This window comes from Electrona antarctica (assembly GCF_951216825.1).
Source record: "Electrona antarctica genome assembly, chromosome: 2".
Classification (NCBI taxonomy): domain Eukaryota; kingdom Metazoa; phylum Chordata; class Actinopteri; order Myctophiformes; family Myctophidae; genus Electrona; species Electrona antarctica.
Genome location: NC_136807.1, coordinates 22,139,332 through 22,196,560, shown reverse-complemented (window position 1 = coordinate 22,196,560; position 57,229 = coordinate 22,139,332). Strand labels below are relative to the sequence as shown.

At 41.7% G+C, this 57,229-nt stretch overlaps 4 protein-coding genes across 9 annotated transcripts in view; 2 read left to right on the top strand and 2 right to left on the bottom strand.

The window, feature by feature from the left end:
- The first annotated feature begins 1,874 nt into the window (after window positions 1–1,874).
- Window positions 1,875–18,583, top strand: LOC306916449 (6-phosphofructo-2-kinase/fructose-2,6-bisphosphatase-like). Of its 6 annotated transcripts, none has more exons than XM_079494304.1 (15): window positions 1,875–2,372; window positions 4,736–4,882; window positions 5,289–5,414; window positions 5,556–5,652; window positions 5,894–5,960; window positions 6,570–6,644; window positions 6,841–6,897; window positions 7,344–7,465; window positions 7,963–8,170; window positions 9,488–9,634; window positions 10,130–10,234; window positions 10,928–11,057; window positions 13,613–13,675; window positions 14,013–14,077; window positions 15,389–18,583. In XM_079494304.1, exons 1-15 carry the CDS (start codon window positions 2,273–2,275, stop codon window positions 15,446–15,448), a joined length of 1,569 nt encoding a protein of 522 aa, XP_079350430.1. In that variant the 5' UTR covers window positions 1,875–2,272; the 3' UTR covers window positions 15,449–18,583. The 6 variants fall into 6 exon arrangements, with proteins under 6 accessions (XP_079350430.1, XP_079350432.1, XP_079350433.1 ...); XM_079494307.1 differs by lacking the exon at window positions 1,875–2,372 and adding an exon at window positions 2,384–2,690; XM_079494305.1 differs by lacking the exon at window positions 1,875–2,372 and adding an exon at window positions 3,035–3,489.
- A 149-nt stretch (window positions 18,584–18,732) lies between these two features.
- Window positions 18,733–33,301, bottom strand: LOC306916484 (tubulin-specific chaperone D-like). The gene is made up of 12 exons (XM_079494372.1): window positions 33,196–33,301; window positions 31,932–31,996; window positions 30,036–30,151; window positions 29,171–29,265; window positions 26,186–26,269; window positions 25,789–25,938; window positions 25,153–25,291; window positions 24,441–24,556; window positions 22,434–22,508; window positions 22,255–22,344; window positions 21,647–21,734; window positions 18,733–18,960 (listed from the first exon to the last, which is right to left on the bottom strand). The coding sequence occupies exons 1-12, from the start codon at window positions 33,219–33,221 to the stop codon at window positions 18,850–18,852; spliced, it is 1,155 nt and encodes a 384-aa protein (XP_079350498.1). The 5' UTR covers window positions 33,222–33,301; the 3' UTR covers window positions 18,733–18,849.
- On the top strand, window positions 33,221–35,580 carry LOC306916474 (coatomer subunit delta-like). The gene has a single exon (XM_079494361.1). It carries the CDS (start codon window positions 33,254–33,256, stop codon window positions 34,787–34,789), a length of 1,536 nt encoding a protein of 511 aa, XP_079350487.1. The 5' UTR covers window positions 33,221–33,253; the 3' UTR covers window positions 34,790–35,580.
- A 13,559-nt stretch (window positions 35,581–49,139) lies between these two features.
- Window positions 49,140–57,229, bottom strand: part of LOC306918068 (uncharacterized protein) — a 10,729-nt gene continuing 2,639 nt past the window's right edge. Inside the window, exons 3-4 of the mRNA XM_079496023.1 lie at window positions 53,555–53,770; window positions 49,140–49,333 (exon numbers count right to left, since the gene is read on the bottom strand). Coding sequence (XP_079352149.1) covers window positions 49,283–49,333; window positions 53,555–53,770 — 267 coding nt within the window. The 3' untranslated portion in view covers window positions 49,140–49,282. The remainder of the gene's footprint in view (window positions 49,334–53,554; window positions 53,771–57,229) is intronic.

Genomic DNA, 57,229 nt, shown 5'->3' with positions numbered 1-57,229 from the left:
GGGTGGGCAGAGGAGGACTAGAGGAAGCTGTCTGAGGAGGCGATATCGACTCCTGTAAGACAACCCACGTTGACTCATGTTACTACCACTTTATGTCACAGGGTGGAAACTGGCACGTCTTTGGTGTGTATGACTTATGTGACTAATCTTCAAGTTTTGGGGATGTCCAGTGCCAAGCCAAACACAGTAAACTAATGAATACATATGCGAACATTTACACTAGAATACCCCTCCACATCATGTTTTGCGGTTTTCACATTTTATTGCCTTTATTAATATGACAGGCACGCCCCAGCTCCTCTGTGCTGCCCCTCCCGCTGCCTCTATGCTCTTAAACTGATGCTGACTGTATATGTCCAAGCGTCTGCCTGTATGTCTGGTTATCTGTCTGTCTATCTGTCGCAGCCTTCTTTTATAACTATAAGCGCGCTGGGGTAAAAATGGCATAGAAAACAGTAACAAAAAAAGGGGGGGAAATACTTTAGGTATAAATAATGATACTAACAAATACATCTGTGTTATCATAACTTATCAGTACAGACAATGTGATTGGTGTTGTCAGTGGTGATGATACAATCAATAACATGGTTAATAATCCACTTTGGTGACAATAGACCTCTATAAATCACATCTGAAGTAGCAGGGACATATGAGATTACACTAGAGGTGACACGGAAACTAGGGCTTGTGTGGGTGTGTGCGTGAGTGTGATGGGAGAGAGAGGGAACAGACTGTAGTCACACACACTCACACGCACACATACGCAAATACACGTACTTACATGTACGTGCTGCTGGGTGGGCTGGCAGGGTGTTGTATACTGAGATACAGGGGTGTGCTGATATTGTACCTGCTTGTTGCATTGTGCGCTGTACCGTATCTAAACTACTAACCCTGCACAGTCAACTAATAAATAAACATGGACTACGCATATCCTAATCATGCTTTCTCCTTTTTTTGGTATTTGGTGATGCCAATTTGTGTATTTAAGAGTATTATGTCTGCATGAGCATGCACAGACTGCCTGAAAATTCCGTTTCTGTATGCAGAATAGGTACTGTACATTTCAAACGAAAGCACAACTCAATACAAAAACTGTTACTGTGGACAACACCACAAAGCATTACACTTGTTTATAATAGGGTCCACCATTTTCAATTCATCCGAACATTTAGAGACGTACAAATATACACTTCTATAAACAAAAACAGGAAATCATCATATAAGGAGGTAAAAAGGGGGGGGAAATAGGTGCCCTTTGAGAGCAATTTTGAAGGAGTCAAGGGATTCACATGTCTTAATGACTGTTAGGGCGTTCCACATTAGGGGAGAATTCATTTAGTCCCTTGAATCTGGGTTGCACATGGTTTGTTGAACTCCCTCTGGTGTTGTGGGTGTGGACTTGTCACTTCATTGATATTAAGGTCAAGGAAGTATTTAGACAGGTACATGGCATGGGTATCTTAGTGGTGTAGCGAATCTTGTGGACCAGACCCATTGCAAGATGCTGTACTCTGTCGTCAACCCTAGGCCCTTCCAGCCTGTCAAAATGGGCAGGGGTGAGGTGGGTTCAGGGATAGAGGCCAAATAGTAGTCTGACTGAGTTTGTTATGGGATGTCTGGAGCCTTGTTTTAAGGGCATAACCAATAAATCTGATAGGCGTCTGTGATCATGTCTGTGGGTTTGTGCATGAATGAAGGAGAGATAGAGCTGAATGTTGATTGGTGGAATGCAGTGGGACAGGAAAGTTCTCATTGTAATTCACTCCTACTTTGGCTATGCAGACGCAGTAGCTTAGTAGCAAGTCCTCTCAGCCAACCTTTAATTGACCTTCTGGCTTCTGGGGTGATGTGTGTGGACTGTGTGGATACTACAACACATCCAGTCCAGACATCCACTCACTCTTCTTCATCCTCATTCACTACAGAGGAGGCGTGGTGGGTTATGGGACCAGTTTCCATGCGTCCTAACTGAGACACCGTGTTCTTGCCTTGCAATCTGCAAAGCACGGAATGCAATTCGGTAGTGAGGGGTTAAGGTCTTGTGCAAATTGTCGTGACGTAGCGTATAGTCGGTGGGTGACCAGCCTGTCGATGGAATACTAAAAACGGAGGAAAAAGCGGAGTGGTGTGATAACTGTGATTATATTGTTTGAGGGGCTTGCCGACCGACAGCGACACAAAGCAAGCGTCCGTCGCAACACACCAATCAACGGAGCAACGACGCGCACACCCACTGCCCAGGAATCAGGAGGATACATTTTGCACTGTGATGATGATGATGAACCGAGCGGCTGTTGCGCAAGACGTGGCCGAGCCGCAGCAGAGGGACGCGGGGACGGGGAGGACTGCCCGTTTCCAGCGACCACACGGTAAGTGTCAAGTGAAGGTAGAGTCTTCATCCCATAGTCCGGAGGGACGGCCGCATTGCGATTGGCTATAGTACTCAGTTGTCGCCAGGGAGACAGACTGTCCATAATTTGAAATCGAGAGCGAGATACCGTTTATACCAGACGCAGACGGACGGTTGTGTTTTATAAAAAACTCTCTTAACGAAACTACATATTTAGCTATGGTTTAAATTTATATTTACGAGTAAGCTAGTTGTCAACTCCTAGAAAATCCTAGCTAGACGGCTAGACATTAACAGTGCCCCTCCGGACTATGGGATGTGTACTGAAGACTGAGGAGTGAGTGACACGCTGTGCCTGTACACAACCGTTCTTGAATCTTGTACTTATTTCATTTGTGTGTAGATTAAGAATACCAACATATTATCATACCCACAATGGTGTTACTGTGACTGCTGACTTTGACCTTGTCCAGTTTGACAAACAGGCGGCCCACAGTCCACAGAGCTCCCCAGGCTTGTCGTGTGTGTGTGTGTGTGTGTGTGTGAGAGAGAGAGAGAGAGGGAGAGGGAGAGGGAGAGGGAGAGGGAGAGGGTGAGTGTGAGTGTGAGTGTGAGTGTGAGTGTGAGTGTGAGTGTGTGTGTGTGTGTGTGTGTGTGTGCTTGTGCTTGTGCATTATGCATATTACGGGCCGGGGGACTTGGGCGATTTTGAACTCAACCCAGTGTGGTGCTGCAAAGATCAAAGCCCATGCCCCATGTGTGGCATTCACACACATGATGTGGGATGAGTGCAATATAATATCTCTCTTTCTTTGTGTGTCGACCTATTTATCAATCTGACTGTCACTCTGTCTCAAGTGTCCATCTCGCAAGTCCTTGTTGTTGGCTGCAACAGCTTTCTGAAGTTGGGGTATCGGGTGTCATTTGGGGAGGAAGCAAACGGCAACACTGCACGGTGTTTCTGTAGTGGACTGTGTGTGGGGCAGAAAGAGTGTGCGAAGCGAACGCCCTCCTTGTGTCACACACGTCCCGGTGTCTGTCGTCCGTGTGTGCGGGCAAAAGAATGGAGCAAAATAAGAGACCGTCGGCACCGGTCTGGGGACCTGTCTGGCTGCGAATCCGGTGTGAGAGCACAGGTGAGGTGGCAATATCTGGATGGATTTGAGCGTCGTACAAGCCACAATAGCGGCCACATTGCATGAAATCCAGCATGACAGAGTGAGACTTGACTCATTATAATGCTTGCATTAAACCCGTCAAACTTTTTAATTTCAAAGACCCCCCCCCCCCCCATAAGCATAACTCTGTGCACAAATGGGGGGGGGGGGGGGGGGGGGAGGGGGGGGGGGGGGGGGTCCGGTCTGGTTCCATTTGTAGGCCTGCACTCTGTGTGTTACAGACATGAGTGTGTAGATTCAGATTTAGGGTTTTCTATACTACCCTTTCTCGCTCCCCTTGTGTTGCATGTAGCTACTGTATGTGGTCCATGTGATAATGATTCCCACAGATTGCTTTATTATTTATAATCCACCATAGGGGAAATGTGTCCTCTGCATTTGCCACAGTACAGCAGCCAGGCACTAACTCCAGTTCTAATGGCAGCATCTTTAGCATGCATGCCAGACAGGCACAGGGAGAACATGTAATGGGACCTGGGACCTTCTTGTTGTGATGCAACACTGCTCCACAGGTATCCCTCAGAAAAGAGATCTTGTATCTCAATGGGACTTCACCTATAAATATCTAGGTCATCAACAACAACGATAGTGAATCCCCTATGTATACTGTATTAATTTATTTTCTTTGTGACCACCGCGCTCTGACTCATGGTGCGTTACCCGTTCAAATCATGCAATGGAAATAACGGTGATGGGTCGCACACACACCAAGAACTGCTTTAGTTTTTATTCTTGCATAGTGAATAATAGACAAACGTTTCGACTATCCACTGATGAAGGCTGGATGTGTTCTTGGTGTGTGCGACCCATCACCGTTATTTCCATTATACTATATCAATTTAAAACAATGGCATTCCTTGGGATTGTTCTTGATAAGGAACTCCATTAAGATTCATGGGTCAACTGGAGTGGGCTTCCTATGCCGTCCTGCCTTTCCGGTTGAAAAGCTTGTACTGTGGACTGCACACAATGAGGTTGTCGAACTTGTCACCGACCTGTGATGACCATGAGTGACAGCTTGCCTGTCAAATTGGAAACGTCTAATCCTGAGCCGGAGTTCTGGTATGTCGACAGACACATACATGCATAAGTGAACGCTCCTCCCCCTTTTCACTGTCTGAAAAAGTTCTAAATCACATACTCACACACACTCACCTACCTGGGCGACACTTTTTGTTTCGCTCTCGTGTTCAATCTGTCACAGACATACTCACACCACACAGACCAACCCCCTCACACACGAGTGCAGTTCTTCCAGCCATGTCCAAGAATGAAACGCAACTGACTCAGAATCCCCTACAAAAGATCTGGGTTCCATGGATGAACAGCAAGCTGAGTCGACGGAGAGGCTGTGAGTATTAATACAGATATGCACACACAGACACACATCTGACATGTTGATACTTGTAATACAGTATATGTCATTTTGATTTGGATGCGTTTGAATGTAGGGCAGTTTAGTTTCACACCGTTTTGGGGCCTGTTTGCTCAAGTGTGAGGTTTTTGAAACTGTTACGTGGAAGTGGGAACACAGTGTCCCTTAGTGTAGGGGACCTGAGGGTCATTCACCCCAGAGGTCAAGGCTGTGACCGTGTCTGTCTTTGCATTGGAGTGTATGTGTGTGCATGTGTTGTGCTCTAATAGTAAGTGATATAAATTTGATTTATCTTGCTTTCATCAACGGCAGAATCAAATGCAAATTTCTTTCTTTTTTGTTGATCTCTCAATCTCTCCCTTTTTGCCTGTGTCTGTTTCAGCATCTGTGCCACAGTTTACTAACTCCCCGACCATGATAGTAATGGTGGGTCTCCCAGCCCGGGGAAAGACCTATATTTCCAAGAAGCTTACAAGATATCTCAACTGGATTGGAGTTCCTACTAGAGGTTGGCCTACAGTGCACTTGGAACTTCTCAGACACACAGTGAAACTCAAGCAAAAAATCAAATACATTTATTTTCAGGGGTCACTTTACAATAAGACTTCATCATATGCTTTTCTGATGTCACTTCCTCTTCCTGTGATAGTATTCAATGTTGGGCAGTACAGGAGAGATGCCACACGTATCTACAACAACTATGAGTTCTTCAGTGCAGACAACGAAGAGGCCATGAAAATACGGAAGTATGGAGAAATCACACAGTTTATTTTGAATACATTTCTGACTATGACATGTTGGCAGGCTGTAGGGTTATGGTTCGGGTTAATTTTATTCAAATGTAGGCCATACATGTAGGCCGTAAACATTTGAGTATGAAGCAATCAAAAGTTACAGTAGTCTTTGGGGAATTAACTGAACCAACAATGTGTTGTTGGAGGGAAACCAAGTAAAACTGCATGTTAAAACGTATGCATTATTTTACAGGGCTTGTGCCATCACTGCCCTACAAGATGTGTGTGCCTACTTTACCAGAGGGCAAGGCCAGGTGGCGGTGAGTAAAACAGACACCTTATTATCTCATTCGCCGCCGACACCGCCATCTGGTGGCTGAATCAATACTTGTAGATTGATCCAAAACGCAGCCTGGAAAAAGAATCCGAGATATTAGGATTCTAAAAACTCCGTTCCCATAGACAGCATAAGCCAGTGGACTTTTCATTTCCATTTTTCCCCCGTATTTTTCATCGCACCAGAACATGAGTGTTAAGAGCGCATACAGAACAGTGTTGTGAAGCATAATCAATTTATACATTTTATATTAAAAAAGTAGTCCAAAGACGATCTCTGCATCGAGAGCCCAATAGGTAAAGGCGTCAAGCAAGTGTAACATTTAGTACATAAACGACCCACGAAGCACCACTTATTTTCTTTTTTTCTGAGTAACATTTAGTAATTCTCATTTGTAAGAAATCTCCTTGTCTAAGGAATAGCTTCATTAAGTACAATAGCACAATACAATCATGTGCTATCTATCATATTGGTGTGAAATAAGCATGTCTATCATTTTTTGTTCTTACACATTTGGGAAACATTGTGTATGGTAATCTTAATTGAGAAGAAATCATATATTATCATATCTCTTATTCTGTCCCCTAATTAGGTGTTTGATGCCACTAATACTACATCAGAACGTAGAGAGCTTATCCTCAGCTTTGCCCAAGGAAACGGATACAAGGTCAGTGTGTGTGCATGTGTGCATGTGTGTGCGTTGTGCGCTCTTTGACCTGTTGTTTTTAGAAGTTGAAAGCGGAGAGTGAAATTACTGTAAAAAGTATCATAATGCAAATGTAATTTCCTCATAATTTTGTCATTTTCGAATCATTTTGTCTCCCCTCATTCATTCATTCATCCTTCCTCTCCTGCCTCTGCAGGTGTTCTTTGTTGAATCAATATGTGACGATCCTGAAATCATTGCTGAGAATATAAAAGTAAGTGTTCATCTGTGCATGCATGTGTGTTCATGCATGTGCCCATGCGCACAGGCGTGCGTGTTTGTGAACATACTGTTTGTGTCCAAGACCTGGTTCCAAGATCGCTGCATGACATCTATTTTTAAGCAAGATCTGCTTGAGAGCAAAATCTGATATTACCAAGTCACGTGTACCGGGAGATTATTTATTTTTTGGCCCAGAGCCAAGTAGACTGACTGGACATATGGTGACTTGATGAGCTGACCTCATATTCCTTTCCGTCCGTCTGTCTGTCTGTCTGTCTGTCTGTCTGTCTGTCTGTCTGTCTGTCTGTCTGTCTGTCTGTCTGTCTGTCTGTCTGTCTGTCTGTCTGTCTGTCTGTCTGTCTGTCTGTCTGTCTGTCTGTCTGTCTGTCTGTCTGTCTGTCTGTCTGTCTGTCTGTCTGTCTGTGTCTGTTCCCATAGCAAGTGAAGCTGAGCAGTCCAGACTATGTGGACTGTGACAAGGAAGAAGCAGTGACTGACTTCCTGAAGCGGATTGAATGTTACAAGGTCAACTATGTCCCGCTAGATGATGACAAGGACAGGTATGATCCGATGGCTATGGATCAGAAGACTACTGTAAATGAGATGAGATTTAGTAAATGAGATTAGTGTAGATTAATTTAGACCAGATGAGAAGAGTAGGTATAAAGAATAACATAATCATAACACATAATTAACATGGGACCACCATTCTGGTTGCAGCCCTCAGAAAATCCAACAAATTAATTGCTAGTTTCTGTATATCATTGTCGGGTGTAAACCGAAAACATGTCCAAAACAAATACTTTCAGGAAACATATTCCAGTATTCCAATGTATCCGTCATAAGCATTTGTTAATGCTTTTCATTGGTTAAATATTTATATAACCAGCAGACTTAACCGAACACGTAACACTGTAGTGTAGCAAGAGGAAGTTAATTTACGAAAAAAAAGTTGAAATATGGGGATACTGCCTGACAGCAACGATGTGATACATATATCTATATATATATTTGTCCTGTGTTAACTCCTCCACACTCTCTTCTTTTCTCCATGCAGGAACTTGTCCTACATCAAGATCTTCAACGTGGGCAGTAGATATCTGGTGAACCGGGTTCAGGACCACATCCAGAGCAGGATCGTCTACTATCTGATGAACATCCATGTGACGCCACGCTCCATCTACCTGAGCCGACATGGAGAGAGTGAACTCAACGTCATAGGCCGTATCGGGGGAGACTCTGGTCTGTCACCTGGCGGACACAAGGTCAGAAGTGTGTGTGTGTGTGTGTGTGTGTGTGTGTGTGTGTGTGTGTGTGTGTGTGTGTGTGTGTGTGTGTGTGTGTGTGTGTGTGTGTGTGTGTGTGTGTGTGTGTGTGTGTGTGTGTGTGTGTGTGTGTGTGTGTGTGTGTGTGTGTGTGAATTTACCCACTGAGCAGTTTTTTGTCTAATATACGTATAAATGGCCGGTTATAAATGAAAGTTTTTATTAGAAGTTGAAACAACGTTGTTTCAACATCTATATATAGAATGTATATATATAGACATTTAAAAAAAACTGATAATCAACATCTAGGCTAAGCTTAGACCGCTAAAAACTTTCATTTTTAGACCAATTATAACCCATTTTTAGACATCTAATAGACGACTATTGCTCAGTGGGTAAGTTATATTCAGGTATTACTAATAATAATGTTTGTACTGATATTTGTCTCAAACTTGAACTAATCTGATTTGAGAGCATGTGTTGACACCTGAAGAGTTTCTCCGTGTCTGGTTAACAGCCAGCCGTTCTATCCTTACTTTGTTGCACCGTGGTCTCAACAGAAATAAATGATTGTTCTCCTTTTGGCAGTGGCACACAGAATAAGATAATTGCCACGTGTCGCACTGCAGCACAAAAGCCCAGCAAAAGTATTATAGTAGTAGTATTATAGTAATTTACTAATTTCCATCACAGTTCAGGTGAGTGCGAATAGAAGGCAACAAAGTGCAGGCTGTATTACCCTACACTCACCGGCAGCGACTGTATTGTCTATTATGTCGCCAAGTTGCTGTGTAGCTGTCTCTCGTGAACATGCTGTAAACTAAAGCTGGGTTTACATTGTACTTGCATTGGTGTCACATACTGAAAATAGTGTCATGATGCAACGCATTGTGATCATCTATGTTTGGTGCATGACATGGCATGGCATTTAAACTGGAAACTGTTAAAATAGTGATTCATTTTGTCTACATTAATTTCTGTAATTAAACTCATCGGGGATACCAACAAGTGCCTACATGCCTGGATATAGCTATGTACCTTTGTGTCATATTTGATGTGTATAGTACAGTATGTCTCTTCTTCTCTCAGTATGCCAATGCACTGGGTACTTACATGTATAGTACAGTATGTCTCTTCTTCTCTCAGTATGCCAATGCACTGGGTACTTACATGTATAGTACTGTATGTCTCTTCTTCTCTCAGTATGCCAATGCACTGGGTACTTACATGTATAGTACAGTATGTCTCTTCTTCTCTCAGTATGCCAATGCACTGGGTACTTACATGTATAGTACTGTATGTCTCTTCTTCTCTCAGTATGCCAATGCACTGGGTTCTTACATGCGTGGCCAGAACATCCCGGACCTGAAGGTGTGGACCAGCCATATGAAAAGGACCATTCAGACGGCAGAGGGCCTTGGGGTCCAGTATGAGCAGTGGAAGGCCCTTAATGAGATAGATGCTGTGAGTGCTACAGTAACATGTGTATTATCATTCATATACGTTTTGTGACTTTTGTCTATAGAAAGTCAAGTTATGAAAATGTTGGGGGGCCATTTATTGTAAATGGCTTAGTAGTGTACGTAAGTGTACACATTAGCGTTCCATGATTTCTCTCAGGACTTTCCCCTGGAACACTGTTTTTATGGGTTGCGAGTACATATTTTTCCGTTTCCTACATTTAAAAAGGTATATGGGTATATATATAGGTATAATATACCTGTATATTTTCAAAATATTAAAAAAAGACACAAAAAATCACACGACTTTTCAATAATTAGATACAATTCCAACATTTGGGGGGGTCGCGGCCTGAAAAGGTTGAGAACCACTGGTGTAGGACATGTTTGAGCACAACCTGCAGTGCACATAATTTTTATTTTGCCATAATTGTGTGATATGTGTCCAGAGTTATTAAATGTGAGAGAGACATTATTCAGCTCTCCTCTGCTCTTTCAGGGGGTCTGCGAAGAGATGATGTACGAGGAGATCCAACAGAATTACCCAGAGGAGTTTGCATTGAGAGACCAAGACAAGTACCGTTACCGATATCCCAAGGGAGAGGTGAAGAAACGCATACTCACAGAACAAGAGTGCTGCTATAAACGGTGCTTTTCCAGTAGGGCTGTAACAGAGATTTGTTAGAATTTGACAGTGTGTGTACTGTGTTAGGCATGTAACGATACACTCAACTCACGATACGATATGTATTTACAACATAATTATTTTCCAGACAAATGACCAAAATCAATTTTTATTTAACTACATTGCAAAAGTAGCATTACTTTTCATGTAAAATTACTTAATTTCTGTGCAACAACTGTAAACATGCTTTCATGTTTAAACCTAGCTCGAGTTTCTTCTTTTCTTTTCTAGGATAGATGTAGACCTATTTGACAGTGCAGAAACATAATTGCCTTCTTTGATGTATTAATGAGCATCAATAACGACACATACAGCTCCCCTCTGCAGGCCTCTACTACTGAAAGTGACTGCATGGAGTCTCTCATTTCTCTCCAAAAGCACGTGAATATGATGGAATATGATTACAGCTCACATTTCATATCACACACTAGCCCCCCTAAAGAAAATCGATAATAATTTGTAATAATTCGATACATATCGTCGGGATATAATATCGATATACGATATATCGTTACATGCCTAGTGTGTGTGCCTGACTGCCTGTATGTGTACTGTGCATATGTTTCCAATGCTATGTGTACAGTATGTGTTGACTCTGTGTATGTGCCCCAGTCGTACGAAGACCTGGTCCAACGCCTGGAGCCAGTCATCATGGAACTGGAAAGACAGGAGAATGTTTTAGTCATCTGTCATCAGGCTGTCATGCGATGTCTGCTTGCATACTTCCTGGACAAGAGCGCTGGTGAGACGGATTATACATCTCAAGTGTCATCGTGTTTCACATTCTTTTTTATTTTAATTAAAGAAATTGAGACCCAAATTACAATTTGGGTCGAGATTTGTCATGTGTAACCATTTAAAGAGCTTTGATGTGAGTTAGGCGACATTCCTACAGTATGTAAAGTACAAAGATTGAAGGATTAAACTCGGTGGCATCAGTAGTTCAGTAGATAGAGCATAGGATAGAATAGATAGAATAGGTTTTTCACACTTTTGGAGTATATCCAGGGTCATAATCGAAGATTTCATGTGTGCATTTTGTATATCAAAAGTCTCAAAGTCCAATCTTTATACAGTCTTCAGGGAGAAGGGATTTTCATCTGAACGTGTTGCTGACTGATTCAGCGACCGACCCACCCCCTCCACCCTCATCACTGTGATTGGCTGAGACACAGCCAGCTCCTGTTTCACTGGGAAATGGATTGATTGATTGAAATATTTATTAACAGTTTGCAGAATTACAGTACATTTCAAGCACAAACTCAATACAAAGACTGTTAACTGTGAGTGGACGACCCAATTAAGCATTACACTTGTTTACAAGAGGGTCCACCATGTTCAATTCATCAAAACATTTAGAGACGTACAAATACACACTTATATATAGACAAAGAACAGAACAGGAATTCATCATAAAGGAGGGAAAAAGGGAAAAGAAACATATACAGTGAGGGAAAAGGGGGGCGGTGGGGGGGATTCAGATTTTACGGGGGCCAGTTTCGAATTGCAGCCGTCCATAGGTGCCCTTTGAGAGCGGTTTTGAAGGAGTCAAGGGATTCACATGTCTTAATGACTGTTGGTAGGGCGTTCCACATTTTGGTGGCATAGGAGCGAAAATAATTTAGTCCCTTGTTTGTGCCGAATCTGGGTTGTACATGGTTCGTTGCACTCCCTCTGGTGTTGTGGGTGTGGACTTCGTTAACATTAAGGAAGTATCTAGACAGGTACATTGGTATCTTGGTGGTGTATCAAATCTTGTGGACCAGACCCATTGCAAGATGCTGTACTCTGTCGTCGACCCTAAGCCATTCCAGCCTGTCAAAGTGGGCAGGGGTGAGGTGGGTTTCGGGGGGTGAGGCCAAGTAGGAGCCTGACAAGTTTGTTTTGGGAAGTCTGGAGCCTAGTATTAAGGGCCTTTGAGGTGCTGTGGTACCAGGAGGTGCATGCATAGTCAAAGAAACCTTGTACGAGGGCTCCTGTTAAGGTCTTCAAGGTGTTTTTGTTGACCAGTGAGGAGATCATGTAAAGGAATCTTGTTCTTTGGTTGACTTTTTTGATTACGTTGGTGGCCATTTTATCACCGGAAAGATTAGCCTCCAGGATGGAACCTAGGTAGGTAATTTCATCTTTACGTGTGATAACATAACCCACTCTAACCAAGAAGCCATTTGCCTTGCTGAGATTACTATTAGATCCAAAGAGAATGGATTCAGTTTTTCCCAGGTGTAAAGACAGTTTGTTATCAGCGAGCCAGGTGCAGATTCTACCGAGTTCAGAGCTGAGGGCCTTTTCAACCTGCAGTTTGTTCCTGTCCGAGACTAGCAGTGCCGAGTCATCTGCGAACAGGAACAAGTTGCAGTCGTTAACATATATTAAGAACAGTAAAGGCCCTAGTATGCTTCCTTGTGGAACGCCACAGCTCACTGGGAGAGGCGGGGACAGTGTTCCATTCACCTCCACCATCTGTTCTCTCCCCTCCAGGTAGGATTGCATCCAGCTCACTGATGTGCTAAATACATCAAGATATGGTCACAAAAGCCATTTAAGCTGGTCTTTAATTATTCCCCCAGTGCACTCATCTGAGCAGCACACTGCTGGTTCAAATGGAGTAAAGTAATGTCCCTTTAGGGATCAGTAAATACTAAATACCCATTACCCTTTGTTTTATTGGATGTGGGCCGTTTATTCTCTAAGAAGGAAAATACTTGTCTAAAGTGGATGGGGCCTGTAACCTCTGATTCACATCTTGTTGGCCATGATTTTGAAACGGTGAACGCTCTCTGGGCTCGATCTTGCGGCAGGGGCCCTTTTTCCCTTAATTTGGGGATTTAGTATTGTGTGAGAGGAGTTCCCGCTTTAAACTGGCTATATCTTATGCCACCACCTAAATCCTTAAAACACCTCCGCTACCCATTACATTATGCAGGTGTGGTTTGGGCCCCACTGACCATTCACTCATTCAAACCTTTATTTATTCTCGAAAGACATTGAGGTCACCCTCATTTGCAGTGTTGTTCAGACTATACTGAGAATTGCACATCAAGGTTATTATAGTTTTCCATTTTTCTTTATTTTTTTTCTCGTTTTGACTTTTAGTCTAGAATGCCTGCTAAAATCTACAGAAGTGACCTGTTATATTGAAATTACATAACGCTAATACTCAGATGAATCTATTAAACATTAATAACAACATGCTTATATACCGAATTATGAAGATTAGTAATATTTATGATTCAAAGTTATGTCCAGCATTATAGAATGCAACTCTTATTTTCTCTGTGTCTCCCTATGCTGCAGATGAGTTGCCCTACCTGAAGTGTCCTCTGCACACAGTATTGAAACTCACCCCAGTCGCATACGGTCAGTCTCATTACCTTCTATTTCTGCCACTTTGTCTATTTATTTTTTATGTAACTCATGATTAGAGCATTGGTTCCAGGGGGTCCCCAGCTGAATGATTGATATCTAGTTAAGAACCAAATGGACCCTTATAGATCTGTAACGACAAGAGTGTGAAAATAAAATGGGGAAACATTTGTTCACACTCGGTTAAATTAACAGAGGAGTTTCAGTCTAGATTCCGGTCCCAAAGATAGAAAGCGTATCGTCCTTGGCCTAACTGGGGGTCTTTGAAATTAAAGGATTGCTACATGGCAGATCTGTTGGTTTTCATGTCCTCTCCCTTGTTCTCTCACAGGTTGTAAAGTAGAGTCAGTCTTCCTTCATGTCGAAGCTGTGAACACTCACAGGGACAAACCAGAAGTGAGTGATACTTCTAACCAATGTTATGTACTGAGAATTAATCATTTGGCACATAGAATATCGGGTCTTCTCATTTTACAGCAGACCAGTATGAAACTAGAAAAAGTGCCCTTCCGGGCACAGGTCTCCACCAGGAGGATAGGAGTGTGTGTGATGTTTGGCAAAATGTTTAGGAGTAATGTTTAGGAGCCTTTGATGGCAATTAGATGATTTGAGGCATTTTGTTCCAAAAATGTGTTTTGCAAAAATCAACCTGTTGGTGGCGCTATAACAGGCCAATGTGAAAAGGGTGGGATATATTCCTCAGCCTAGTAAGAAAATGTGTGAAAGATTTCACGTAAATTGTATGCTGCGTTCATGATTTGAGGCTTTTGTTCAAAACGGGGCAATCTTGCAAACTGTGAAAGCCAATTATAGCCAATTAGGATGGAATATGAAATATCGGACAGATCCGACTTGAGCACATGACCATAGAGATACTGTGTAACGATTTGTGAGATTTGTGGACAGAATCTGGAGGAGTAATATCAAAAAAGGTGTTTTACAAAAGTCAGCCTCCTGGTGGCGCTATAAAAGGCAGATGCGGAAATTGCAGGTCAAAGGTTTGTCCTTGGCCACTAGGGAGTGTGCATGCAACGTTTCACGCAGATCGGTGCAGTTCTAGGTAAAAATGTGAAAAGCTGCCTCATGGTGGCGCTATAACAGGCCGTTCTGGAAAATGCGGGGCAGAGGTTCATCGTTGCCATCCAGGGAGTGTGTGTGCAAAGTTTGGCATCGACCGGGTTAACGGTGCCGGAGATTAGCTGGTAACGGACGGACGGAAGGACGGACACACACACGGACGGACGGACACACACACGGACGGAGTGCAAAACATACTCTCTCCCCATGCCTTCGGCCTGGTGGAGACAATGAAATGGTTGCACAAGTTGAGCTGTGCCTTTCTCACTGGTGCGGCAGTCAAGTTACAGAGAGCAGAGAAGGACACGCACACAGGAATAAAGAGATCAGACTATAGGACGATAGTCCTATAGTCGATTTACAGACCCGAATCTTTTAATTAAGACTTTTTATATGCAACCAAGACCTATAGTCTGATGTCTTTATTCCTGTGCACACCGTGTACAGTGTGCCAGAAGTTAATGCTGTGGACTAATAATGTCCTTTCACTTTGACTCTTACTGTGTTTTCTTACACTTACCAATAAACTTGATCACACACATGTACATGCGCACACACACACACACACACACACACACACACACACACACACACACACACTAGTCACCACTGTTTTTGTCTGCCTTTCAGAATGTGGATATTGACAGAGACCCAGTGGAGGCGCTAGAAACGGTTCCTGACCACATCTAGTTCTTTTCTTGGAAGGTTTAAAAACAAAAAATATATATTCAATGTAATAAGCATAGCCACTGCTGTGACTGTTGTAAAATTCTTAACCTGGTTTGTGAAAAAAGGAAAACATGACATTTCTCAGATGGCAGGCTATTTCATTTATAATGCACTTTATATTGCTGGGCCCTACAGTGGCTGTTATATGATTATGACAAATAAGGTTCCTTTTTTTTATGACACATGAACCTCTGTGGCTGAACACTGGCCAAACTACCTGAATATCTACCTGGATACTCTTGAATGTGCCCTCCTTTATACATATAATCCGACGTCTTCCTCCTTTTACCCTGTACTTCACATTCACATTGATTTAATCAATGCAGCTCACTAGTCATGCCATATCAAACTGTGTAATGAGCCAACATACAGTAGTTGCTTGCTTACTTACTTACTAACTTACAGTTGTTGCATTCCAAGAGTACCCAAAAGGTAGAATCTGGCCAGAAGTTGAAAGTAGGTGTTTTTTGTTTTTGTTCTTCAGTGGAGTCAACCTGGAGTTGACATGGGAACACACTGCCATATTATGGTGTCATAATATACTGTTGTCATAGGAGTGAACCGGTACACAACAGAGTACTCTGTGGCCCCTTTTCCACCAAAATAACTTTGGTTCTAGAATTGGTTCCGTTCTACATTCTTGGAACATTGGTGCTTTCACGGAACCGGCCGTCATTTGTTTGGTTCCAGTCCTGAATCAACTTTTAGGGTTCTGAACAACTTATTTTCAGTGGAAACACTCTGAACTGGTTCAATATTAGGCGGGGGAAAAAATAACTGAACGGTTCAACCCCAGTGGAAAAGGGGCCTGTCTGTACTCTGCATTTTAATGGGAAATAAACCCTAAGCCACTTTTGTGTCAATTCTGAGAGATTGCTGCCATCTAAAGCAGAGGTTCCCAACCACTGGTACTAGTACCACTGGTGGTACTTGAGCCCCCCTCCGGTGGTACACAGAGGAGTGAGTTGCCCAAAAAAGACAAAAGTGGAATGAAATATTTATATTACTACAGGTAGTTCTTCTGACCAAGCAATTGGTTGAAATAGGCTATCCAGCCATGCTGAAATGAGCATGACAGCACACCTAGCCATTAATAGAATGTTTGAGAACGGATTAATCACATTAGAAATATCAGCAGTTGTGCCGATTAGACAGGGTTTTGTCAGAGCAGCAGCATAATTGGCTTAGGAATGGAACAAAAAGGGCAGGTATATGCTCCTGCATTTTAACATATATTATAGTGGTACTTGGAGAGCCAAATATATTGTGAGGTGGTACTTCAGTATAACAAGTTAGGGAACCACTGATCTAAAGGTTAGCAATACTGACTACTGTTGTGATCACATTGTAGCTCAACCTAAACCTAGCCCTTTGATGGTTTTAAACCTAGCCCTTTGATAGTTCAGCTCAACCTAGCCCTTTGATGGTTCAGCTCAACCTAGCCCTTTGATGGTTCAGCTCAACCTAGCCCTTTGATGGTTTTAAACCTAGCCCTTTGATAGTTCAGCTCAACCTAGCCCTTTGATGGTTCAGCTCAACCTAGCCCTTTGATGGTTCAGCTCAACCTAGCCCTTAGATGGTTCAGCTCAACCTAGCCCTTTGATGGTTCATCTCAACCTAGCCCTTTGATGGTTCAGCTCAACCTAGCCCTTTGATGGTTCAGCTCAACCTAGCCCTTTGATGGTTTTAAAGCTCAACCTAGCCCTTTGATGGTTTTAAAGCTCAACCTAGCCCTTTGATGGTTCAGCTCAACCTAGCCCTTTGATGGTTCAACCTAGCCCTTTGATGGTTTTTAAACTTTAGATGGCAGCAAACCCACGTAATTGCCAGGCCCTTTTGTTTAGTTCACCTTTAAAGACCTATAGTCCAACCACCTTTAAAAGACCTACAGTCCTTTTGGGCAAACTGATAAGGGACAGTTTACACCATAACTGCCCCATACCACTATGTGCCTCAATTATGATTATGTTATGGTATCAGAATAGAAACTATGCAGCCTGCAGACATGCATGCACACACACAATGTACACGCACATACACACTTGAGGATGAAGCCTAATGCACAAAATGTATAATGACACGTGTTTTTACCTCGTATGGATTACGACCTAAAGGGAATCTGTTACCTATGTGATGCTGTGATACAACCTTTAAATATTTTCTAAAGATTATTTTTGGGGGACATTTGTTTTTTATTTAGATAAGAGTAATATAATAATAGTAGCGAGACAGGAAACCTAGAGTGAGGAGAGACATGCAAGACATGGTAGTTGGATTCGAACCTGGGCCCTCAGGACTCATTGGGAGAATATGGTTAGTGCACTAACTGGCACCAGGCACCACAGATTAGTTTTTTTTTTTAAATAATATTCTTAAACAATTTGAAAGGATATGTCTTCATATTTCATATTTAATAGGATAATTGTATAACAGAATGTTGGTGAATAATAGTATGTACTGAATTATAGTTTGTAGAATTCTGTAGTCCTCAATCTAGTGTAGTTTCTTACTTGCCATCCTTCAGGTCTGGGTCCCACAGGTGCTACTTATATGGGATTCCTTAACATTTTACATTTAGAAAGGTGTACATTTGTCATTGAAATTATTGCTAGCCAGAGCATTAATTAATGCCATGTAGCCAATCACACAATGAAGCCAGTATTACATTGGTTTTAATAGACGCTGGTGTCTATCTAGCAATGCCAGCAAGCCACTAGCTTCCCCTGAGTTGCTTATAGGAATGGTTAACCATTCCTCTCCAATATGACGATGTGAAAGACTGGTAAACAAAAGCTTTAAAAAATGTCAGATTATATTTATTAAAAAAAACCCATCACATTCAGTTATATAACAGTAGTGACACATTGTCAAATTGTTTCTGCATGTGATCAACTCATCAAATTGTAACAGGTGTACAGACTTAACGCTATTGTAACTGTCTTATGTGTGTGACTGTTTTATAGTAAGCTCTGTAGTCTGTGGCTACTAGCATTTCAAAAGTGTAAAAAAGAGAAAGACAAACTAAGAAGGCAATCATTGGTGTAAAAATATATAACACTGTCATCGAAGTCTGGGCAATAAATGTTAAATCGATAACTTTTCCGTCCGTTTGAATTATTTACATACATATTTACATTACTTTTGAGTCTCCTGAAGTAATCTGAATGTAATGTGTAGTAGGTCTATGTGTAAGTGTAACAAGAAGTGAATATAGTATAGCATAACATAGTATAGTATAACACAAATACAAAGAACTCATGAAAAAACAAATGGCAACATAAATAATACAACAATGGATGCACAACTGTAACAATAAAGAACACCTTGAACCTTGATAAACATTTAAACGATTCAGAATCACTTCAAAAATCAGTCATCAGGAGCAGGTTGATTGCCTCAACCAACACTGTCTCCTTGAAGACAGGGTACATCATCAGCATCTTCCTCTGCTTCACAGCTGTAATCATCCTGACCTACAGTACACAAAACAGACGTATGTGACACATCTAGTAGAGAATGACAATATAGAGACGTCTAGAGAGATGACATCAAATGATGCGGGAAACACGTCATTTCACAAAACCTCTTTGTGTTTGTCATGAAGGCCCCTCGACGTGCGATTCATGATTTGTGGCATTTTTTGCTAAACAGGGTTGTGTAAAACCAAAATGTCTGAGGCTGCGTACACACCTAAAGAACAAATGTTTGGTCCGTGTGCGATGCCTGATTGCTATTTGATTGCTGCTCCAATTCATTTTCAATGGGAGTCACGTCGTTTGATCGGACAAACCTGTCCGATGTGGGGGCGGAGGGCACAACAAACACATCGGACACCTTGTAGTCAAAACAGCCAACGAACAGGGTGGGACTTCAGATCGGACAGAAGGGTGGTTTTTAACCGCCAACTAATAGGAGAGAACTTCCGTTCTTGACAGCACTGGGTGGGGTTTAGGCTGTAGTCTTCTGAGTTACGTGACACAGACTATTATATCGCTTGTTTGTATGTCTTCTTTTGGCTACGGCCGTGCGTAACTTGGAGAGTCCAAGTTGCGCACGGCTGTATCCAGTGAGTGAGTCCAGTCTGGTACTAAGTTCTATTCTATATACAGAAATACAGGACGATAGCCAAAATAGCCGTCGGGCCTCGGCAGTTGTGAGGCTGCATTAATAATTAGTTCTAAAAGCATGTCTTTTTTACAGGGATCACTATTGATTTTAATAGTAGACGCATATATGTCTATGAGTAGCCTAGAGTAGAAATGTAATGGCAGCGTACGAGGTTCACATGCGCAAATATAACAGATGTACAAGTTATCGACACGAATGGTACTTACGGTATGGTACACGATGTAAGCTTGTAGATCTGTTTATTTTAAGCATGCGCCACCGCCACCACGCAAAGTTATGACGCGCGCACATGTGGGGGGAGAGACCCGATATATTTTAATATTTTATAGCTCTATGGGAGAGACGCAGACAGAGAAATATTTAAAATCATCCTGTCTCGCTCTAGCGCACAGCCGCACGCATAAAGAGCCAATGGAGCAAATGTTAAATAAGCTACACAGGTGGTCCTAAATGATTAATTGATTACATCACTATAGCAAAAGACGTGATATAGGTCAACTCAACTGCAGCGGAGCTGTTCTGACTTGAAGCTTAACTGACCAGCACGGCTTCAAGTTTAAACCATAAGATGACATGGAAATGCCCGTCGATTTGATGCGCAGAAATAACATGGGCCTATATCGAATCAGGTTAAGGTGCACACATGGAAGAAAAGTCCCTTTTATCGGGATTCGGGGATACTTTGTTGTAGGCTATACGTCTCCGGTGAATTGTATGCACCAGCAGCAAGCACATTATTGTTCAAACACCTGCTCCTCTGTTCATCTGTTGTCTTATTTGGCTAATAAAATAATTATTAAGAATTAATGCAATTTCAAGTTGTTGCTGCAATCATGATTCATGTTGCTGTTCTCTTCTCTGTGTGACTGAAGGTTGCGCCCAAAAATTGTAGACAGTGATTTCCCACACCCCCTCATGTTATTTTTCCCTCCGTCGTAAAATGACCTCTTTTCTTTTTTTCACCATTTGGTTCGCTTAACATGTCCACGTGTCATTTGTTTACATATTTGGTACGCTTTACAAAGTCCAGTGTGAACACCAAACGGACCAAAATCTAAATGCAAATATTTGGTCCTTGGTCCTTGATCCGGACCTTCTAAGTGAACTTTGAGTGTGAAAAACGGCCTCGACAAACTACCGCTAGCTGCTGCTGCAGTCAAGAAAACTACACTGAACATAATGTGCATCTATTTCCGCGTATGTAGCACCGCCCAAATCGCGCAAAGCATTGTGGGACATGGAGGCATCAAATCATAAAAATGTAATCAGTGGTCGGTCGGACAGATCTGTGTGTCCGAAAGGTGTGTACGAAGCCTGAGGCCTCATTCACATGTATCAAACACCAATCAGGTTTTTTGGGCCACCACAATGCTTTTCCAATGGGAGTCACATGGTTTGATCAAACATTTTTGTTTGAGGGGGGAGGGGCAGAACACCATCAGCAATCAAACACAAATGTTTGATCAAACCATGTGACTCCCATTGGAAAGGCATTGTGGTGGCCCAAGAAAACGACCAAACATTTGCTTGATTGGTGTTTGGTACGTGTGACTGATACATCTTGATCACATGACTCCAGAGAGAATGTATAGCAATTTGTGTGTTTTGGACAAAATCTGTGTGATTCTGAAGCCAATCCTACACAGGCACAGGACATCTGGAAGACATCATTTTGAGATTGATATCTCGATAAGAAGAAGACTGTTTTCCTCGACCGCTGGCAAAAACGTCTGGGAACTCAGATTAGAGTAAGACTAACTTGGAACTGGTCTTTATAAGTTGCAGAGCGCAAAGTCTGTGGGTAAGATGGTAGTGTGGCCTGATTGCACTAGAATAGATAACACCTAATTTGAAGACCAACCCGTGTCGATTGGAAGATTCAAGATAGTAATGAATGACAAGTGCACTGCCCCTTTGTGCTGTATTGTGCAGGGCAGAAGATAGAGCCCAAAGTCTACAATGGAATTGTAGACATATTGTAGGCCTACTATGGTCCAGATGATTGTTTCCAGTTTAAGATAACAGACTTACCTCACGGATGTGGTGAGACAACAGGTCCTGCAGCGTGTCCAGAACCTTCTTCCTCACCTCACCCGGGAACCGGAACAGCTCACAGATGCTTATAGGCATAGGACAACAGCAGAATCAAAGACATGTACCTGATATCTAGAATAATGATAGTTAACTACAGTGGACACTGTTTATTCAAACTGGCAGCTGTACTGAACTTGCAATGTAGCCTTAATACTCAGGCCTTTAGACTTACTCATGTGAAATGTAAGTGTATTTCAGTGTTTTATAATTTTTTCAGAAATAAATGATTTGCACTGCTTTATTAACCACTGGATACAATTGGTTAACAATATTTAGTGTTACTGAATGAACTTAACTAGGTTTCAGAAAACCTACAGTAGTTTCTGTAGTTACAACAAAAACCTAGTCTCACTCTCAACAGATGGTATAGTTTCAGAGGTCATTTTCAGAACTGAAAGTTTGTTTTTTGTTTGTTTTTTAGATTTGTTTTGTCAATTACATTACATTACATTACACATTACAAGACACAACACAACACAACAGTACAAGACATCAAATGACAGAAAAGAAAGATGTGGGTGGTTGTTGACGGGTGTGAGACTCACATGTTGATATAGGATTGGAGCTTCCGGAATTCCGATGCATTCTTCAGCCCACTCAGGCAGAGATCCAAAATGTCCTCACAGAACTGGCAACTTGAGAGAACAGAATGTAAAGTTGGGCTCTGGGTAAATTGTACATCCCTGCATGGTCTAGGGATTCGTAGCTACAAAACAATACTAACTGCTCTTGAGTGTCAAAGTCCAAGTAGCCGGAAGACAGCGTTTCTTGCAACATCTTCAGGAAACCAATGGTCACTCTACAGAGTTGGGAGGAAAACAAAATCAGTACAGTGGAGGAGATGTCTGCTGCTATAGTTGAAACAGTGTTGCATGTATAGTGAAGGGTGGTAAGTCACCATTTTGAAAGTAACTACGTAATTTACTTTATATAATATTACTCTAATAAAGCCATTCAAATTTGCACACTTGGTAAAATAGTTACTTACAAGTGCATTTCGAGCTAGCTTGTCAGGCTCTTAAAAGTTACAGTGAGTGACAGAACTAAATGTTAAGGTACATTCTGTAACATTTATTGAAGGCCAACATGTAAACAAACACACAATATCAAAGGAATGGTAAGCAGGGGTGCCCAAAAGGTCTACCAGTACATCACAAAGCCTGTGCAGGTTTTGTGGCTTTGTGGCCATGAAAATATATATAATTTAAATATATAACTCACTAAGGTGACTTGATTGACATAGAAAAGGGCCGTCAGCACAAATCAGAATTGCAATATTTTGTTTTCAAGAATTTGAAAGGATATGTCTTCATATTTCATATTTAATAGGATAATTGTATAACAGAATGTTGGTGAATAATAGTATGTACTGAATTATAGTTTGTAGAATTCTGTAGTCCTCAATCTAGTGTAGTTTCTTACTTGCCATCCTTCAGGTCTGGGTCCCACAGGTGCTACTTATATGGGATTCCTTAACATTTTACATTTAGAAAGGTGTACATTTGTCATTGAAATTATTGCTAGCCAGAGCATTAATTAATGCCATGTAGCCAATCACACAATGAAGCCAGTATTACATTGGTTTTAATAGACGCTGGTGTCTATCTAGCAATGCCAGCAAGCCACTAGCTTCCCCTGAGTTGCTTATAGGAATGGTTAACCATTCCTCTCCAATATGACGATGTGAAAGACTGGTAAACAAAAGCTTTACAAAATGTCAGATTATATTTATTAAAAAAAACCCATCACATTCAGTTATATAACAGTAGTGACACATTGTCAAATTGTTTCTGCATGTGATCAACTCATCAAATTGTAACAGGTGTACAGACTTAACGCTATTGTAACTGTCTTATGTGTGTGACTGTTTTATAGTAAGCTCTGTAGTCTGTGGCTACTAGCATTTCAAAAGTGTAAAAAAGAGAAAGACAAACTAAGAAGGCAATCATTGGTGTAAAAATATATAACACTGTCATCGAAGTCTGGGCAATAAATGTTAAATCGATAACTTTTCCGTCCGTTTGAATTATTTACATACATATTTACATTACTTTTGAGTCTCCTGAAGTAATCTGAATGTAATGTGTAGTAGGTCTATGTGTAAGTGTAACAAGAAGTGAATATAGTATAGCATAACATAGTATAGTATAACACAAATACAAAGAACTAAGAACTAGCAAAGAATGTTGCGCACAAACATAAGTAGCATTACAGTTACATACCTAAAAAAGTTTGAAAAGTAGCTCTGAAATCAAAAAGGTTTGGGCACCCCTGTGGTCTTATAAACAGCCCTTTAGCCATGATATAATCACAATACATCACTGCCTCTTATGTATTATTATTATTATGCATCTAGTGTCCATATGTTGACACACATATATAACAAAAATCACACCCGTGTGAAGTGAGGGCCGCTAATATATTAAAGTCTAACTCATGTTGCTATGATTAGGTGAAGTAATGGTGATGTAAAACAAACTCTCTATTGTTAATGGGATTTAATGTTTGTGTTTGTGTGACAAAACAAACATTAATTTCTCTTCATTGTCAATGGCGTTTTTAAAACAAACATTGAACTAAAAACAAACATTAAACCTCTCTTCATTGTCAATGGCGTTTTTAAAACAAACATTGAACTAAAAACAAACATTAAACCTAGGAGGGGCTGGCGCCCCTCAAAAATACAGCATATGAGTGAGTGACTAGTGAGTGTGTGTGTGCGTGCGTGCACCTGTCATTCCAAATGTGGGCTCTGAAGATGCTTAACAGTGTCTGTCCCATGGCTAGCATGGATAACTGTTCATGAGCATAACAGTCAATCAGATGGGGCAACAGCAGCTCAGCAACCTAGAGGTTAGAGAAACAGATCGACTCCCTGGAACATTCATCGGTTTCATACATGCACATGAAGGGACACAGTCACACATTAATTACTACACTGTGTAATTGGAATTAAAGCTGCTTAATGAAAAACTTGAGACATTGCACTCAAACAGCACAGCAACCTGACATGGAATCAGGATCCTGTCACTCAAACTCAGGAATCGAAACACATCTGTAACAGATGACTAAAGTTGCAGTTGGGAATCAGGAATCAACAGGATTCTTTTCTCACATCTTGTATATTATAATTGGCTTAAGGGATGACCGGCTGGTGGGCCGGCGGACCACGTCGTCACACTCATGTCCCTACGACTCAACGCAGCGATGTCCAAATATGGAGTGTTGTCTAACCTAAATGTTCCCTCATGGCATCGGGTGCAAACGCAGATCACCTCCATACATGGGTAGTTGAGCACAAATAGGACATGCCCATATATGATAATATACTGATGACATCAAGGATCTCCATATACTGGAGATCTAAAAGAGATCTAAGCGATATAGCACATCAGTACTCTTCACACAAAGAGAAAAACATATATCTGTTTCTGTTGGTGTACCATGGACTGTAGATGTCCTTCAACTGACCCAGTGAGGCCAAGAAGAATGTGATTCCGGTATTCGGGCAGTCTCAGCATCTGGGTGATATAGGGGATGACTTCGGATGGGTTGTTCCAGTTAAGACTGGCTGTGGCGTCACTGAAGAAACAGGGGGGAAAAGACAAAAGTGTTTGATGTTTGGACAAATTGTTGTTTATATATGGCCAAATGTGCGCCAGGCCATGCATTTGATTTTAAATGATGGTACCCCCAACCAAGTGGGAAATTTCGAAATAATTGTACAATCTGCTGTTTAGGAGGATATGTCAAGACGTGTTTCTGAAAACACTCAAAAACACAGAAAATGGGACCTTGTCCTCAGACCAGCCGACTGTAGCAAGTTTCGTGTTAGTCAGACTCATGGTGTAGGAGTTACATACTGAATTACAGTATAGCACTCCGATCAGGTTAAGTAATCCTAAAGTAACCCAATACGACTTTTAATTATTTTAAGATGTTACGTTACCATCTCATAGGAATTTTGCAAAACTATGGCAGGAGAATGGTGTGCACAAAAACCACAGCATTTCTTCCCTTTCAGGCTTGAACCTCTAAATAAGATTGTCATTGCCACTAAAGGAGTAAGGGAGCCTCACACAGGGAAAATGCCCAGAAGCTCTTCTCGGTGGGGAATATGAGGGACTGCATGTTCTGTGCTGTAGAGGAGGCCCAGAAACACTGTGCCAGCAATGTCTCTGCAGCATTCCGCTGTCTGCTTGGCCAGGCGGTACATCATACGCTGCACCCTGCATATAGGAAAGTATGGGATGAATAAATATCACATATGAAGAGTTCCAAGGAACGATAAGAGTCTAGTAATTGCTTGTACCACAGCCACTAAATCCGGACTCCCTGAGGCAATAAAGAACTTTTCAGAGATGTTCAACACTACTTTTATTATGGTGCACGGCTTGTGTTTTAACATCCAAAGCTTGAACGTGTGACACATGATTGAAAAAGAAGCCAGTTTAATTGGAAAAAAAGCTTACTCACAGGTTTGGGGAGAGCAGCTCTGGAGCATTGCTGACCACCAACAGGCTGACATCCAACAGACTGGACATGGCTGCCTCTCTCACCCTGTGGCACAGAGGGAGGGAGAGTTAAGCGTTATTCATAGTCTGGATTTTCGGTGGTGAGGTGACCACCGAACTACAACATGACGTCACGAGCCGCGGTGAAGAGCAAACCACCGCCACCGCCCCAGCCCTTCTCTCTGTTTTTACTCACCACCGCTCAACGTTATTTCAGCTCCAGTGGTCACCTCACCACCGAAAATCCAGACTATGAATGAGCCTTAAGGGGCATCCAGGTGGGTCTGCAGACCGAGGCAGAACCATAAATACGCACGTTGCACCGCCGATCTGGCCAATAGAGCGTCGCAGTCCCTTTCATGACGACGCCAGGCCCAGGAAATAATTCCCAATGCATTATTCCCATAGACATTTCAAAAAGTATTTATTTAAAGACCTTTTAAGCGTCGTACAAAGCCAACTCGAGTTGTGACAAATAAACACAATATTTTGGACCAAACAAATAATTACAAAGAAGAAAAACAAGAAAAAAAGTGTTGTAACCTGCCGTTTTCTTCTTCTTTCTAATTATTTGTTCGGCCCGAAAAATGTTTGCTGTTATGATTTCTCACAACTCGAGTTGGCTTTGTACGAGGCTTAAAAGGTCTTTAAATAAATACTTTTTGAAATGTCTATGAGGAAAATGAACGGGGAATCATTTCCTGGGCCCTGGTAGGGGGCGGGACTGCGACGCTCTATATGAGCATAGAGTATATGGAGATCCCAGATGTAATCAATATGGACATATATATGTCAGTCCTTACCCCTTTTTTGCCCATGTATGGAGATCCCTGATGTCATTACGTCTGAGTCACAGTGAAGGGGTTACGCCTGAGTCATAGTGACGACCAGGCAGCCAGACGGCTGGCCCACCGACTCATTAGCCAATTTTAATATAGGATGCAAAAATAAGAAATTCTTACAATTTCACATTTTCTTCTTCTCCTTTTTTTGAGTGGTGTAAACCACTCCTACAACTGGCTTTGTTAGTTTACGTGTCTGTCCGTACCAAAAACAATGAGCATGGTTGCTATGGTCACCCAGTTCACACGGGTGTGATTTCATTACGTCAGACATTACGTCAGACCACAGCTGATCAGTCTATATAAGACCTTACACCACTCAGTTCACACGGGTGTGATTTTTTAAGATTATAGTATAGTAGGCAGACAGTAAAAGGGTACACAGATGGGGAGTGACATGAAGCAAAGGCCATCGGGATCGGTCATGCTACATTGAGTCTAGGTGTTCTGACCGCTAGGCCAGTGGTCCGGGCCCATTTTCTTCTTAAAAGAACTAAGTGATCTTCAAGCTCACTCTGAACTTGTAGAGCATTTATTCAAAAGGTATAACACACTCAACTGAACAGATGGCAACAGGTGCATGTAGGCCTACTGTATGATCAGTGGAACAGCAGGTTATTGGCTTGGTGGAAGATTTGACATACAACTCACTCAGATACCTACCTAGGCATTCTCCATTGCTTTTCACCATCAAATGTTCTTCCTGGTTTGGGCCAACCCTCCCCAAATATTTGTTACCAGAACTTGCCAATGCTATTACCCTACTGGCTCACCTGAGTTGACCCTGCTGACAGGTGCTACCATGGTAGTCATCCATGCTGTTGAGCAGTGCTCTGTACAAATCTTCTACATTCTCCGCACACACAAAAGAGTCTGGGGACCCATTGGCCTGCACACCTGCTGTCAAGCACACTCTGTGTGTGTGTGTGTGTGTGTGTGTGTGTGTGTGTGTGTGTGTGTGTGTGTGTGTGTGTGTGTGTGTGTGTGTGTGTGTGTGTGTGTGTGTGTGTGTGCGCGTGCATGCGTGTACGTGCATGCATGGGAGAGAGACACAGAGAGAGGGAGAGTGAGAGAGACAGACAGACACAGAGTGAAGACAGATTGGAGAGGAGCAAAATTCAAAACTAAGCTTGGACTGATGCATAATATCGCAACATGTCCACACAATATCATAATTGTATTGTACGTGATAACTTTGTATAATGCAATACGATGGACCAGATCACTTTATCCAAGCCTTTATCTGAAATAAGACAAAAAGGTGCACAAGAAGAGATCTTTTTTTTAAATCTTTTTACTTGAATTTGCCCATTGCTAATCCCACTAGTAAAGGCCCTCGTGTTGCTATGCCTGTCAAGTCATACCTGGAAAAATAAGAAAAAGGCCACACACTCGTAGCCACGATGCTGTATATTTAAGTCAAGAATCCAACGTTTCGACCTAGGAGGTCATACCTGCCATGTCAAGACACTGGCATGTCAATGGCATTTTCAGCATGATATATCAGATACATATTCCAAAGGAAATAATACCTCACTTCTTGAGCAATACATTTTATTTCGGTAAAAACCTAACATTCAGGATTCAATTATGCACACCATTTCGGCATTTTCTCTTGTTCTGAAATTGTTGACATGTCATTATGGTCGTTATGGTGTTACCAGAGCCATCTAATAGAAGAGTTGCGATATTGAAGGGGCAGAAAACAGCCCGGTCATGTGGTTCATGTAATCGCGCGAGCCCATAGACTCCTATGCATTCCGTAAACTTCCGGTTGTATATATATGTGGCATTGTGGCATGCTCAATAATAGAAGTCTATGTAGAAGAGCCGCCATTGGACTGGCCCCATGAAGTGAACAGAGTTTGCATAACTATGTCTTACTCTATGTGTCTGGGTGTTACTAAGGTAGGATTGGACAGTGGCAGTGGCTGTTCTACAGAAGAGGAATGGAGAAGTGAGTGGGTATAAAGCTACCAGACACAATGGGGTGGGCAGAGACATGGGAACTGCAGATGGTTGCTGCAGAAGCACGGTCGAGGGGAGGATGTGAAATAAGATTGGAGATGAAAGCCAGGAAGCTGAAATGTGATAGGCCTACTCACTGAGCCATGGCCGTGACTGCATCTCTCCTGGCCTCTGTGAAGTTCACTTTATCGTCCACTTCCTCTTCTAGAATCTGTTGTAGGCTCTCCAGGATCTAAAAACGTGTGCGCACACACCCACATGCACACTATGTTTACTTTACATCGACTTACCGGTACATTGATTCCACATCTCCTTACCTTAAACCTATCTCTAACCCCAACCCTAACCCTGAACGGCTCGGGCTGTTACCCGTTCAAGTTTGAAAACAGGATTAAAGTTTTGAGCGTCCACATTGCGGTTATATTAATTATGTAGTCCAGATGAGAGCGGTAGAGCTCCGGACACCCAGAGAAAGCTGCGTGTAGTGTAGGCTATATTATGCACGGCCTGTAAAATGCATATATATGTGGCATAATCATTCAGTAGGCATGGGCATAATCAACTGTAGCTGATGTTTTTCTTTCTTTTCATTACAAATCATTACAATTTCAATGATTTTCCATAGGCCTACTAATATTCTCATATATCCTCTTCTGCCAGAAGTAATCTACAAAGTATACACACAGAGACGACAAAGTCGCGTCTCCAAAGTTTGCCACTCTGGGAGGTGGTTTCAAAATTAGCCGGTTGAGTCCCCAAAAATGCCGTCTCCATGTGGCGGAAAGGGCAGATTGGCTAAATACTTGCCCGGGTAACACAGAATACATCCTCGTCTGTACACCGCATTATTTTCTTAACATCAACATCATACAGACACACACATGCGCACGCTCACACACAATTAGGCAACATTCATGACACAGCCCAGTGTTTTAACATGCAACAGCATCAGACACACACATTCTTGAATTTCTGTAAAATGTTCACACATTATAGACACACCTGCTGAAGTTTGCCACAGATGAAGGATCTTGGCAGACTGCCCAGATTCCTGGCCGCTCTGCGAAGAGTAAGAACATTCGGACTCTCCAGATCTTCAATGTATGTGGACACCAAGTCTACACACACACACACACACACACACACACACACACACACACACACACACACACACACACACACACACACACACACACACACACACACACACACACACTGTAATGGGAGTTTTAGAATGTCAATTATAACTATTAAATATATAAGTAGTACCTTGTCTTCCATTCAGTCAAATAGGATGGACTATCACACATACGCATTCGGACTGACCGACAGCTGTCACCTGACAGCTGAATCAGTTTCCAAGCCAGGCAGCCAAGGTGTTACTATTGCCAAATAGATATATACATCCCATTTTTCCATCCTACTGTAAAACACCATGTCAGCAAATACACATTGGGGTAACTAGTCCTGTCAGAGCAAAAAGGAGACTACCAATGCAGCTGTCAATCTGACAGCTGTCATCTCCAAGTTACTATCGACAAGCTGGAGTCATACATGTATTTGTGTAAATATCCCATTTAGAGTAGTTTCCTGTCTGTCAGTTAAGGTGTCATAGTGTGTTGTCCTCGCAATAGAACAGATTAGAATAAGTTTGTTTCCTGCCCATTACACCTTAACCTCCTCTCCCAAACAACCAACCAACAGCTGTCAATCTGACAGCTGTTACTATTACCTATTCGTGGGTATTGGTCACCAATCAGAATAGCAACGATGGCTTCCTGGCAGGAGCTGTCACTAATGACAGCTGGAGGTCCCATGCCCACTTACTAATAGTGCTCTCATCTTAGATCACTTGGAATAGGATGTTTCCTGCTCGCTTAACTCCGACCATAAACGGAGATGTTGTATGACCACCTGTTATTATCTGTCCATGTCCTGTTGTATTTGAATAAAACACCTGTCACTGACTGTCAATTTGGGGGGGTGTGGTTGGGAAATAAAGGGGAGGGAAAGGGACAACTTGGGGAGGAACGGGGTGATGCTTCACTCTTGACTGTACGACGATGAGCAACCATGCTACGATTCTGCTGTACTGAGATGATTGGAACGAATAAAGAACGATGCTGATATATGCCATACTCCTTGTGCTGTGTCATGCCTTCACCTCCCTCTGCTGAGTGCCAATGATGGGACCTCATAATTTCCTTAACAACACACACACACAAGAAAAGGTTGTCTTCTCACAGATCTACTTAAATTCATATCTGGACCATTTTCTGTCCGGTTTCAGGAATCAGAACCCTGCATAGTACAGAATCTATTCAAAACGACATTCTCTTAGCTGTTGACTCCTCAACCTTAGTGCAGTGTTTGCCACTATTGATCACGCCATTCTTTTAAAATGTTAGAAGGATGAGGTTGGCTTCAAGGGCACAGTATTAAATTGGTTCGCCTCTTATATTGTATATGGTAGGACTATTTCAGTTTTTGCATCCTCAGCCCCCATAACATGTGGGGTAATGCAGATACAGGAATTAATGTCAGTCACAGGAAAGACACCACCTTTAAAAAAAAACGTTGTAATAGTTTGTGTAGGTACACACATTTGATACTGTATATGTGAGGAAGTTTAGGACCTCTATTGTTCTCTGTTTATGCTCCCTCTTGGTGCACCTTTCCAAAAGTACATCTGCTACCCTTTTTACCTCCTTTTGGTTATATAGAAGTGTATATTTGTACGTCTCTACATGTTCTGATTGAATTGAAAAGGGTGGACCCTATTGTAAACAAGTGTAATGCTTTATGGTTTTTGTATTGAGTTGTGCTTGAAATGTACTGTAATTCTCCAAACTGTTAATAAACACACACCCACACACAATCTGGGAAAAGTAAACACACCTGTTGAATATAGCCACGGCAGCTCACCCATCCTAACAGACTGGAAGGCTCGCACTTGAAGAACACTTATATCACAGTGGAAAAATGCAGTAGATAAATCCCAGAAATGTTATTACAGGGTATATTGTAACAACAAAAACGATATTGTCCACATTACAGAAATACCCCATCATCATCTGAGCCGCACAATGAATAGAGAACATATTTATAGACGAAATTCAAACAAAACAAAACAAACAAACAAAAACGTTATGCCAATTAGCTTAATATAGGGATGTATGGCTCCGTTAATGTACACGGTTAGCTTAGCTGTATCTTATCTGATGGACTGATGGTTGTGATAGATATGTTGAACTTGAACTTGCATTGATTTAAAAGGTTTAAGCATTACTAATCGAGTTTAATGTAATAATAATGTGCTGTGTTAAATTGTGACTGTATTGTGAGCTAGCTTAGTAAGACAATTTACTCTGTTGATAACGACAATATATAATGACCAATCTATTCCAATGACCAATCTATCAGGCAACTTTAATAACTTTACCAAAGTTATTTAATCGTTACCTGGACCACACAGAATTCCAGAACGTTCTCTTTGGTTTACGAAAGTATTATCTAGACTCTAGAGTGCGGTTCTCAGATCAAATCACAACGAAATATTACCCCCGACTCGATATCAGGCAAACTTCTCGCCGTTCTCGGGGTCCCCGAGAAGTTACCTGATGGACATCGCGTGATTTGATCACCGGAATTAACATGACCCATCCAACGGGGTGTCAACAAATACAAAGTACCCCCCCCCCCCCCTCCCCCCCCCCCCCCTACGTACATTACATTGTATTTTATTATTGACTTTGAAATTGTATCATTGTTAGTAAAGTGGGCTAGTAGACTTAAATCGAAAGTAAAATATATATTTAACAAGACGATCCTAAAACAAACAAGGCCTAAAAAACGTCTCGCTAAACAGTCCAATCCACTCAATGTTTTTTTTTATCAACATCCATGAAATCTTGACATATGTTAGCTCTAGCTAGACGTAAACAAGGTGTTCGCGCTATATTTCATGGTCGCTCACGTCGCACAATCGTTGTCATGGAAACAAAAGTAAAGGACGCGGTAGCGTAAACATTGATGACGTGGCTATATGCGCGTTACCATGGTTACCTTGCAGCTAGCACCATATATGGGAAAGTACACGTCATCGTGACGAGACAAATCTGCTGAATAAAAGGAGGCACTTTCACCAGTTGCTCTACATTACCTTTGTGATTGATTACCATTTGTCATAACAGAGATTATAATAAGGAACTGCTGTGATAATGGTGCTTCTGGCAGCTGCAGTCTGCACCCATGCAGGCAAGGCCATCTTGTCCCGGCAGTTTGTGGAGATGACCCGGATACGTATTGAAGCTCTCCTTGCTGCTTTCCCATACCTCATGACCATCGGCAAGCAGCACACCTTCGTGGAGACCGACAGCATCCGATACGTGTACCAGCCGCTGGGGGAACTACTCTACATGGTCCTCCTCACCACTAAGAACAGCAACATCCTGGAGGACTTGGAGACACTCAGGCTATTCTCTCAAGTGATTCCAAAGTACTGTCCTGTGCTGGAGAAGAGTGAGATATCGGAGCACTGTTTTGACCTGATCTTTGCCTTCGATGAGATCGTGGCACTGGGCTACAGGGAGGACGTGACCCCGACACAGATCCTGACATTCACACAGATGTACTCCCGCGAGGAGGAGGAGTTCCGCACCAAAAGGAGAATCCAGGAGAGAGAGGCCAGAGCGAAGGGGATAAAAAAGGCCAGGGAGCTCCAGCAGGCCAGGAGAGAAGCAGAACGCTCTGGGAACAAGATGCAGGCATTCAGCAGAACGTCTTCAACCCCAGGGTCTATCATCGCTGACACCATTGTGAATCCCAGGACACCCAAGATGGCTCCAATCAGACCCAGTAGTGGGACCAGCAGCAGTAGGCCTAAGGCTCTGAAGTTGCATTCCAGAGGGAAAGAGGTGGAAGATTTTGTAGACAAGCTTAAATCTGAAGGTGAGACCATTATCCCTGCTTTTGTTATGAGGAGAGGGGGCTCAGACACAACCACCAAGACCAACGTGCTGCTACCATCAGGCGATGATGAGTGTGTGCAGCTTTGTGTGAAGGAGACGATGTCTTTGACGTGCAGCCGTGACGGAGGCTTACTGAACATGGAGGTGCTGGGTAAGGTCACAGCCCAAGTCACAGAGAACAACAACCGCATCTGTCTCATTATCAACAACAATGACAAAAAGGGATTTGAGCTGAAGACACATCCCAACATAGATAAGAAGCTGTTCACAGATGAGTCAGTTATCGGTCTGAAGAACCCAGAGAATTCCTTCCCCCTCAACCAGGATGTATTGCTACTGAAGTGGAGGCTGCAGACCACAGATAAGTCCCTGATACCTCTTACCATAACTTGCTGGCCTTCAGAGGGTGTCAGTGGGTGTGACGTCATCATGGAATATGAGCTGCAGGAAGAGAGCCTTGAACTCAACAATGTGGTCATCAGCATCCCTGTACCAACTGGCGTTGCACCAGTGATCAGTGACTTTGATGGCGAGTGCGAACACGACAGAAAGCAGAACTTGCTGATGTGGCGCCTCCCTATCATCGATGCCAACAACATGAGTGGCTGTCTGGAGTTCAACATCAACGGCCAGCCCGACAACTTCTTCCCTGTCAACGTGTCTTTTGTGTCCAAGCGCAACTACTGCAACGTCCAGGTTACCAAGGTAATCCACGTGGATGGAGACACTCCTGTCAGGTTCTCTTCGGAAACGTCTTTTGTTGTCGACAAATACCAAATTCTATAAAACACTGGTTCTCAACGCCGTGTTCAGGACCATGGACTTGCACAGCTCAGTATTTAAAAGGTGTACCATAAGGCTGTTGTAACTGGTCTACTGTGTGTGATTGTACCTGTGTTAATAAAGAGTATAATATTCATAAGAAAAACTAAGACAGCAATCATTGGTGTAATCATTTGAATTTTATTTTTGAGAAAATACAGTCCAGGCAAATAAATGTACAATCTATGACTTCTGTCTGTATTATTTGTCATCCAACCTTTTCTAAATAAAGCTATGCACAATGATGTGTGAACTTAAATACTAACAATAGCCTGGAAAGTGTGATCAGTTTCTTGGTGGTCCTCACATACAGTAACCTACACAAACTACAATACAGGATTGTGAATCGTGATATTACAATGTTTTTAAAGGAAATGTCTTTCCTGTGACTGACAACATCTTTGCCTGAATCTGCATTACCAAAATGCAGTAAACCCAATCATCTTGTCATACAAAGACATTTTGGCAAGCAAAACAGAACAAAGAATATCTCTGTGACATTTACAACTAAACTCAAACCAAACCACTCAATTATTCAGGAGCAATCCTAGACCCATATCTAGGCCAGGCCACACTCACAAAGCCACAAAACAATGAAGGCATTGCTTCTCCCTTTTCTCCTATACCACCACCACAAACAAATATCCTGTAATGATGTTCAAATCACAGTGATTATATCAGACTACTGGTGCCGTCTTGGGTGTTAATTGGTGGCCTCTCTGTATGGCCGACTCCAGCTCTTGGATCCTGGTCATGGATCTAAAAACATAAGTTATTGCACATCCATGGGTAGACACAATCAATGTCAATTTGTTTCAATTACTTATTCTCATTTTCATCATAGACAGACTCCTTGGTGCCAGTGAAACAAAACAGCTTTTAGACAATGTGGTAGCAATACCCTTTAAGGTCTGAACATACTGGAAGAATTTTTTGGTGCAATAAATTTAATAAAGAACATAAGTATTACGCAGTGATTAAGAAAAGTAAGTTTATTAGTTTGATTGTTTTTTTCGAAACAAGTTCAATTCACCAAAATAATAGTTTAGTTGTTTACAGACACATTTCAAATGAAATATTCCTCACATTCCTGGCGTGTAATTACTTTTAGGCTTTGAAACCACCAGCTCCAGTGGACAGTGTGGGCCACATGACCTTTTTAAAAATGAGAAAAACACTACTGGAGCAGTAAAACAATGGAAGGTTTCACAGAGGCCCAACAGCTGTACTGTCTGTTCATCTAGTCTAGTACTAGGAGATGGGCGTTTTTGGAGGTGCATCTGTGTACACTTAATGGCGCACACACAGAAACGGATACACAGCTTACCTGACCCATGAACTGACACTTCCAATTCTGCACTGTGACCCCATTGGAACAGCTCAATGTGAATAATTTGTACATATTCCAGGTACCTTGGTGTGCACACAAACAAAACACACACAAATAAAATTATCAGTATGTGTGTGCTATATTGAACATGCCTGTGAGTGTGAAACCAAACAGTAACAATGAAATGAAATGCTCAAACACTATGGACGATTTCACAGCATTTCATTATACTGGTACAAACTACAAGGTAATTACTCCAATCATTTGTCATGGCCTTGGGATTGGGAACAAACAAAACAAAATGCTTAATTTTGTGATAATGCTGATGAGAAAACAAAAAAAAACATACATAAACAAAGAGTAATATTGTATGGAAGGCATTGTTGATCCAGCCAATATGCCTTTACTGGTCTGGCTCTCTTCTGCCATCCTGCTGATCTATGGTGTGGTATAAACCAGAGACAATGACTGTAGTAACTGGCTCTGAACACACCAGTACAATAGATACACCGGTAGCATAATACACATTAAGCTGACCCAGAACCTGCAACCCTCTGGTAACATTAAGCAACATATTAGCACACCAAGTTAAGTTAACATGAAATAACCTAAATGTGTGTGAAGATTTACTTGAATTTAATTATATTCGTTAAACAATTTTGTCCTTTTCTCATGTTGCTCCACTTTTCACAGTCAGTTAAGGCACAAGGACTTTCTACAGAAAGGCACAAGGGGCTGTCTAAAAAACATTCCTGATTTATATTGTTCCCAACTTGCATAGTTCCCAAGTAGGCCAGTGCCAGATGGGCACAAGTTTAGTCATCTAAACTTTGCTAAACTGACCTGTTTGTAGGTCATTACATGATTTGTCCACAAGAGGGCAGTGCCAGTTAGTCTATGATGGTGGTAAAGACTAACCCTTTCAAAATTCATCCCATCTCTCTCTTACAGAGTAAACAATTATATCTCCAGCACCACCATTGTAGCAGCAATAAATACAGCTCTAACAAAGAGAAAGTGTAAATTTTTGTCCTACACAAATTGACAATGAATGGAGAATTTACGTCATATGTAGACGAGCACACACACAATATTTGGGAAAAAGTACAAACACACTTGCTGAAGTTTGCCACTGCAGCTCACCCATTTATAACAGAATGGAAGGCTGCACTTGAAGAACACTTAAACCAGTGGAAAAATGCAGTTCTCAGAAATGTTTACAAACTTTACATGATCCCAAACAGGGAATTGTAACAACAACGATGTTGTCCACATTACAGAAATACCCCTCCATCATCTGAGCCGCACAATGAATAGAGAATATTTAGACGAAATAAAAAAACGTTACGCAAAATCAGCTTTTCACAGAAGCCCAACAGCTGTACATACTGTCTGTTCATCTAGTCTAGTACTAGGAGATGGACATTTTTGGAGGTGCATCTGTGTACACTAAATGACGGATACACAGCTTACCTGACCCATGAACTGACACTTCCAATTCTGTACTGTGACCCCATTGGAACAGCAGTGAGGAATTTGTACATATTCCAGGTTGAGGTACCTTGGTGTGCACAAATACAGTAAGTGTATGATCAGTAAGTGTATGCTATATTGAACATGCCTGTGAAACCAACAGTAACAATGAAATGCATAAACACTAAGCAAGATTTCACAGCATTTCATTATACTGGTACAAACTACAAAGGTAATTACTCCAATCATCGGTCATGGCCTTGGGATCAAACATAAAAATGTGAGCAGTTTTATATTTCTATTTTTAAGATTAGGAACTTTTGTGATGATGATAATGCTGATGATAAAACAAAGAAAACAGACATAAACAAAGAGTAATATTGTATGGAAGGCATTGTTGATCCAGCCACTATGCCATTACTGGTCTGGCTCTCTTCTGCCATCCTGCTGATCTGGCCTTACCCCAAGCAACGTTTTCGTTCACTTTCGCTCCCACACAAGTGGCACTACATAATTTTTGCTCCATAAAAGAGATTTATAGGTAGAAAGTCAAAATAAAAAAGTTCTCCACATGCCGTCCTGCAGTATTTTTATAATCGGTGGTCAAAACCGGGACTATTTCTTACTAAGCGTACTAATCAAGGGGGCAGGCAGACTTTCCAACGTTGAAGCTCTGGGTCCTAGTGGTAGGAGGAGGGACTACAGGCGGACCCGTGGATTCATGACCGGGAAACCCCGTGCAGCTGGGCTTTAACGTTGAGCGCTCGGTTGCCCTACGTCACTCAGGACCTCAAAGTTGAGGTCCTGGGAGGGACTTCCGGCAGTCTTCCGGGTGCTTCAAAACGCCACTGAGCAACTTCCACTGACATGAATAGCTGGGGGGGCGGAGCTTCGCGCAAGTTCAGTCTCTATTATATATATACTCTATGGTACTAATCTCTGCAAGGGGAGTGGTGTGGTTTTGGTCACATGGACCAATCGGGTCGCAGTTTCATTCCCTTCCTATAATAACAACAGCATCGAGCTGCAAAGAAGAGAAAAAGAAACTAAAACAAAGACAAAAAGTGCGTAAAGACGAATCCAAACGATGCTATATGCATGTTTTATTAGTACAGAAGGAGGACGTCCAGGATTTTACTGAGACAAGGTGGGAAACGTACAGATCCTGAGCTTAATTTGTCTGGACGGCGACAGTAAGGCTGTCGCTCAAACTTATTGCGCTGATTTGGATTTTGCCTATACGCGTTCCGGAAGACGCTGGCTCCGTTTCACGCAACGTGTTACCGCGTTTTATTGATAAGAACGACTTATTTCGGCCGAGAAACGTTGCACACAGACGTTGGGAGAAGAACCAGATGCAGACGCAGTGGCGGGTCCGTCAGACGAATACGAGACATCTCACCCCGGTGAGTTGTCTTCACTTTTTGACATGTCGGGGTGAGATGTCCGGTCAGCTCACCCCGGACATCTCACCCGGAAAGTGAAGACATCTCACCCCGGAAAGTGAAGACATCTCACCCCGGTGAGATGTCTTTACTTTCCGGGGTGAGCTGTCTTCACTTTCTGACATTGCGGGGTGAGTTGTCTGTACTTTCCGTGGCACCCATTACAGTAGGCATAATTCAATTTCGGATCTAACTATCGGTTCCTACAGACGTGCGCAGTCACGGCTAATTATTTATTTATTTAACAGTAAAATCCGGTGAAACACTTGTAAGGAGTAGAGCGTCTCTCTCTCTCTCTCTCTCTCTCTATGCAGCATTGAGGGGGGGGGGGCATAGGCGGCGGGTATGTAAGGCTACGGAAGGCTTAGCCTTCCCAAAAATGTTGCTGGGTATTTTTTAAATATATATAATATATGTGCGCAGCATTATAGAGAAGGCTATTGTGTGTGTGTGTGTGTGTGTGTGTGTGTGTGTGTGTGTGTGTTGTCGCTGCCCCCTGGTGATCGCTGATCGGGTCATATGATTGGCTACTTGTAGTTGGTAGCCTTTCTGTAAACCTCTTCCTTCCAGTCGCTTTGTAGCAAACAGTAGCGCGCACTAGTTTGTTTTGGAAAACAGCAAAACGCAAATGATATAGCCTACGCCCTACGGTCTTTTTCAAGGCAAAGATAAAGTAATTCAGAACTAAAAAGAAGCTGTGAGTCGGCTCGGCTGTCAGCACTCAGCAGCACCACCAGTGCCCGCACGGTTCACAGTTCCCACCACTGCAGCAACACTGACACGTTCAGCGGAGTGGCTGCTGTCTCTGTGCCGTCTGTGAAGAGCCATGAGCCGGGAGGAGGGGCAGCAACACCGCCGGGTAATCTCCACACTGACTCGAGACTTGAGAAAAAGACCCAAAACAATGCCCGGGGAACTTTAATTAAAAGCTAGATGCAGTGTCTATAATTGGGTCAAGGGTGTTGCTTTCATGAGCAATGGTGTACGAGATTGGTAATAAATTGGTCAAAGTAACTCATTGTTAGACCATCTGGGGGAAATAAAGAAATAAATACATTTGCGAGAGTTCCCCCCCCCCCCCCACGCAATTCTAGCCTACCCAAAGGTAAAATCCACCAGCCGCCTATGGGGGGGGGGGGGGTCGTTTGTGGATAATGTTTGCGCTTCAAAGGCAGAGTACCTTGATCGACTTCCAGCTGCGTATGGTGTCAGAGAACAAGCTACGCCGCTACCAGCGAAAGCAGACCAAGGCTACACAGGGCAATCTGGCCCAGTTGTGGAAGGACTTGGAAAGGAACGATCTGACCATCATGGACATGCTAACTCTCGCTTCTGAAGTGAATGCCCCAGTGTGGAGATGAGCACACTGCACTGCACAACTTTTGACCAAAATGGGACAGCACACTGCACACAGCACAACTTTTTTCTTTCTTTTTGTAGATATGACAACTTTTTAGTGCACAACTTTTGACCAAAATGGGACAGCACACTGCACACTGCACACAGCACAACTTTTTTCTTTCTTTTTGTAGACAACTTTTTAGTGTTTTTGTAGCAAACTGATGTTTTTTATTTTTTATGACAACTTTTTACTATATTTTTTAGTTTACATTTTTTCTATACTTAACTTTTTTCTATATTTTTTTGTACAAACTGATGTTTTTCTAAACTTTTGATGTTTACCTTTTTTTTATATTTTTTGTACAAACTGCTGTTTGAACTTTGTTTACAATGTTTCTATATTTAAATAAACTACATTACATTTGACCGTACATTTGACTCTTGTGTTATATTCTTGTGAAATATTCAGTAAAGTATAGCTCAAAGGCTACATATTCAGTCAGACTTTTGGTGAGTTGTCCTGACAACTCACCCCTAAACGTGAAGACATCTCACCCCGAAAGTGGCCAAAAGTGAAGACATCTCACCCCGGAAAGTGAAGACATCTCACCCCTAAAAAAGCAGGGGTGAGATGTCTTCACGTTTAGGGGTGAGTTGTCTGGACAACTCACCAAAAGTGGCTTTAGGGGTGAGTTGTCTTGTTACCCGTCAGACAGCATCAGCGCTAGCCATGGTTCACATGACGCTCGTATGACAGTCATGTTTCAGGGCTACATCAGCTCCAACGGAGCCACGTCTGAAACTCCCAAAAAAGTGGACAAAACTCTGTGGAAAACGGCAGAACTTCCATCTTTCACGTCTGCAGGTAAGCAACCTCTCTCTCACACACACACACACACACACACACACACACACACACACACACACACACACACACACACACACACACACACACACACACACACACACACACACACACAGCATTTTATTCCATTGCCTTCACCCCCCTCCCCTCTTAAATAATTTCTTGTATACAAAACACGCACCAGTACTGCAGTCACAGATTTGTGTGAGTTGTGTAAGTTATTACATTGCATTCAACACAATGCACATTTCAAAAGTAAGGCAACAACTAGCCCCTCTCGGGACCCCCTCGGTTAAGCTCTTTTCATCGCTTCCCCGTAGGGTCCCTGAGTATTTATTCCACGCTCTATGGTAGACAGATGTACATACCCTCCGTTCACGCCGTACGGCGCTCCGCTTAAGTGTCGGTGAGATGTTTCAAAGATGCATAAAACGGCTATAGGAGACAACGGAAACGTGGGAGAAATAGCATTAAGCACCGATGCCGTTTTTTCCATTTTGGCTGCTCTGAAATTCTCTCTTCCTCCCTTCCTTGACTTACTTATTGACTTCCCATTGTACCGCCTCCAGCACCGGGGCTGGCTAGCTGAGACAGAGCAGATCAGAGGCAGGAACGCAGGGACGCACAGCTAGCCAGTCTCGGTGCAGGAGGCGGTACAATTGGAAGTCAATGAGGAAGTCGAGGAAGGGAGGAAGAAAAAATACTTAATCGGCACTTAATGCTATTTCTCCCACGTTTCCGTTGTCTCCTATAGCCGTACGACGCCGTACGGCGTGAACGGAGGGTATGTACATCTGTCTACCATAGAGCGTGGAATAAATACTCGGGGGCCCTACTGGGAAGCGATGAAAAGAGCTTAACCGAGGGGTCCCGAGAGGGGCTAGGCAACAACATACTTTTTGTCTGTTTTTAGTTACCATGTTGACAGCACAACTCTTTGCACATGTTAAGTATTTGTGTCTGTGTGTACGGTACGTGTGTGCTTTCAGAAATGAACAACCCTTTGCTGTCAGCTATAACATCTTCTGTGAACGAGTCATCTGTCAAAGGATTATAGATAAACCAAGAGATCCTGAAAATTAACGTGCTAAAGGAGGAACTTCATAGACACAGTTAAGAAGACTGAGGATGCTGATGCTTCAGACTACAGGTAACTGAAATACCATGTGTGTCTTTGACAGTTCTTGTAAACAAAACAAAAAACATATTCATACTGAAAAGTTTACATTTTATTGATTTATCCTGTCATAAGAAAGGCTATAAAATAAAACTGGATGGTTCTCATTGTGGAAAAAAGAATCCCTTCATTTATACACTCATCTTTCTCTCTAATTTTATTTTGCAGGCAGGATAAACTGAAAAGGTGGTTGGCCCGTGATTTCCCCCAGCTGGTGTTCCACTGTAGCCTGACACTCAGCCTGAATTTTCATTTCGTTTCGGGCGTGGCTAGCGATTCAGGGGCTGGAGCCAGGCTAGTTCCACTGCCCTGCAAGCGCAACATCTCTGAAATGTTTTTTGTTGATACATTAACAGCAGATAAACTGTTAGACAGGCTACCTTATCCATCAGACACAACAAGAGTCAACCCAGGTAAACCAAGCTGAAAGTGACAATGAACACACAGATAGTACTTCTGGACAGCAAACTACAGAGCACACAAGGGCACTGATATTAAAGACACTTAAGTGAATCTCTCGGTATGAATTGCCCGTGGCCTCCTACAGCAGAGGATTTAAATGTGTCCGAAGTGAAATTGTTGTGCCAGTTGAACTATTCAATGTAATTGCCTGGATTATTGGTGCATCAGAGGCACCAACACTAGCCTGTTATGTTGATATTCCTGAAGATGTATACCTAAAGGTTTTCATTCAACCTTTATTTAAATTCTCTAAGTTACTGTGTCTTGGTCTAACTGTTCGCCATTTAACAGGTTTGTTCATCCAATGTTCTGTCACTACTGAATAGATTAGGACATTGTGCTTCTTGTCAGTCTAGACACTAGCCTAGCTCAACTACAACTTCTCTAAGGGATTCTCAAAGAAGGCACCAACAATACTGGTGTGGGGTAGCATTGATTTTGGGGAGGAGACACTGGGCACACATTAAAAGCACCTCCTAGCATCCCTGTACAACAATACCAACAGTCTAAAAGACAAGGGCCACAGAACTTGTTTCACGATGAAAGTGTTCCATTGCAGGCAGAAACATACAGGTTGAACACTGTGTGCTGCCAAACAGAACTGGCATATGTTTTGTGTGAAGTACACATAATATGCTGAAGCATGTACAGTGCCAAGCTGGATAGAGGATTTACAATGCTACAACGTGATGCCACTATGCCTACATAGGGGGCATTGACAAATGACAAATGTCATTACATGTACAAATGTGACACTTTGTGGTATTTGAATAAATGTAATAATTCTGACCTTTAGTGCATTCATTTGTAGTCTTTTGCATTATTCCAATTTAGGGGGCATGGTAACATTTTGGGCCAAGGTGTGCTGATTTTCTTTAATGACTTTCATTACACAGTAGGTTGAGACATTTTTTATGTATGAAACAAGCTTTTGGCAAAATGTACTATGTGTATGCTTCATTGTTCTGGGTGACAATCACTTAAGGTGAAGAGTTTTTTTTTAACAAATTTGCTACATTTCATGATCTAAATTCACATATGAGTAAACTATGGCACAAATACTTGTTGCAGATGTTAGGTATATATATTTATGACATTTGAGAAAGATATTGTGTTGCCAAAATCAATAGAACACATTTTAAAAGCAAAAACAGCAGCATACAATTTTCGTTTTTTAGTTATACACTTTCATATACATTTCTGGCTTGTGACAAAATACTGCAGGATATTATGCGGAGAACTTTTAACCCAACGTCCAGAAGGGTATTGTCTATGCAAAAATGCATTGAAATATAGTGCCAAAGACATGGGAACGAAAATCATTTTCTAGGCACTTTTTCTTGGGTCGCAGCACGGCCTTGTACATTGATTTATTTTGTCTTTGAGTGTGTGCTGTTTTTGTTGTTTTTAATTATGCTGCTGCAATGTCTAAAGAATCTTACCAAACATAAATAAGTAGGCCTAATATTCTTATATGTGCCTGTACCTGTAGAAGACCACCTTGAACTCAGCACATCAGTGGACTTGTTATCCACTGTCACAGCTAAATGCAGTTAATGCACTGAGCATTTTATCTCATCACAAAATGGCTTAATCAAATCATCAGCCAGTATTTCAGTTCTACTGGTTGCTCATGTGGAATAACTGAGAATGTGAATTGCATGATTTTACCTCTCATTCCATCCTCTTTCTGTTTGGCTTCAGTTCAAACGTGGTCAGTGTGGTCACTCCCTCTTGGCACAACTTGGCAGTATGACGATTGATTAGGCTGCATCGTTGAAGGAAGAATGATATGCAATACATAGTTCAGTCCATTCCGGTTATAGTTTAGTACCCTCCTAGCCATGGTTCACATGACGTCATGGCGCAACTGCCTCCTGTTTTATGCGATCGCTACATTTACAGTCCAAACGTGTATATAAACATTCCGATTTCAAATATAAAGTACTCGCCACATGTGCGGCACGGGTGTTTACTGGTACAGCGATTAGCATTGCTGCATCCCGCGTTGTTTCATAAAAAGCATTTTTATTTGAGCTGTTTTTTTGCCATTGGCTTTCAACTACGCGCCCCTATCGGTCGGGAGGAGTGTGGCACTCGGTGTGTTCGATATAGGCACGCTGACCGCACTGCCAATACAGACTAATAGGCGAGTGCGCTCCCGGTGTGCAACTTTGTATTTCCCAAACGAACCCCGTTTGAGAAAAGTAGCCAGGGCGCTCGGATACAAATGCTTTTTATTAAACAACGCGGGATGCAGCAATGCTAATTGCTGTACCAGCAAATTTCTAACACCCGTGGCACATGTGGCGAGTACTTTATATTTGAAATCGGAATGTTTATATACATGTTTGGACTGTAAATGTTGCGATTGCGTAAAACAGGCTGCAGTTGCGCCATGACTAATCATCATGACAGTCATGTTTCAGGGCTAGTACCCTCCCTGGACCCTGACCCATTCCTCTTTGAATGCCGGCCCGGTTTTCAGTGTCCACCTGAAATCTAGGCTTCTACTGTTGCTAAATTACAGTCATGTTGGAGGGCTACTGCTGGTTAAAACTTTAAGTAGGCCTACTGCTGCTCCCAGAGCGAAAGCGAAAGTAACGTGGGCACTGTGAAGTCTGAACTCTCATTGTAAACCTACAAACTACTTGATGCAGTCTTTCCATATGTTGATGTCGCCCTCTTGAGGAGTATCTCGGAACAGCAACAATCACTGCATGAATGTCTGTCTGATTGATTGATGTATTTATTAACAGATTGGAGAATTACAGTACATTTCAAGCACAACTCAATACAAAACTTAACTGTGGACGACACCATAAAGCATTACACTTGTTTACAATAGGGACCACCATGTTCAATTCATCATAACATTTAGAGACATACAAATATAAACTTGCCTCTCCCTTACTCCCTATATTATTATATATTGTGTATACATACAGTTAATTTGTGAAACCACCTGCATGCAGACAAACTGACCAGACATTTGTTATAGGGGGTTATAATGTAGGCCTATATCATATAACCAGTCCGTTTTTGTAGCGTCTACAAAAATGGACTATAGCTTATAGCCTACTGTAAATGTCAGACCCAGAAATGTAACTTTTAGTTACTTGAAGTCAAAAAAGTCAACCAAAGAACAAGATTCCTATACAGGATCTCCTCACTGGTCAACAAAAACACCTTGAAGACCCTGACAGGAGCCCTCGTACAAGGTTTCTTCGACTATGCATGCACCTCCTGGTACCACAGCACCTCTAAGGCCCTTAAAATTAGGCTCCAGACTTCCCAAAACAAACTGGTCAGGCTACTACTTGGCCTCACTCCCCGAACCCACCTCACCCCTGCCCACTTTGACAGGCTGGAATGGCTTAGGGTTGACGACAGAGTACAGCATCTTGCAATGGGTCTGGTCCACAAGATTCGATACAACACCAAGATACCCATATACCTGTCTAAATACTTCCTTAATGTCAACGAAGTCCACACCCACAACACCAGAGGGAGTTCAACTAACCATGTGCAACCCAGATTCGGCACAAACAAGGGACTAAATTAATTTCGCTCCTATGCCACCAAAATGTGGAACGCCCTACCAACAGTCATTAAGAAGAATCCCTTGACTCCTTCAAAACCTGCCCTCAAAGGGCACCTACGGACTAGCCTGGTTAATAAACCAGACCGAATCAGCCGTTGGCAAAAAAAAATTGCCTACCAGTGTTGTGTGATATTAGTCTGGCTTATTAGCCAGGCTACCTACGGACGGCTGCAATTAGAAACTGGCCCCCGTAAAATCTGAATCCCCCACCCACCCCTTTTCCCCTCACTGTATGTTTCTTTTCCCTTTTTACCTCCTCTATGATGATTTCCTGTTTTGACTATATAGTTGTGTATATTCGTACGTCCTTAATTGTTTAGATGAATTGAAAATGGTGAAAGTGTAATGCTTTATGGTGTCGTCCACTCACAGTTAACAGTTGTTGTATTGAGTTGTACTTGAAATGTACTGTAATTCTGCAAACTGTTAATAAATCAATCAATCAATCAAGCTTAATTACTGTTAGAGACGTAGTGAAGTGCAGATTAATTCCAAGGATCCAACTTTAATGTTTAACACTGTGGTTTTACAATCAATGGACCTTCACCGTAGTCCGTAATATTATTGTGGTGGAAAAAGTACAACAATATTTTACTTAAGTAGAAGTACTGATTCTCTACTTGAAAATTACTTAAGTAAAAGTACAAAGTACCCATTAAGAAAGTTACTTAAGTAAAAGTATAAAAGTGCCTAAAATTAAATGTACTTAAGTACAAAAAGTACCCGGTGTAAAAGTAAAAATGACAAAGTACAAGTACAAAGTACAAGTAAAAAGTACAACATGCTTTTCAAAATGCCTACAAAGAAATGAAGTCCAAAAGTGGCTTTATTTCAACACTCGTCTCGAAACTGGCCATTCATTATCAATGGCATTTAATGTTTGTGTTAGGATAAACACTAGAAACTGGCCATTCATTATCAATGGCATTTAATGTTTGTGTTAGGATAAACACTAGAAACTGGCCATTCATTATCAATGGCATTTAATGTTTGTTTTAGGATAAACACTAGAAACTGGCCATTCATTATCAATGGCATTTAATGTTTGTGTTGGGATAAACACTAGAAACTGGCCATTCATTAGCAATGGCATTTAATGTTTGTGTTAGGATAAACACTAGAAACTGGCCATTCATTATCAATGGCATTTAATGTTTGTGTTGGGATAAACACTAGAAACTGGCCATTCATTATCAATGGCATTTAATGTTTGTGTTAGGATAAACACTAGAAACTGGCCATTCATTATCAATGGCATTTAATGTTTGTGTTAGGATAAACACTAGAAACTGGCCATTCATTATCAATGGCATGTTTGTGTTAGGACAATGTTTGTGTTTACATACACGCACCCTCAGGGTGCAAGCAAGCTCACACAAAAATATATTTCAGATGGGGGTCCACAGTCAACAGTCCACAGTCATTTAGGGGAGAATGGGGCGAGCCATTCCAATAAGTTCTTCTTACTATATGTTGTGTCTGTTGCTTTCTGTCTGCAGGTCCTGGGGATTGTGAGAATGCCTCTGTGCACAAGGTGGAGGAGGCCTGCCCTCCTTCCTGTCACAGTCGCTCACTGCCGTTCTCAAACTTTTTCACAGCTTAAAATAATTGATGAAATGAGCAGCTCAACAAAATGAGCAACCAAAACAATATTAGCCCTTTGCTGAAAAGGTAACAGGTACGGTCACCCTTTTCCAACTCGCCCCCGCGAAAAGTGAATATACAAACCGATTGTAACTTTAAATTCCATTTTAACCATGTTAGATTCATCAAAAACACCCGTTCTTTTTTCTGGTGAATCGGTGTCATCCTAATACGTGAGCGGCCGTTCTTTTTCATTTATTTTATTAGTCCTTACCAGTTCTGAATATATGAACAGCAAATGATGTTCAGTGTGGGAAATGTGATAGGGGGGGAATTGTTTACCTGTGTGGGTCTGTTGCGCGGAAAAGTGTGTCCCAGTATTAATCTGTGTTGGTTTTTTTTGACACAAATTCATTTAATTAAGATTGTTAGAATGTTTGGCGTGTGTAGGGCAGATTGAGGTTGGAGGACAGGGCTGTGCGGCGCTAGGTTCCGTGAGGCGGTCCATGCGTCGTGGCGTTGTGAGATGGCGGATAAAGCGAGCAGCTGTCTTGCTCTATGCTAAGGAAGTACTCTGACTGACTGACTGTCCGCTAAATTATTAATAGGATATTTATATACAGACAGTTTTTTTGTCAAAATCTATTGGCATTGACAATTTCCATAATGTCTGCCTACCTTCAGGGTGGAACAGCTATAGCTATACTGTGATCTCATCGGTCTACTTCACTAAATCATTTTAAATATAAGCTTAGAACACATTTGATGAATCAAATTTAACAATTCACGTGTCTTACTCTTAACCTAATAAACCCCACAGGGTTTTAAAAATCTCACCTGCACAACCCTATATTTTGCTGTTGTTTCAAATGTGTCGCTTTTAGATTTAAATGTGCAAACAAATACAAAAACAAAGAATAGAATACTAAACCCAAATTTTGTCAAATGATCACTAAAACAGAGTATATTATTCCATAAAACACATTTCTCATTCAAATATATTAAAGTACAACAATACATGGCAAATTGAGGTAATAAACTTTAATAAATCAACATGAAATGTCAAGAAACTTAAAACAAATGGGGTGTTATAACATTTATGAACCAAATCTGGGGCAAATCTGAGAAGAATGATGACTTTCAGTCATGGGGCCCCAACAGTCGACGAGCTTGAGGTCAACGTCTACGCGGAACTTGGCGTAGGTTCTGAATCTGGTCATCGGGTAACTGATTCAACCAGGAAGAAGAGGAAACATGGTTTTATGTTAGTGAGTTTAAGTGGTTTAATTACATTGTAATACTGTAAAACAATAAACATTATTATCAGAGATGACACACTTTAAGGTTTTAAAGAAAAATTACCATGACAATGTTTTAATATTACTTATTTTATACTTGTTTACTGCCAAAGACGTCTTTGACGACCTTGTTCCCCCAATGGTTTTCGCAGCCGAAGACAACTTTTAAATGAGTTAATATTATATTATATATTTATTATATTATTATAATAAATTTTGGTGTTTTAATTAATGATTTGAGACCATTTGCAATTGTGGCCCATATACTGTAGGTTGGGAATTGCTGGTCTAGGAGGTATGGTCCAGTAGGATTATAGAAGGTAAACTAGTCTTGTACAGTCAAATAGCACAACCATGGTAATAATACATACGTTAGATGGGACCCATGAATTAGCAGCACTACAGTTATATCTGTATGTGTACAAAGTTGTAAATGTCAACAGTATCCATAACATAAGCAAGCAGCACGCTAGCAGACAATACACTAGTTCTGTCTTTCAATCATTTTATTATTATTATTATTATTATTATTATTAGTAGTAGTAGTAGTATTATTAGTATTAGTGTTATTGTTATTGTTATTGTTATTGTTATTATTATTATACACAGATACACCGGCTACTTTCTAATGTTTTGATAATTTGTGTGACAGATGTATGCATATGATGGTATATAGAATTTCATGTGACAAGCTTAAACTACAGTGTATTTAATTAAGAAGAAGACGATCAGGTAATGTAATTGTGAAAATAATAATAACTAGAACTGCACTCTGTCGAGTGCCTATAGCTTGTTGCACACAAGTCGGCCATAAATGACCTACTAGTTGCGCAAGCAGAGCGCGCAAGTACTGTCGACCGATTTGCTGGGACGGTGCATACGCATCGTCCTGGGTGAAACTAGTACTTGCGCGCTCTGCTTGCGCAAGTAATACAATGATTGAAAGACAGAACTAGTGTATTGTCTGCTAGCGTGCTGCTTGCTTATTTTATGGATAGTATACTGTTGACTTTTATCATGAGTAATTCAACAAAAAAAATCACACCCGTGTGAAGTGAGTGGTGCTACTCTGTGTGGAGGTTCCAGGGGGGGGGGGGGGGGGGGTATATATGGTGATTTCAGGTGTGCCAGTATATTGAAATTGTATTTCCTAGAGGATAGCCCCTTGAGATGTATCATCTCGTTTTAGAGGGGGTCCTCGGGCACAACACAATGAATACAGTACATAGACAAAACAATACATTAAACATGTCGACACAGAACAATACACGTACAACAGCAACAAAACATAGATGCTCTCCAAACCACTCAAACACTACATCAAGACCAGAAGCAACTGCACTGAAACGTCTCCCAAAAAATACTAATAATAGTGATACTAATAATAAAAATAAAAATAATAAAAATAATAAAGATAAAGATAAAGCATAATCAAGCATTAAAGTACACACCTCTCTCCAAAAATCAAAAACAAGTACAAATGGGTTTCAGGTCTACAAGCAAAGAGGCCTTGAAAATATTAAATGATGTAATTGATCTCAAAGCAACAGACGTTGGAAGTTATTCCAATCAGACGTGCTTTTCAGCTTTAAACTGAAAAGCACGTCTCCCAATTTCATTAGATGTTGTGGGTACAGAAAAATAAAGTTGTTGAGTATGTCTAAGAGGGTATCTAGAGTTATATGTAACTAATAACTGTTTTAAATATGATGGATAAAGTAAATGCACTTAAAAATGAAAAGCAGCCAGTGGAATTGCCTCCTCGAGTTAGCCAATTTAAGGTATCATACATGACACAGTGGTGTGTCTGGTAGGGACACCTCAAGACAAATCTACAGATACTATTGTACACAACATTTAATGAATGGAGATGAGCTTCAGTAGGATTCTGATAAATGATATCACCATAATCAATAACAGGAAATAAGAGTTGTTGAACAATGCGTTTTCTTATTGTAAAAGTAAAGAAATGTATAGACCTATAAAAATAGTATGGTTGTTTTTCACCATCTGTGCGCAACCTAACGCACACACAAACACACACGCACGTATTAACTGTCTATATGATGCTTTCGGGGGGTGCCAATACATTACAGTGACAGTACAGTACAGTACAGTAGAGGGTACAGTAGAGGGACCGCCACACGGTAACTCTGTCATTTCTCAACCGTTTCGGACGCGGCGCGGCACGCCGGAACCGGCCCGGCCCCCTGGGCGCATTCCTGGGGGTCTGGAACCCCCCCCCCCCCCCCCCCGCGAACCCCCTCACGTAGTTGCACCACTCACTTCACAGAGGTGTGATTCTTTTTGGGACTCATAAGAATTTTTTGGGACTCATTCGAATGACCACCTGTGCATCCCGGGACCCATTACATTGAAAACCTATTTACATCACTGTTATATTGGTTGTCTTCTATGGTGTGGTATACCAAAATGGACATAACTTTTTTTCGCTATGTTTCCGGCAGAGCAGGCCTCTCATTCTGTGGTCCTTAAATGGTAAATGGTGCATTTCTATAGCGCCTTTATCCAAGGCGCTTTACATAGATTGTCATCATTCCATTCACCCATTCACATACACATTCATACACCAATGGTGGCGGAAACTATGCAAGGCACCAACCAGCACATCAGGAGCAATTAGGGGTTCAGTGTCTTGCTCAAGGACACTTTGACACTAACTCTGGGGGAGCCCGGGTTCGAACTGGCAACCTTGCGGATACTATCTGGCCACTCTACCCCTGAGCCACCACCGCCCATGACCTTAATGACCAAATTAATAGAAATAAATAACACAAATAAAAAGTACGGCATGACGTCACAGGTTAAACCCTATTCCTTGAGCTTTTGGGCCTGTGGCTCCCCCGCTATGACATAAGCATCTAACTTGCAACATTGGGCCTCATGCGCCAATAAGTTCCTAACTTTTCCTCTTACATTTCTTCCTAAGTGAATTCCTAAGAGAATTCCTAAAACGCCCCATATATCCTAATTAGCATCCTAATTACCATAGGGAACCGCCCCACCAATCCCATATAAGGCATTGGGATTTCACTTTCCTACCTGTTTTCACCCAGGTGGGTGTGGTTTTGCATGACTCCATGGCCTTGCCTGCAGTCACACCTGTGTGTGATTGCAGCACACAGAAATCACAGGACCTCACACATAGAAATAAAGTTGAGTGAAGTCAAGAATACCTAAACTAAAAATCAATAATACTGTGGAGGTACTGAAGTGAACAGAAATTTTCATATTTTCAATATTCATGAATGTATTTTATTATTTATCTCACAATAGTCAACTTGGGGGGGGGGGGGGGGGGGGGTGATGGCGGGTGTGGGGGGGGGGTTATGTGGTGAGTATGGTGCATTTGTTTGGGTTGGGTTGTAAACTCTAAACCAGTGGTTCTCAAACATTTTCATGTCAAGGACCCCCAAATTGACATGCATTCTGCAGACCCCCATATGAAAATATTTTCTGCTAGGGAAATGCTTTGAAGATTTATCAAAATGTTTCGAAAATAGCCGATCTACAAGCTCAAAATGGGCAGTAATGGGACATGTTTGTGAGCTTGTAGATTGACTATTTTCAGTATTTTCAAGTATAAAATGGGATTAAAGTGGTAAAATGTTCCATATTTTGCTGTGGACTGCCTGGAACTTCCTCAAGGACCCCTTGAGGTCCTCAGACCAAACTTTGAGCATCATGCAGATGGCGCTGTTTTTCCTTTATGTTTTCAGATTGCACTTAAGAACAAAAAAGGCACCCTAAGAGTGCTCTACAGTGTGCGTAGATTCTGTTCTTACCTACGAACAAATCACAGCTAAGAAAAGATTGAGGGATCCCAAAACCTTCTTAAAAACGTCCTACTTGGGTCTAAGAACAAATTTCCTCTTAAGAACTTCTTAAGAACGGTTGGCGCATGAGGCCCATTGTTTTTAATTGCACATTTTTAATTGCTTGTACACTTGGAAATATCCTACCAATTTCATATGACGGTCTATAATATTTAGTAGTATTATATACATTTTAGGAGTGTATACATATGTTTAGATGCCTGTGACAGCCTGTCAGCTGATCAGACAATGCTGTTCCGCTTGTGTACGACAGAAAAAGAGGTGTAGGACAAAGCCTACTATTTAATACTCACCATCTGCTGCTCAACTAGCACCGTAGTGTAATCGCCAAGGTTACCAATCAAAGCTGTTAGCATCGCGTTGCGATTGACAGCAGTTGTGTCAATTGTTTCTCCGTTTGCGAAAGTCATATATGACTCCAGGTAGGGTATCGGGTGATTGGCTGCACAAAACTGGGGGTTCGGATTATCCTGTTGTCGGCGCTTTTTCCATTGATGGTCTTCCAGCTTCTGTAAGATATAAAAATCACACCCGTTTGAAGTGAGGGGCGCTCTTATCATCTTACAACATGATGATGTAAAACAAACATTGAGACAAAACAAACATTAAATTCTCTTCATTGTCAATGGCGTTTTTAAAACAAACATTGAACTAAAAACAAACATTCATTTATCTTCATTGTCAATGGTGTTTTTTAAAACAAACATTGAACTAAAAACAAACATTAAACCTGTATATAGGAGGGGCTAGCGCCCCTCAAAAATGTCATATGTGATCCTGGCAAAGATGCTGTAAAACTTTACTAAATATTTATCACCAGTTAAGACGCCTGAGGGCCGCGTGCACGCATCCGCCTGGGTGACAGCAGACTGCTGGGCGAGTGCTGGTGCTTTGCAATGGGGGGTCAGATCAACATATCTGAATGGGTGACAGCAGACTGCTGGGCGAGCGCTGGCGCTTTGGCATGGGGGGGTAAGATGTTAATTTAAGAACGCTAGATTTCGCCGGCTGCCGGGCACGGCTAGACTAATAACTTTGGGGCAGGCCCCTCTAGAGATTAAATGGACAGGTATCAGTCAAAAGGGAGACATCGAAGAAGAAGGACGGGGTGGGAAAGGATCAACATATGGAATGTCAGATCAGGTCAGCTCCATATATGGAGATCTAAGGGTTTGAGGTCAGATGTAGAGTTGCTGGCCAATATTGATGACATCAGGGATCTCCATATATGGGCATTCCCATATATGGGCTTAATACTGATGACATCAGGGATCTCCATCCCTGATGATGTCACGTGATGTCATATGTCGTGAGGTCACGAGGGGTCACAGACTAACTAACCAACTGACGGGAAATGCACGTTTTCATAGTAAATGCGACTTGCGGTCGCAATAACGTGCGACCGAAAAAAGCTCATACGGTAGCTTATCAATACCGTGTCCCGACCTACTGTCCCTTACACTATTTTGAATCGAATGTGTGTCTGTGTACGTCGCCTCGACTAAGAACAAAGTGAAGCCTGACTCATGCTTCACCGTACGACGTGTTGCATGCTGAAAATAAAAAATATCAGCTCTCACTAGATGAAAAGAGAGATATGGGGCATCATTATGTCATATCACATTGCCCATATGACAAGGTATGAACTCTGGTGCGGATCAAAGAAACGGACCATGGTCCATCTAAAAATGTCGAACTCGGTTCGTTTCCAAACAGACCACGGTGTGGTTTGTTACGGGTGTGAACAAGAACATAGTCAGACTTTATACAGGACCAAATATAGAAAGTTAGCCAAAATAGTCGGCAGTTGTGAGGTTGGATTATTAATCCAGTTCTAAAAGCATGTCTTTCTTACGGGAATGGGGAATCACTATTGATATATGATATGACAGCTGATCTATCTTCATGAGATGCAATATAAACGTTAACTTTATCCTATAGTTAGTATAGACTCTCTTCTCCCTTTATGAGCCGTGCTGTGGTCTGACTATATGTCAAGTAGAAAGCAAGAGCAGCACATTTAACCATGCACAAAAATAACAGATTTATAAGCTAATAAAGCTATCTCGCTAACATCCTAGGTACAGGATGTTAGCTTGTAGATCTGTTCTTTTTCAGCATGCACTAACGCACAAAGTTATGACATAGTAGCCTACAAGCAAAGTTGCACAAGATGCAAGATCCTCCCGGCACAAGATTTTAGGGAGGAAATAACGTGTGTTCTCCTCAGACATAATAATATTAATTTTCATATCTTGCTAAAGGTATAGAGCATCGCAGTCCCAACCCCTTTCATGACGTCGAGAGACCCGGAAAAGAATTACCCGTTCATTTTCCTCATACATAGACCTTCCAAAAAGTAATTATTTAAAGACATTTACGCGGCGGACAAAGCCAACTCAAGTTGTGACAAATCATGACAATAAACACAATGTTTTGGGCCGATCAAATAATTTGTAAGAAGAAAAACTAAATAAAAAGTGTTGTAACCTGCCTTTTTTTCCTTCTTTCTAATTATTTGATCGGCCCAAAACAAACGAGTTGTGACAAACATGATTTGTCACAACTCGAGTTGGCTTTGTCCGCAGCGTAAACGTCCTTAAATAAATACTTTTTGAAAAGTATTTGAGGAAAATTAACAGGGAATTATTTTCTGGGTCTCTCTCTTGTCTTTAAAGGGGGCGGGACTGCGACGGCCTAAATAAAATGGCCAAAACCGAGCTCATAGCCCATTTCCATCTACAAAGGTCAAATCTCATTTGAAAAAATATCAAGTGTATGAAAGCCATAGCCATTTGAAATGTTTATTATTATATTGTTGGAATGTTACACACCTGCTCAATTAATTGCACCATTGTGTTGTGCAAAATAGATTAGGTCAAATCAATTATAGGCTGGCGCAACAAGCTGGTGTGATTGAAAACGTATAGGCAATGGCATTCTTCATTAGCCTGGCTAATAAGCCAGACTAATATCACACAACAGTCATTTTTTTTGGCCAACGGCTGATTCGGTCTGGCTTATTAGCCAGGCTAATTCTTCATATCCTCACCTCAAGTAAACTCACTGGATTATAATTTCTTCAAATAGACAAGAGGATCCCAGGTAGGCCTATGAAATTATTAAGGGCAATTCACATCAGGTATGATCGTATGAATGTGATTTCATGATCGCAAACGGAAATTGTCTCTTGAGAAGGGTACAGTAGATTCGGACAGCGCCTCTCTCTCTCTCTCCCTACCTCTCTTCCCCCCTCTCTCCCACGGTGTGTGTATGTGTGTGTGTGTTTGTGGTTCCTCCATCCGTCGCTATAAATGTGCGCATAGTATGTAGTTTTCACTGTTGTTATTTGAAATACAAAAAATAACAATCACAATACGCTTCTGTTGTAGTTTGCTTGTGAAGTAATTTTCCATGTAAATATCCTATTCTGTCACTGTCAGTAGATCAATGGCCAGGTGTCATTTGTTTACATATTTTCTTCCCTTAACAAAGCTAACCAGACCAGAATGAAAATGCAACTATTTAAACATTTGGTCCCTGATATGGGGACCTTCTAAGCGAATTTTGGATGTGAAAGCGCCCTAATTAGTATATTGGGACATCCCTATTAGTTAGTCACCCACACCTCCATATATGGTCACGCCTCGTGACATCACGCCTCCATATGGTCATGCCTCGTGACATCACGCCTTGTGACATGTCACACCACCATATATGGCAATCTCCATATATGAAGATCATGATACTGACCTCATCTAACCCAACCATACATGGAGAAGACTGGATCAATCACCTAGATCTCGTCGGCCAGCAACTCTACATCTGACCCTTAGATCTAATCCTGGTTAATTAAATAAACAAGCAAGGTAGCTCGCCAAAACTCCCTTCTATGAGCAATGCTTCATGGGAAGGTTTCAAATGTTATCCTGTTGGAATGAGATCATATGGCTGGAGACGCCTTATGG

Coding starts and splice junctions, on each gene's coding strand:
- LOC306916474 (XM_079494361.1), top strand. CDS start 33,254: ATGGTGCTTCTGGCAGCTGCAGTCTGCACCCATGCAGGCAAGGCCATC.
- LOC306916449 (XM_079494304.1), top strand. CDS start 2,273: ATGATGATGATGAACCGAGCGGCTGTTGCGCAAGACGTGGCCGAGCCG. Junction 5,961..6,569: donor GAGGGCAAGGCCAGGTGGCG/GTGAGTAAAACA, acceptor TCCCCTAATTAG/GTGTTTGATGCCACTAATAC. Junction 9,635..10,129: donor CCCTTAATGAGATAGATGCT/GTGAGTGCTACA, acceptor CTGCTCTTTCAG/GGGGTCTGCGAAGAGATGAT.
- LOC306916484 (XM_079494372.1), bottom strand. CDS start 33,221: ATGACAAATGGTAATCAATCACAAAG. Junction 22,509..24,440: donor GCCCACATTTGGAATGACAG/GTGCACGCACGC, acceptor CCAACTCTGTAG/AGTGACCATTGGTTTCCTGA. Junction 22,345..22,433: donor GACTTTGACACTCAAGAGCA/GTTAGTATTGTT, acceptor TGTTCTCTCAAG/TTGCCAGTTCTGTGAGGACA.